This window comes from Nicotiana tomentosiformis, chromosome 3 (assembly GCF_000390325.3).
Source record: "Nicotiana tomentosiformis chromosome 3, ASM39032v3, whole genome shotgun sequence".
Taxonomy (NCBI): Eukaryota; Viridiplantae; Streptophyta; class Magnoliopsida; order Solanales; family Solanaceae; genus Nicotiana; species Nicotiana tomentosiformis.
In genome coordinates, this window is record NC_090814.1 from 29,626,547 (window position 1) to 29,698,635 (window position 72,089).

A 72,089-nucleotide genomic window follows, 5' to 3' on the forward strand; every position below is an offset into this window, starting at 1 on the left:
AAAGCAACTGAACTCAACCAAAACTCGCATTTTGAGAACTTAGCATATAACTGGCTGTCTTTCAGAGTCTGAAGAACGATCCGAAGGTGCTGCTCTTGCTTCTCTCGACTGTGGGAGTAGATCAAGATATCATCAACAAACACAACCACAACGGAATCCAGGTAGGGTTTGAACACTCGGTTAATCAAATCCATGAATGCTGCTGGGGCATTTGTTAGCCCAAATGACATCACTAGAAACTTATAATGCCCATACCGAGTCCGAAAAGCTGTCTTAGGAACATCGGATACCCTAATCCTCAACTGATGGTAGCCAGATCTCAAATCAATCTTTGAAAACACCTTGGCACCCTGAAGCTGATCAAATAAATCATCAATCCTCGGCAATGAATATTTGTTCTTGATGGTGACTTTGTTCAACTGCGGATAATCTATACACATCCTCATCGATCCATCTTTCTTCTTCACAAACAACACAGGTGCACCCCAGGGCGAGACACTAGGTCTAATGAAGCCATTATCCAGCAAATCTTGCAACTGCTCCTTCGATTCTTTCAACTCTGGCGGGGCCATGCGATATGGCGGAATGGAAATAGGCTGAGTGCCCGGAGCCAAATCAATGCAGAAATCAATATCCCCTGTCGGGTGGCATCCCCAGTAGGTCTGCAGGAACACCTCTGGAAACTCACGAACAACCGGCACCAAATCTATGGAAGGAACCTCCGCACTAGAATCGCGGACATAAACCAAATAAGCTAGACACCCCTTCTCGACCATATGCCGAGCCTTCACATAGGAGATAAACCTATTGGCAGAATGGCCAAGATTCCCTCTTCACTCTAATCGAGGCAACCCCTGCAAGGCTAAGGTCACCGTCTTGGCGTGACAATCTAATATAGCATGATAAGGTGACAGCCAATCCATACCCAGTATGACATCAAAATCAACCATGTTGAGAAATAGAAGATCTACACGAGTCTCAAGACTCCCAATGGTGACCACACACAAATGATAAACACGATCTACAACAATAGCATCTCCCACTGGTATGGACACATACACAGGAGCACTCAAAGAATCACGGGGCACAACCAAATAGGAAGAAAAATATAATGACACATATGAGTAAGTAGATCCCGGATCAAATAGAACTGAAGCATCTCTACTGCAAACTGAAACAGTACCTGTGATAACAGCGTCAGATGACTCAGCCTCAGGCCTGGCTGGGAAAGCATAACACCGGGGCTGGGCAACACCACCTTGAACTACGTCCCTGGGACGGCCTCTAGCTGGCTGGTCTCCATCTCTAACGGCCTGACCTCCACCTCTAAATGTCTGGCCCCTACCTCTAGCTGCCTGACCCCTGCTTCTGGCTGGCTGAACAAGTGGTGTAGCAACTGGTGCCGGAACCATGGCACGAGAACTCTGATGCTGTGAGCTACCCGTTGCCCGAGGGAAAAATCTAGCAATGTGCCTCGGATCACCACAAGTATAACATAACCTCGGTTGCTGTGACTGCTGACCCTGAAACTGACCCTGTCGACTTGAATAACCACCCTGATAACTCTAGAGTGGAGGTGCACTAATAGGAGCTGGTGGTGTACTATAGGCCAGCTGGTCAGAATAATGCATCTGAGGGCCACGACCACCTGAGGCACCGTGGGATGCCTAGAGCGCTGAATGAAACGGCCTGGGAGGATGGCCTCTACCAAAAAAACTTCTGCCTCTAGATGAGGCACCGCTGAACTCACCGGAATGACGAGGCCTCTTGTCAGACCCCTGACCTCCCTGAGTAAGAACCATCTCGACTCGTCTGGCGACATTAGCAGTCGCCTAAAAAGAAATCTCACTCCCAGTCTCCTTAGCCATCTGCAATCTGATAGGCTGAGCAAGTCCATCAATAAACCTCCTCACCCTCTCTCTCTCGGTGGGAAGCAGAAGAATAGCATGACGGGCCAAATCTACAAAATGGGTTTCATACTGAGTAACCGTCATACCGCCTTGCTGGAGACGCTCAAACTGACGGCGACGCTCCTCTCTCAATGTGATAGGCAGAAACTTCTCTATGAAGAGATGAGAGAACTGGTCCCAAGTAAGAGCAGGCGACCCAGCTGGTCTGGTCAACAAGTAATCTCTCCACCATTTCTTGGCGGAACCAGTCATCTGAAATGCAGCAAAATCGACCCCATTGGTCTCCACTATACCCATGTTCCGTAGAACCTCGTGACAACTGTCAAGATACTCCTGGGGGTCTTCTGAAGGAGCACCACTAAAGTGAATAGGAAAGAGCTTGGTAAACCTGTCCAATCTCCATAAAGCCTCAGAAGACATAGCTGGCCCATCTCCGACCTGTGCCGCAATAACCGGCTGAACTAACCCGATTGGCTGAGCTGCTGGAGCCTGATACTGGGGAGCTATCTGCTCCGAAGCGGGAGTGGTAGAGGCCGGGGGCGTCCACGTGGTGCAGCTAGAGCACCCGCACGAGCTGCTAAAGAGGAGCCCCCAGTAGCTCAAGCTGGAGGGCAGACACCTGAGATACCTGTTCCTGCACCAGCCCTCCAGGAGACTCTAGCCTAGTTTCTGAGCATGTTCAGTACCTTAGCTCAGGATGGATTGATTTCACTTGCTCTTGCCACATCTCAAGTTGGGGGAGGAGCACAGACTCCCGTCGTTGGTACTCCAGAGCAGCGGGTTCAGGTCGACCAGGTTCGAGAGATTGTATCAATGCAGCCGGTAGCTCCAGCTCAGCCCGAGGTTAGGGCAGCAGCTTCTGAGGCGGAGCAACTCAGACTTGAGAGGTACAAGAAGTACCACCCACCTACTTTCGGGGGATTGGATACAGATGATGCTCAGGGATTTTTGGAGGAATGTCAACGTATTCTCCGTACTATGGGCATAGCGGAGAGGAGCGGTTTTTTTTAACCACTTTCCAGCTTAGAGGAGCAGCCTATCAGTGGTGGCATGCTTATGAGTTGGGTAGTCCGGCTGAGGCAACTTCACTTATATGGACTCAGTTCTCGGACATGTTTTTGAGAGAGTATGTCCCTCAGAGCCTCAGGGACTCATGGCGCACGGAGTTTGAGCAGCTGCGCCAGGGTGTTATGACTGTGTCAGAGTATGCAGTTCGCTTCAGTGATTTGGCCCGACATATACCGGCCTTAGTTGCCACAGTTTGAGAGAGGGTTTGACAGTTTATTGAGGATCTCCATCCTAGCATCCGGAGTAGTATGGCCAGGGAATTGGAGATGGATATTTCTTATCAGCAGGTTGTGGGTGTTTTCAGGAGATTCGAGGGCATGTTTACCCGGGATAGAGATGAGACGGAGTCCAAGAGGTCTCGAGAGGCTGGTTATTATTCTGGAGCTCGTGCCGCAGTAGCTCACCATGGTAGGGGTTATCTGAGCCGCCCTGTTCATTCAGCTCTTCCATCCTCCAGCGGTGTTCCAGATCCTTCTAGACCCCATGAGCCTTATTATGCACCGCCAGTATCTAGTGTGCCTCCTGCACAGGGTGTTACTAATGGCCAGTCCAACAGACCTGGCCCGAGCCAGTCACAGCATCCATGACCTCCCAACACTTGTTTTGAGTGTGGCGACACTCGCCACATGGTGAGGGATTGCCCCAGGATTAGGAGTGGTGCACCTCCACAGACTTTTCAGCCACAGCGTGCTCCATCGGGTCCTGAGGCTATGATTACAGCACCAGCTGCCACCTCACCTGCTCAACCGGCTCGAGGTGGAGGTCGGGGAGGTAGAGGTCGCCATAGAGGGGGAGGCCAGGCTAGATATATGCACTTCCTGCTCGTACAGAGGCAGTCGCTTCTGATTCTGTCATTACAGATATTGTTTCGGTCTGTCATAGAGATGCGTCGGTATTATTTGACCCAGGCTCTACATATTCTTATGTGTCCTCTTATTTTGCTTCGTATTTGGGCGTATCTCGGGATTCTTTGCGTTCCCCTATTTATGTATCTACTTATGTAGGAGATTCTCTTGTTGTGGACCGCGTGTATCGGTCATGTTTGATTGCTTTTAGTGGTTTTGAGACCATAGCCGATTTATTATTGCTCAGCATGGTGGACTTTGATATTATTTTGGGCATGGACTGGTTGTCGACCCATTATGCTAATCTTGATTGTCATGCTAAAACCGTGACGCTGGCTATGCCAGGTTTACCGCGATTAGAGTGGAGAGGTACCTTAGAGTATACTCCCAGCAGAGTTATTTCATTTCTTAAAGCTCAACGAATGGTTGAGAAGGGGTGTGATGCGTATCTAGCTTAAGTGAAAGATGTCAGTATTATACCCCTACAGTTGAGTCAGTTCCAGTAGTGAGGGACTTTCCAGATGTGTTTCCAGCTGATCTTCCGGGCATGCCGCCCGACAGAAATATTGATCTTGGCATTGATTTGTTGCCGGGCACTCAGCCCATCTCTATTCCTCCATATCATATAGCTCCTCCTTAATTGAAGGAGTTGAAAGAGCAGTTACATGAATTACTTGATAAAGGCTTCATTCGGCCCAGTGTGTCACCTTGGGGTGCTCCTGTCTTATTTGTGAAAAAGAAGGATGGTTCTATGCGGATGTGTATTGATTACTGTCAGTTGAACAAAGTCACAGTGAAGAACAGGTATCCATTGCCTCGTATTGATGACGTATTTGATCAGTTACAGGGTGCCATAGTGTTTTCCAAGATTGACTTACGTTCAGGTTATCATTAGTTAAAGATTCGGGAGCCGGATATCCCGAAGACTGCTTTTAGGACCAGATATGGTCACTATGAGTTTCTTGTGATGTCTTTTGGGCTGACCAATGCCCCAACAGCTTTTATGCACTTGATGCACAGTGTGCTCCGGCCCTATCTTGACTCATTCGTCATTGTGTTTATTGACGACATTCTGGTATATTCCTGGAGTCGGGAGGATCATGAGCAGCACCTGAGGACTGCACTTCAGACCTTGAGAGAAAAGAAGTTATATGCAAAATTTTCAAAGTGTGAGTTTTGGCTAGACTCAATGGCATTCTTGGGTCATATAGTATCGAGTGAGGGGATCCAGGTGGATCCAAAGAAGATTGAAGCAGTGTAGAGTTGGCCCAGACCGTCCTCAGCTACAAAGATCCGGAGTTTTCTTGGTTTGGCGGGGTATTACCATCGCTTTGTAGAGGGATTCTCATCTATTGCAGCACCTATGACCAGGCTCACCCAGAAGGGTGCTCCGTTCAGGTGGATAGAGGAATGTGAGGAGAGCTTTCAGAAGCTCAAGACAGCTTTGACTACAACCCCAGTATTGGTATTACCTACAGGTTCGGGGTCTTATACTGTATATTGTGATGCATCGCATATTGGTCTCGGTGCGGTGTTGATGCAGGACGGTAGGGTGATTGCCTACGCGTCCAGACAGCTGAAGGTGCACGAAAAGAACTATCCTGTCCACGACCTTGAGTTAGCAGCTATTGTTCATGCCTTAAAGATATGACGGCATTATTTGTACGGTGTTCCTTGTGAGATTTACACCGATCATCAAAGTTTGCAGCATCTGTTTAAGCAAAAAGATCTCAACTTACGTCAGCAGAGGTGGTTGGAGCTACTTAAGGATTATGATATCACTATTTTGTACCACTCTGGGAAGGCCAATGTGGTGGCCGATGCTTTGAGTCACCAGGCAGAGAGTTTGGGGAGTTTAGCATATCTACCAGCAGCAGAGAGGCCATTGGCATTGGATGTTCAGGCCATAGCCAGCGAGTTTGTGAGATTGGATATTTCTGAGCCGAATCGAGTATTGGCTTGTGTGGTCTCTCGGTCTTCTCTTTATGATCGTATCAGGGAGCGTCAGTATGATGACCCCCATCTGCTTGTCCTTAAGGACACGGTCTAACACGGTGATGCTAAGGAGGTTACTATTGGAGAGGATGGTGCATTGAGGATGCAGGGCAGGCTATGTGTGCCCAATGTAGATGGTTTGCATGAGTTGATTCTTCAGGAGGCTCACAGTTCGCGGTACTCTATTCATCCGGGTGCCGCAAAGATGTATCAGGACTTGAAACAACATTACTGGTGGAGGAGAATGAAGAAGAACATAGTCGAGTATGTGGCTCGATGTCTGAATTGCCAGCAGGTAAAATATGAGCATCAGTGACCAGGTGGATTGCTTTAGAAGTTAGAAATTCCGGAGTGGAAATGAGAGCGGATCACTATGGACTTCGTTGTTGGTCTCCCACAGACTCAGCGGAAGTTTGATGCAGTTTGGGTGATTGTGGATAGGTTGACCAAGTCGGCTCATTTCATTCCTGTGATGACTATCTATTCTTCCGAGCAGCTAGCTCGAATCTACATCCGTGAGATCGTCAGGCTTCATGGCGTACCGATATCTATTATCTATGACCAGGGTACACAGTTTACATCACGGTTCTGGAGCGCTGTACAACATGAGTTGGGTACTAGGTTTGAGTTGAGCACAATATTTCACCCTCAGACGGACGGGCAGTCCGAGCGCACTATTCAGATATTAGAAGATATGCTCCGTGCGTGTGTGATAGATTTTGGGGGTGCTTGGGACCAGTTCTTGCCACTTGCGGAGTTTGCTTACAATAACAGTTAACAGTCCAGCATTCAGATGGCACCGTATGAAGCTCTGTACGGTAGGCGGTGTCGGTCCCCAGTGGGTTGGTTCGAACCCGGTGAGGCCAGATTATTAGGTACAGACTTGGTTCAGGATGCCTTATAAAAAGTGAAGGTGATTCAGGATAGACTTCGCACAGCCCAGTCCAGACAGAAGAGTTATGCAGACTGGAAGGTTCGCGATGTGGCATTCATGGTTGGAGAGCGAGTCTTGCTCCGGGTTTCGCCTATGAAGGGCGTTATGAGGTTTGGAAAGAAGGGCAAGCTGAGCCCAAGGTTCATTGGTTCATTTGAGGTGTTGCGTCGAGTTGGGGAGGTTGCTTATGAGCTTGCCTTGCCTCCCAGTCTAGCAGGAGTTCATCCGGTATTCCATGTTTTTATGCTCCGAAAGTATCACGGCGATCCATCCAATGTGTTGGATTTCAGTTCAGTTCAATGGGACAAGGATCTATCTTATGTTGAGGAGCTAGTGGCTATTTTAGACAGGCAGGTCAGAAAGCTAAGATCAAAGAACATTGCTTCCGTGAAGGTACATTGGAGGGGACAGCCGGTCAAGGAGGCGACTTGGGAGACTGAGCAGGATATGCGCAACCGTTATCCTCATATTTTCACCACTTCAGGTATGTCTCTATGCTCGTTCGAGGACGAATGATTGTTTTAAGAGGGGGAGGATGTAATGACCCGGCCAATCATTTTGAGAGTTAGGGCTCCGAACCCCTATTAACTGCTTTCCCCATATCTATTTCTGCTATTGTGACTTGCCGGGATGATTGGTTTTGAGTTTCGGAGTGTTTTGGGACACTTAGTCCCTAAATGAGAGCTTAAGTCTTAGAATTTGGACCGTAGTCGGAACTGTGTAAAGACGGATCCGGAATGGAATTTCATCAACTCCGTTAGCTCCGTTGAGTGATTTTCAGCTTAGGAGCGCGTCCGAAATATGTTTTAGAGGTCTGTAGTAGATTTAGGCTTGAATTGGCGAAAGTTAGATTTTCGACGATTTCGGCCGATAGTGGAAATTTTGAGGCAATTCAGACTAGCTTTGACGTGGTTCGGCGTCGTTTGTAGAATTTGGAAAAAATTCTAAGTTCTTAGGCTTGAATCCGTGCTTAATTCATGATTTTTGGTATTGTTCAATGTGGTTTGAAGGCTCGACTAAGTTCGTATGGTGTTATAGGATTGGTTGGTAGGTTTGGTTGAGGTCCCAGGGGCCTCGGGTGTGTTTCAGATGCTTAACAAAATGAAATTAGACTTAGGAAAAATATGGTGTTTTTGCTGGTTTCTGCTGTAATCGCACCTGCGCAAAGCTGCCCGCAGGTGCGAGCAAATTGGTGCAGAAGCGGGAAAATGGAGGAGTACCAGGGGTCGCAGGTGCGAGGTGATTTCCACATCTGCGATTCCCGCAGATGCATTAGGGGTCTTCGCAGGTGCGTAAGGTCCGCAGAAGTGAAAGGGAATTCAGCAGGCGTGCACGCGCAGATGCGGCCCTTTCATCGTAGGTGCCAAGGCAGGGGGGGCAAGTAAATTGCGCAGATGCACACAATTTCCGCACAAGCGCACCCGCAAGTGCGAGCCCAGGTTCCGCAGGTGCGGAAATACCTAGGCGGTGGTTAAAAACCGAAGGGCTTCGTGATTTTTGTCATTTTTGACTTTGCAAACTCGGTTTAGGGCAAATCTTGAGAGCATTTTCGAGGCATTTCTTGAGGTAAGTCCCTTGTGCTTGTTTTTAATCAATAATCTTGCTTTGCCATGTATTTTCCCACCTAGTTAGTGTGTATTTAAGGTGAAAATTGGAAGTTGGAGGCTAGGGATTTGGAAGTTTGATTTGTGGATTTGGAGGACCATTTGGTATCGGAATTTAGTAATTTTGGTATGGTTAGACTCGTGGTGGAATGGGCGTTCCTATTTTGTAACTTTTACCCGATTTCGAGACATGAGCCCCACGGGCAATTATTGAGTTAATTTCGGGATTTTTGTTAAAGTGTTGATTTCATTAATTAGATGAGCCTATTATTGTTGTATTTATGATATGTAGTTGCTTTTGGCTAGATTTGGGCCATTCGGAGCCGGATATTCGTGGGAAAGGCATTGTGACCGATTGATTGAGCTTGGTTCGAGGTAAGTGTTGCCTAACTTTGTGTGGGGGAAATCCCCTTAAGATTTGAAACTATTGTGCTATGTGAGCGCTGTGTACGCGAGCTGACGAGTATGTACACGGGCTAGTTGTGGAAAACCCGATTTTCTTACTGAGCAACAACATGTTTTCTTGTTATTTTGAGTTATACCATTTTAATGAGTACTAATCTATTTTTATTCTTAATTGAGTTATTCCAATATGTGTAGCTATCATGTTTAGTCTAATACAACATGTCTACGTGTCTTAATTGTTTATGTGAATTATGTGCAACATGCTTAGTGAATTTTCTGCTTCTTCCCTGATTGGTACTTAGTCTAAATTGTAAGAATTTCTTGATGTAGTTGTATTTCTATCATTCGCGCTGCATATTTACTTTGGGACTACGGAACGATATTCCGAGAGATCCCCTTGTACTGCATATTTACTTTGGGACTACGGAACGGTATTCCGGGAGATCCCCCTGTCTTGCTTATTTACTTTGGGACTACGGAACGATATTCCGTGAGATCCCCCTGCACATTTATTTTGGGACTACGGAACGGTATTTCGGGAGACCCCCCTGCATATTTATGTTTGGAACTTCAGGACGGTATATCAGGAGATCCCCTGTTGTGTTTATGTGCACTAAGCTGTTATCTTCTATGATTTTATTTTTGTTAAATTTCAGCCTTTATTTTATTGTGGTATTACACTCTATATTATTTTATTATATATTTACCAGTAGGGCCCTGACCTGACCTCGTCACTACTCGACCGAGGTTAGGCTTGGCACTTACTGGGTACCGATTGTGCTATACTCATACTACTCTTTTGCACATATTTTTCGTGTGCAGATCCAGGTGTACCTTATCAACCGCACTATTAGTGAGCCGGGACAGCTTTTGGAGACTTCAAGGTATATCTGCCGCGTCCGCAGACATCGGAGTCCCCTTCTACTCTTTTTCATGTCCATTATCTTCTGTATTTTTCCTTATTAGATTCTGATGTATAGAGACACTAGATTTTTCCTTCTGTAGTTTGTGATTCACGATGTTTCGGGTTTTGGGATTTGTTATGTATTATGAGTAATTGGTTAAATTTATATTTTTATTTCATTATTCCACAAAATGTTAGGTTTACGTAGTTATAGAGACTAGGTGCCGTCACGACGTCACTTGGAGGGGAAATTGGGTCGTGACAGTTTTTCAAGGGAAACATCGGGGTAAGAGTTCTTAACTCAATTTTGGTTAAATTACCCGAATCTATTATTATTTTTATCATTAAATTAGTGTTTTGGGTTGAATATGGTAGAAATTTTATAGACTTTAAATTGAAAATTTGGAGGTCGATTCGTTATCGAAATTTGATAAAATTGGTATGGTTGAACTCGTATCGGAATGAGTGTTCGCATTTAGTAAAAACTCCACTGGGTTTCGAGAGGCGGGCCCCGCGTTGACTTTTGTTAACTTTTGGAATAATTTTTTAAGTCGACGTATTATTATCCGAAATTATTTCCGATGAATTTTAATGAAATTATACAATTGAATTGGATAGATTTGAGCTGTACGGAGGTCAAATTCAAGCAAGAAGGTGATTTTGGAATATTGGCATAACTTCAATAAGGTAAGTGTCTTGCTTAACCTCGATTGGGGGAATTACCCCTTAGGCATCGACTATTTTATGCTATCTGTGAAATGTGAAAAAGCCGTGTACGCGAGGTGACGAGTACGTACTCGGGCTTATATGTGTAAAATTCATTGAGTTCAAGTCTTGGGCAAATTGTATAGTAATTTGGATAATTGTTGGCATATATTTAATCGTCTATTTGTCGTGCCTAAATCCTTGTTGTTGAATCTGTTGTTATATGACAATTTGATGTGATTGTTACTTGATTATTTATGTAATTCCGTGAATTTGTTGGTCTGATAATTATTGAAATTTAATCTCATTATGGATTTTGCCTATGCAAATAATTAATTAAGCGAGCTTAAGAAGATGTGCTAATATAATTATCTAAATTTGGATTAATGAAGGCTTTGCTTTATGCTGAATAATTTCTATCTTTGTTGATTCTTTTGGGGTGTTATATACATTGCGTGGAGCCTTCAGCTATTTGTTGTGAAATTAATTGATTTTGTTATATCTTTAAAATTTGTTGTGGCCATTGGACAAACTGTAGTGTGAATTGATTTTGTTATGTTGCCGTGATAATTTTTCATGTAAATTATTGTATTGTGTGAGTTATTATTTTGAGGAGATAAGGGTGACATTTCACTGTTGATATTATGTGGATATAAGGGTGGCATTTCACTGTTGTTGTGTTTGTTGTAATATTATCCCGGCGGAGCAATAAGGGTGGTTATATGAGCGATAAGGGTGGCTATTGATATTGTCAGGGCGGAGGGATAAGGGCGGCTATATGAGAGATAAGGGCGGCTATAGGAGAGATAAGGGTGGCTATTGTCAGGGACGATATGTGATGATGTGGAGTTGTGGTGTTGGTGATTTTCATGTGATGTTGTGATTTTCTTGTATTTATTTTTATACCGTGTGCAATTTATCTTGTTGTTGGTAAATTGATAATAATCTGATTTATGTTGAGATTGGGAGCATGGCTATTGCCAGGCGGATTATAAAATAAAATATGGGCACGAGGTGCCGCGAGTAAATAATGATATTTGGCACGTGAACTGTCCGTGCAGCTGTGATATAAATAGTGGGCACGAGGTGCCGGAGAAATATAAAAATGGGCTGAGACCCGTGTTTGCGAAAAATATGAAAATGGGCTGAGACCCGTATTTTTATGATTATGAAATGAGGTGTCACATGGTGACTTTTTAATTGAAAGAATTATATTCAAAATATTTATTTGGAAGGATTTTTATTCAAAAAGAATTATATGAAAGAATTGTATTTGAAAGATATTTATTTGAGAAAATTATATTTGAAGAAATTTATTGAAATAATTATATTTGAAAGAGAATTATTTGAAAAAACTATATTTGAAAGATAATTATTTGAGAAAACTATATTTGAAAGAGAGTTATTTGGAAGAATTGTATGTGAAAGATATTTATTTGAAAAACTTTAATTAATTTGGTGTACATGTATTTATTAATTGTTGAGCGATATTTATGGTATTCTTGTTGTCTTGCTGTGCATATCACTGGTTGTTTTATCTTGTCCTTATTGTTATTTGTTTTCTATTATTTTGTATATTATATTACATAGGCTATTATACTAGTGAGTGTCTTGACTGTACCTCGTCTCTACTCCACTGAGGTTAGTCTTGATACTTACTGGGTACCGACCATGGTGTACTCATACTACACTTCTGCATATTTTTATGCAGAGCCAGGTATGGAAGATATCGGACTTGAGCAGAGTTAAAGCGGGATCGTAAGGATTCAAGGTAGAGCTGCTTGGTCGTCGCAGTCCCTTGGAGTCTTTTTATTTCATTGTACTGTTAATTTATAATCAAACAGTATTGTATATTCGGTCCTCGTGATCATACCATGTATTCAGTTAGAGTTCGTGACTCAGTACTATCAGTCTTGGGAGATTGTATATTCATATTTGTTCCGCTGTTAGATTTGATTACCTATTTATTTTTTTAAAAAAGGCTTCAAAATATAATTGAAATCAGTTTACCTAGTCTTAGAGACTAGGTGCCATCACGACGCCTGTGGTGGGATTTTGAGTCGTGACAATCCCGTAGGATTCTTCTTTCTTCTTTTGTTTTTTGTTCTTTATTTTTTTGATTTGTTTTCCTAGACAATTATTACTTTGGTGTATTTCTATCTATCCGTTCTTTATCTTTTTATAGTATTTTTATTGTTTCGAATATTGTTACTTTAGATGCAATTCTATTTACCTTATATTTAAAAAAAGAATTCCCTGAAACTTTGTTACTTTGGACGTCATTCTATTAATTCATTGATTTGTTGTTTTTGCCTTCTAATAATTATTTTTGAATGTTGTTCTCTTACATTTCTCTAATTGTTACATGCAATTTAATTTATTTTGTTTTATTTTTTTGGAGATTTATTGATGTGTTATTTGTTTTTCTTACTGCTAATTGTCGTTTTCAATTTTTGTTATTCTCCTTTTTTATGTTGTTTTGAGATATGCAAGTGGAACTTCCTATTTTTATCATTAATGGATATGATTTTCTTTCAAGTGAAAGCAGGTTTATCAGGGTATTATGTTATCTTTATATTTCCTCTTTTATGTGTGTGTGTATAAAAAAGTAGATTATATTCTTCCTCTTTAATAGATAATTAGTCTTTTATTTTAAAATTTGTCTTATACATATGGAAATAAAAGAAGGAAGGAGTTTAGGAGAAGAAGAAGAAGAAACAAAACGAAAGAAGGAAAGTAAAAAAAAACATATTCGAACTCATATTAGATTCTTTATCTACCTTTCTCCAAAGGAGCCAAGTCTATATAATTATATAATGCAGGGACATAAAGAGAAGATGTGGCATCTCTCATATATCAGGATTCATATTTATATATTCTCTTAAAGTTTTGAGTTTATCCTCATTTTTTTTATCCGTTTATGTGCCAAAATTAGAATTCCAAAAGTCATGTCTATTAATCTTCTTAATTAACATCTATCTCATCCTTTTTCTCTCTCTCACCTGCAGTTACCACATATAACCTCCTTTTACATCCATAAATCCTCCTACTATTTATGGCACCAACACTTCAATATGTAGGAGATAATATCCCATAGGATTCTTCTTTCTTTTTTTATTTTTTGTTCTTTATTTTTTTAATTTGTTTCCCTAGACAATTATTACTTTGGCGTATTTCTATCTGTCAGTTCTTTATCTCTGTACAGTAATTTTATTGTTTCGAATATTGTTACTTTAGATGCAATTCTATTTACCCTATATTTAAAAAAAGAATTCCCTGAAACTTTGTTACTTTGGACGTCATTCTATTAATTCATTGATTTGTAATTTTTGCCTTCTAATAATTATTTTTGAATGTTGTTCTCTTACATTTCTCTAATTGTTACATGCAATTTAATTTATTTTGTTTTATTTTTTTGGAGATTTATTGATGTGTTATTTGTTTTTCTTACTGCTTATTGTCGTTTTCAATTTTTGTTATTCTCCTTTTTTTTTTATGTTGTTTTGAGATATGCGAGTGGAACTTCCTATTTTTATCATTAATGGATATGATTTTCTTTCAAGTGAAAGCAGGTTTATCAGGGTATTATGTTATCTTTATATTTCCTCTTTTATGTGTGTGTGTATAAACAAGTAGATTATATCCTTCCTCTTTAGTAGATAATTAGTCTTTTATTTGAAAATTTGTCTTATACATATGGAAATAAAAGAAGGAAGGAGTTTAGGAGAAGAAGAAGAAGAAGAAACAAAACGAAAGAAGGAAAGTAAAAAAAAACATATTCGAACTCATATAGATTCTTTATCTACCTTTCTCCATAGGATCCAAGTCTATATATGTCACGACCCAATTTCACCTATAGGTCGTGATAGCACCCAACACTACAGTTAGGCAAGCCAACTAATAAGTCATACGTACATTGGTCAAACTTTTATTCCAAGAAAATAATAAAATACCAACTTCTACCAATGCGTGTGTGCCAAGACCCGGTGTCACAAGTGCATGAGCATCTGGTAGATTATACAAAACTCCAAATACTGTCTGAAATGAAATAGACAGAATATAAATATAAGAAGAGATACTGGTAGCTGCAGAACGGCTCAGAAAGGCAGCTCACTACTATGCCTCGGGATGACGTAGGTATGTGATGATAGGTCCTCCACTAGTACCTGTCTCAGATCCTGCACAAAAAGTGCAGCAAGTGTAGTATGAGTACGTAAACAACGTGTACCCAGTAAGTATCAAGCCTAATCTCGAAGTGGTAGAGACGAGATGGCCGACTTTGACACTCACTATGGGTCAATAATAATAACTGAAATATAACTAGAATATTTAAATCAGCATGATTTACAGAATTTACAATAATTTGTTTAATCAGCAGAGATAATCAAATTCCTTTAAATGTAACAATTCTCAATATATTAATTAAATTCCTTCAATTCAGAAAAATTTTAATTTATCAATTTAAATCTCATTTACAGGAGTAATAATTAATTCCATAAATAAGCAAGAATAATAATTCATTAAATTCCAAGGATTTTCCAATTTATTAATTAGCTTCTCAAGCTGAAATAAATTATTAAAGTATCGTGTAATTATTATTATTAAGCACGATTTGAGCCGAGGACGTACGACCCGATCCAGAGTGTCGTGTACACTGCCGAGAGACGTGCGGCGCGATCCATAGATGCATCTATTCTACTGAGGCGCTCGGCCCGCTCCACAAGAAAGGAGGACATTTTTTATGTGCCTCCGGAAGGACAATATGTTTATTATAAGATAAATTTGGGAGGAGAACAATTTCTTTTAACAATTAATTGATTTAAATAGAAAATCAAGCCTATGAGATTTTCATCCTTTAATATCTTTATCAAACAATTCACAATATATTCATATATATATATATATATATATATATATATATATATATATATTAATTAATATTAATTAATCAAAGAATACAATTTACACAAATAATACATACTTTGAGTCCTAAACTACCCGGACTTTAGTATTAATAGTAGCTACGCATGGACTCTCGTCACCTCGTGCGTACATAGCCCCCACAATTAGCAATAATTATTTAATCTTAATCACCTATAAGGTAATTTCCCCCCCACAAGATTAGACAAGAGACTTACCTCGTCTTGCTCCAATTTAATCCACTATAAGGTATTTTTCACGATTATCCAACTCCGTCTGACTCGAATTTAGCCAAAATAATTCAATACAATCACTAAATATTATAGGAATCAATTCTATAAGAAAATACTACATTTTAAAGAAAAGATCCGAAATTAATTAAAAATTCGCCCGCGTTGCCCACATCTCGGAATCCGGCGAAAGTTATGAAATCCAACAACCCATTCAATTACGAGTCCAACCATACCAGTTTCACTCAAATCCGACTCCGAATCGATACCGAAATCTCAAAATTTCGTTTCTATGAGATTTCTAAACTTTTTTCAAATTTCAATCTCAAAACACTAATTAAATTGTGAAAACAATGATATATTCGTGTATATTGATCAAATCCGAGTTAGAATCACTTACCCCAAATGTCTTTCCTTGAAAATCTGTCAAAAGTCGCCTCTGTTCAAGCTCAAGTTTGTCAAAAATGGCAAATGGGTTGAATGCCTCTGTTTTTATAACTTACAGATCTGCCCAGCTCGATCTTGGGAGCTCGATCTGTCCAGTTCGATCTTGGGAGCTCGATCTGTCCAGTTCGATCTTGGGAGCTCGATCTCGGGAGCTCGTTCTTGGGAGTTCGTTCTCGGGAGCTCGATCTCGGGAGCTCAATCTCAGGAGCTCGATCTCGGGAGCTCATTCTTGGGAGCTCGATCTCGGGAGCTCGTTCTCGGGAGCTCGATCTCGGGAGCTCGATCTCGAGAGCTCGATCTGAGCTCGATTTTTGTCAGGGACCTCGATTTTGTCAGGGGGTTCGAGTTGTTAGAGTCCTCGATTTTGTCAGGGACCTCGATTTTTGTCAGGGTTCGATTTTTGTCAGGCAGCTCGATTTTGACAGGCTGCCCGATTTTGACAGCATTTCCAGCAGAAAAAATTGCAGCAGCTAAGTCCTACTTTTGATCTGTTAACCATCTGAAACTCATCCAAGGCCCTCGGGACCTCAACCCAAAATACCAACAAGTCCTAAAATATCATACAAACTTATTTGAAACCTCAAATCACATCAAATTATGCTAAAATCACGAATCATGCTCCAATTCAAGCTTAATGAAACTTAGAATTTTTAACTTCTACATTCGATGTCGGAACCTATCAAATCAACTCCGATTGACCTCAAATTTTACACACAAGTCATAAATTACATAATGGAGCTATGAAAATTTTCGGAACTGGATTCCGACTCCGGTATCAAAAAGTCAACTCCCCGGTCAAACTTTCAAACTTTAAATTCCTATTTTAGCCATTTTAAGCCTAATTTCACTACGGACTTCCAAATAAAATTCTGATCACGCTCCTAAGTCCAAAATTACCATACGGAGCTGTTGGAATCATCAAAATTCTATTCTAGGGTCGTTTTCTTAAAATGTTGACCGAAGTCAAACTTAGCACTTTAAGGCCAACTTAAGTAACCAAGTGTTCCGGTTTCACCTCAAACACTTCCAAATCCTGAACCAACCATCCCAGTAAGTCATAAATCATTACAAGCACCTACAGAAAGTTTTATTTTAGGGAACGGGGTTCTAAAAGTTAAAATGACCGATTGGGTCATTACATTCTCCACCTCTTAAACAAACGTTAGTTCTCGAACGGGTTTAGAATTATACCTGAAGTGCTGAATAAGTCTGGATATCTGCTCCGCATGTTTTCCTAGGTCTCCCAAGTCGCTTCCTCGACTGGTTGGCCCTTCCACTGGACTTTTACTGTAGAAATCCTCTTGGATCTCAACTGGCGAACCTGTTTATCAACAATGGCAATTGGCTCCTCTTCATAACCCAAGCTATTATCTAGCTGAACTGTGCTGAAGTCTAACACATGTGATAGGTCGGCATGATACTTTCAGAGCATAGATACGTGAAAAATTGGATGAACTCCCGATAGGCTGGGAGGGAAGGCAAGCTCATAAGCAACCTCCCCAACTTGTTTCAATATCTCAAATTGGCCTATAAACCTTGGGCTCAACTTGCCCTTCTTCCCGAATCTCATAATTCCCTTCATCGGCGAAACCTTCAAGAGAACTTTTTCACCTACCATAAATGATATATCACGTGCTTTCTGATCTGCGTAACTCTTTTGTCTGGACTGTGCTGTACGAAGTCGCTCCTGAATCAACTTTACCTTTTCCAAGGCATCCCTTACCAAATCAGTATCATATAACTTAGCCTCACCTGGCTCAAACCATCCGATAGGTGAACGACATCGCCGACCATGTAAAGCCTCAAATGGAGCCATCTCGATGCTGGATTGGTAACTGTTATTATAAGCAAACTCGGCCAAAGGCAGGAAACGATCCCACTGACCTCCAAAGTCAATCACACATGCCCTGAGAATATCCTCCAAAATCTGAATTGTCCTCTCTGACTGTCCATCGGTCTGCGGATGAAAGGCTGTGCTGAGCTCTACACGGGTCCCCAACTCACTCTGTACTGCTCTCCAGAAATGTGAAGTAAACTGAGGGCCTCTATCTGATATGATGGAAATTGGCACAACGTGCAACCGAACTATCTCCTGAATATAAATCTGGGCCAACCTCTCTGAAGTATACGTAGTCACAACAGGTATAAAATGTGCCGACTTGGTTAACCTGTCAATAATCACCCAAACTGCATCAAACTTCCTCAAGGTCCGCGGCAACCCAACTACAAAATCCATAGTAATTCGTTCCCATTTCCACTCTGATATGGTCGTCTGCTGGAGTAGGCCACCTGGCCTCTGGTGCTCATATTTAACTTGCTGGCAATTTAGACACCGAGCTACATACTCAACTATGTCCTTTTTCATTCGTCGCCACCAATAATGTTGCCTCAAGTCACGATACATCTTAGTAGCACCTGGATGAATAGAATATCGAGAACTGTGTGCCTCTTCCAGGATCCTTTTCCTCAGCCCATCCACATTAGGAACACATAGACGATCCTGGAGTCGCAGAACACCATCTGAAATGTCCAGCCTCACAAGTCTGTTAGCCAAGGACTGAATATCTGAGGCTAATGGCCTTTCCTCTACTGAAATGAAAGCCAAACTACCTATACTCTCCGCCTTTCTGCTCAAGGCATCTGCAACCACATTTGCTTTGCCCGGATGATACAAGATAGTAATATCACAATCTTTTAGTAACTCCAGCCATCTGCGCTGTCTCAAATTTAGGTCGCTCTGCTTGAACAAATGCTGCAAACTGCGATGATCAGTGTAAACTTCACAAGACACCCCATAAAGATAATGCCTCCAAATCTTAAGAGCGTGAACAATCGCAGCTAACTCCAAATCATGTACCGGATAATTCTTTTCGTGGGGCTTCAGCTGACGTGAAGCATATGCAATAACTTGCCCTTCCTGCATCAATACACAACCCAAGCCAACGCGCGAAGCATCGCAATACACTGTATACATCCCCGAATAGGAAGGCAACACTAACAGTGGTGCTGTAGTCAATGATGTCTTGAGCTTCTGAATGCTCACCTCACAATCATCCGACCATCGGAATAGGGCACCCTTCTGGGTTAATTTGGTCAAAGGTGCTGCAATAGATGAAAAACCTTCCATGAACTGACGATAATTACCTGCCAAACCCAGAAAACTCCTGATCTCAGTCGCCAAAGTGGGACGATGCCAATTCTGAACTGCCTCAATCTTTTTGGGATCAACTTTAATACCTTCGCCCGATACAATATGTCCCAAAAATGCTACAGACTCAAACCAGAACTCACATTTAGAGAACTTAGCATATAGCTTTTGTTCCCGCAATGTCTGAAGCACTAATCTCATATGCTGCTCATGTTCCTCCTTACTGCACGAATAGATTAATATGTCATCAATGAAGACAATGACAAACAAATCAATATATGGCATGAATACCCTGTTCATCAGATCTATAAACGCTGCCAGGTGATTAGTTAAACCAAAAGACATTACCAGAAACTCATAATGACCATATCTAGTACGGAAAGCAGTCTTCGGAACATCCGAATCCCGAATCTTCAACTGATGGTACCCCGACCTCAATTCGATCTTAGAGAATACCCTAGCACCCTGCAACTGGTCAAATAGATCATCAATACGCGGCAACGGGTACTTGTTCTTAATAGTGACTTTGTTCAATTGGCGATAATCAATACACATCCGCATTGTTCCATCCTTCTTTTTCACAAATAATACTGGTGCACCCCAAGGCGATACACTCGGTCTGACGAACCCTTTGGCTAGTAACTCTTCAAGCTGTTCTTTCAATTCTTTCGGAGCCATGCGATACGGTGGGATAGATATAGGATGGGTATCTCAAGCCAAGTCAATACAGAAATTAATATCACGATCAGGTGGCATAATTGGAAGATCTGACGGGAATACATCGGGGAACTCCTGAACTACAGGCACTGAATCAATAGCTAGAGTCTCTGTAGTAGTATCCCGAACATAGGCTAGATAAGCCAAACAACCCTTCTCAACCATGTGTTGAGCCTTTATAAAAGAAATAACTCGATTAAATGAACTAATAGGTGAACCTTTCCACTCCAGCTTAGGAAATACTGGAATAGCCAAGGTAACAGTCTTGGCATGACAATCTAGAATAACATGATATGAAGATAACCAGTCCATGCCCAGAATAATTTCAAAATCGGTCATCTCAAGCAATAGGAGATCTGCTCTAGTTTCATAACCACAGAATGTAATAATACAGGATCAGTAGATTCAGTTCACAACAACAAAATCGCCCACAGGAGTGGACACATATACAGGAGTACTCAAGGACTCACGAGAAAGACCCAGGAATGGAGCAAATAGAGATGACACATATGAAAACGTAGATCCTGGATCAAATAATACTGAGGCATCTTTTCCACAAACAGAAATAATACCTGTAATCACAGTATCTGAGGCCTCTGCATCTGGTCTAGCCGGAAAAGCATAGAACCGAGCTGGAGCACCAACTGTCTGGCCTCCGCCTGGCTGACCTCCACCTCTAGGACGGCCCCTACCCACTTGTCCTCCACCTCTGGGTGGTCGGACCACTGGTGGAGCAACTGGTCCGGTAAGCATAGGTTACTGACCCTGCTGTACTGGTCTACCTTGAAGCCTGGGGCAAAACCTCTGCATGTGACTGGGATCCCCGAACTCGTAACAACTCTTCGGTGCGATGGGCTGCTGACTAAGTGTCTGGCCCTGGGGACCTGAATACCCACTGGGAGGACCCTGAATAGCTGGTGGGCGGTAAGAACTCTCTGGGATAGCACTGATATAAGGTCACACTAGAGCACCTCGAGGAGGTGGTGGTGCTGGATATGGGGGTCTGCTGGACTGTCCCCTCACGAACTGACCTCTGCCCCCGAACGGAGCACCTATGAACTCTCCAGAGTACCTGAACCGCTTATCTCTCATAATCTTCTCTCGGCTCCGCTGACGTACACCCTCAATCCTCCGGGCTATCTCCACAACTCACTCATAAGAAGTACCCATCTCAACCTCTCGAGCCATAGTGGCCTGAATACCAGTATGTAAACCAGCTACAAACCTTCACACTCTCTCCGCCTCAGTAGGGAGTATCATTAGTGCATGGCGAGATAATTCAGAAAACCTCGCCTCACAATCAGTCACTGACATCTGACCCTACTGGAGCTGCTCAAACTGAAATCGCAACTCTTCCCTCTGGGAGGGTGGAATATACCTGTCCAAGAAGATACGGGTGAACTTGTCCCAAGTCATGGGAGGAGAATCTGCTGGTCTGCCAAGAGCATAAGACTGCCACCATCTACGGGCTCTACCCTCTAGCTGAAAAGTAGCAAAATCAACCCCATGGGATTCCAATATCCTCATGTTGTACAGTCTATCCTTGCAACGATCAATGAAATCCTGTGGATCCTCATATCGCTCACCCCCGAAGACAGGAGGATGTAGTCTAGTCCATCTGTCCAATAGTTTCTGAGGATCGACGGCTACAGCTGGCTTGGGCTCAGGTGTAGCTGCTGCCAGTGGCTGGACTCCACCCACGGGTAGTGCACCCTGGGTCTGATATACAACACCTGCTTGTCCATGAGCCTGTGCGGTAGGGGTCTGTGCTCCCCCGCCCTCCTGAGATGTGGCTGGGTCTGCCGGAAATAAACCGGTCTGAGTCATATTATCCATGAATCGCATCATACGACCCATGACATCCTAAAATCCCGGTGCAGATGTGAAGTCCACCGGAGCTGGCTCTGCCACAGGCACCTCACCCTGCTCCTCAATAATGGTATTCTCTGCTGGATCCACTGGCGACATAACTGGAATAGTCCTGGGACGTCCTCGCCCTCTACCACGGGCTGGAGCCCTCCCTCGGCCTCTAGCAACTGGGGGAGTAGCTCTTCCCTGGTCTGGAGTCTCATTAGAGCATGTTCTCACCATCTGTGAGAGAATAAGAGAAGGATATTTAGTACTACATCAATTGCACGATAGAATATGAAAAAAGGTAGTTTCCTAACACCATATAGCCTCTCAAAGATAAGTATAGATATCTCCGTACCGATCCGCAAGACTCTATTAGGTTTGCTCATAACTTGTGAGACCTACGTGAACCTAGTGCTCTGATACCATGTTGTCACGACCCAATTTCACCTATAGGTCGTGATGGCGCCCACCACTACAGCTAGGCAAGCCAACTAATAAGTCATACGTACATTGGTTAAACTTTTATTCCAAGAAAATAATAAAATACCAACTTCTACCAATGCGTGTGTGCCAAGACCCGGTGTCACAAGTGCATGAGTATCTGGTAGATTATACAAAACTCCAAATAATGTCTGAAATGAAATAGACAGAATATAAATATAAGAAGAGACACTGGTAGCTGCAGAACGGCTCAGAAAGGCAGCTCACCACTATGCCTCGGGATGACGTGGGTATGTGATGATAGGTCCTCCACTAGTACCTGTCTCAGATCCTGCACAAAAAGTGCAGCAAGTGTAGTATGAGTACGTAAACAACGTGTACCCAGTAAGTATCAAGCCTAATCTCGAAGTGGTAGAGACGAGATGGCTGACTTTGACACTCACTATGGGTTAATAATAATAACTGAAATATAACTAGAATATTTAAATCAGCATGATTTACAGAATTTACAATAATTTGTTTAATCAGTAGAGATAATCAAATTCCTTTAAATGTAACAATTCTCAATATATTAATTAAATTCCTTCAATTCAGAAAAATTCCAATTTATCAATTTAAATCTCATTTACAGGAGTAACAATTAATTCCATAAACAAGCAAGAATAATAATTCATTAAATTCCAAGGATTTTCCAATTTATTAATTAGCTTCTCAAGCTGAAATAAATTATTAAAGTATCATGTAATTATTATTATTAAGCACGATTTGAGCCGAGGACGTACGACCCGATCTAGAGTGTCGTGTACACTGCCGAGGGACGTGCGGCGCGATCCATAGATGCATCTATTCTACTGAGGCGTTCGGCCCGCTCCACAAGAAAGGCGGACATTTTCTTATGTGCCTCCGGAAGGACAGTATGTTTATTATAAGATAAATTTGGGAGGAGAACAATTTCTTTTAACAATTAATTTATTTAAATAGAAAATAAAGCCTATCAGATTTTCATCCTTTAATATCTTTATCAAACAATTCACAATACATTCATATATATATATATATATATATATATATATATATATATATATATATATATATATATATATATATATATATCAATTAGTATTAATTAATCAAAGAATACAATTTACACAAATAATACATGCTTTGAGTCCTAAACTACCTGGACTTTAGCATTAATAGTAGCTACGCACGGACTCTCGTCACCTCGTGCGTACATAGCTCCCACAATTAGCAACAATTATTTAATCTTAATCACCTATGAGGTAATTTCCCCCTCACAGGAGACTTACCTCGTCTTGCTCCAATTTAATCCACTATAAGGCCTTTTCCACGATTATCCAACTCCGCCTAGCTCGAATCTAGCCAAAATAATTCGATACAATCACTAAATATTATAGGAATCAATTCTATAAGAAAATACTACATTTTAAAGAAAAGATCCGAAATTAATTAAAAATTCGCCCGCGAGGCCCACATCTCGGAATCCGGCAAAAGTTATGAAATCCGACAACCCATTCAATTACAAGTCCAACCATACCAGTTTCACTCAAATCCGACTCCGAATCGATACCGAAATCTCAAAGTTTCATTTCTATGAGATTTCTAAACTTTTTCCAAATTTCAATCTCAAAACACTAATTAAATTGTGAAAACAATGATATATTCGTGTATATTGATCAAATCCGAGTTAGAATCACTTACCCCAAATGTCTTTCCTTGAAAATCTGTCAAAAGTCGCCTCTGTTCAAGCTCAAGTTTGTCAAAAATGGAAAATGGGTTGAATGCCTCTGTTTTTATAACTTACAGATCTGCCCAGTTCGATCTTGGGAGCTCGATCTGTCCAGTTCGATCTTGGGAGCTCGATCTGTCCAGTTCGATCTTGGGAGATCCAGTTCGATCTTGGGAGCTCGATCTCGGGAGCTCGTTCTTGGGAGCTCGTTCTCGGGAGCTCGATCTCGGGAGCTCGATCTCGAGAGCTCGATCTCGGGAGCTCGTTCTCGGGAGCTCGATCTCGGGAGCTCGATCTCGGGAGCTCGATCTCGGGAGCTCGTTCTTGGGACCTCGATCTCGAGAGCTCGATCTGAGCTCGATTTTTGTCAGGGACCTCAATTTTGTCAGGGGGTTCGAGTTGTCAGGGTCCTCGATTTAGTCAGGGACCTCGATTTTTGTCAGGGGTTCGATTTTTGTCAGGCAACTTGATTTTGACAGGCAGCCCGATTTTGACAGCATTTCCAGCAGAAAAAATTGCAGTAGCTAAGTCCTACTTTTGATCCGTTCACCATCCGAAATTCACCTGAGGCCCTCGGGACCTCAACCCAAAACACCAACAAGTCCTAAAACATCATACAAACTTATTTGAAACCTCAAATCATATCAAACAATGCTAAAATCACGAATCATACTCCAATTCAAGCTTAATGAAACTTAGAATTTTCAACTTCTACATTCGATGTCAGAACCTATCAAATCAACTCCGATTGACCTCAAATTTTACCCACAAGTCATAAATTACATAATGGAGCTATGAAAATTTTTGGAACTGGATTCCGACTCCGGTATCAAAAAATCAACTCCCCGATCAAACTTTCAAACTTTAAATTCCTATTTTAGCCATTTCAAGCCTAATTTCACTAAGGACTTCCAAATAAAATTCCGATCACGCTCCTAAGTCCAAAATCACCATACGGAGCTGTTGGAATCATCAAAGTTCTATTCCGGGATCGTTTTCTCAAAATGTTGACCGAAGTCAAACTTAGCACTTTAAGGCCAACTTAAGGAACCAAGTGTTCCGGTTTCACCTCAAACACTTCCAAATCCCGAACCAACCATCCCCGCAAGTCATAAATCATTACAAGCACCTACGGAAAGTTTTATTTTAGGGAACGGGGTTCTAAAAGTTAAAATGACCGGTTGGGTCATTACATTCTCCACCTCTTAAACAAGGACATAAAGAGAAGATGTGGCATCTCTCATATATTGCTATTATTGAAGGATGTGCCATTCGATTGATGTGAAGCTTATTCGTGCTCGGAAATGATCAGCGAGTTACTCTTCTATGCTATGAGGAGTTGGGATTCGTGGTTATATACACATATGGTGCGGTTCTATTGTGGCCTTATAGCAGAATTTGAGCAAGAATAGTATTGGATATCGCTTAGTTGATGACGTATTGGTCGTGTTCTTTCGGGTTTTATGTGGCATGGTGTTGTTTGCTTCTCTGTGGTTATGGTAATGCACTTTGGGTACTTGATGTCGAATTGCGCATGGTTATTGATTTTTTAGCAGGGTGACTTGCGGTGTTTTATATGGACCAGTATTTGGATAGGATCGCGTATTGCAGCAGAGTTATGTGGAAATATGATCCCTTGTGTAAGATTCATATATTAAGGTTCTGCGGTGTGTGATGGGTTCTTAACATTGCGTCGGGGTGGCACTCGCCGAGCTTGTGGAACGGTTCTCCTGTTTGGGTCATTATTACGATTGGGTACATTTGGAATGTTGCTATCTGGTGCACGGATTGCACGGGTTATGGCTTTAAATTGTATTGATGTGTCATGTCACTAGAGTGGTCGTGTTAGAGGAGACGAGGTCATTGGGCCTAGAATGGATGCTATCAGATTTGATTGTGGTATAATTAGGAGGATAATATCGAAAGTCGGCTTTGAAATTGGCTATAGTTCTTGTAGAAGGAACGAGAGCTCCATGGCCTGATGGTCTAATGAATGTTTATGAATTCGGTCTGTTTCTTTCATCATCGGCATTGTACGAAGGTTTTAGAATGAGGGTTTGTTTGATATGAGGTTTATTACTGGCACTGGATTGATTTGAGTCGATACTGTGATTTGAAATCATTGCTTCGAGCATTCGAGCTATGCGGTATTTGAATTTGAGTATTTGAGTTATGGTTACAGCTTTTGGTACAGATTGTTCAGACTTATACGGTATGTAGATGCAAACTTCTCATCTTATAGGAAATTTCGGATATTGAAAATTTGATTCGAAGGCTTGTGGGCTAGGTTGAATTGAGAAATTTCAGTTATGCTGTGCTATCGGACCTGTATGGGATAGGGTGACGTGGGATCACCCCTGGGTATGTGCATGTGAAAGCTACACAGCGATTTGATGGTTTTTGGAACAACTCTGGGCACGTTCGAGGACGAACGTATGTTTAATAGGGGGAGGATGTAATGACCCAGCCGGTCATTTCGAGAGTTATAACCCTGTTTTCCCCATTCCTACTTCTTTTTGTGTTATTCAGCTATATTATATTATATCGGGTAAGTTGGTTCGAGTCTGGAAGGAACTCGGAGTGAAATGAGACACTTAGTCTCAAAATTAAAAAATTGAGTTAGAAAAGTGGACCGGATATGGACCTATGTGTAAACGACCCCGGATTTGAATTTTGATAATTCCAATAGCTCTGTATGGTGATTTTGGGCTTAGGAGCGTGCCCGAAATATTATTTGGAGGTCCGTAGAGGAATTAGGCTTGAAATGCCGAAAGTTTAATTTTTGAGAAGTTTGACCGGAGGGTTGACTTTTTGATATCGGGGTCGGAATCCGATTCTGAAAATTGAAATACCTCTGTTATGTCATTTAGGACTTGTGTGCAAAATTTGAGGTCAAACCGACGTGATTTGATAGGTTCCGGAGTTGTTTGTAGAAATTGGAACTTTCAAAGTTCATTAGGCTTGAATTGGGGTGTAATTCATGGTTTTAGTGTTGTTTGAGGTGATTTGAGGATTCGACTAAGTTCGTATGATGTTTTAGTACTTGTTGGTATATTTGGTTGAAGTCACAAGGGCCTCGGGTAAGTTTCGGATGGTTAACGGATCAAAAATTGAACTAGAACAACTGCTACAATTTCCTTCTGTTGGAAAATTTTTCTGTCAGAATCGAGCCTAGGAATCGAGCCCAGAAATCGAGGGCCATCGAGCCCAGGGTTGAGGGCCACGATCGAAGCCATGATCGAGCCCAGAGTCGAGGGCCACGATCGAAGCCATGATCGAGCCCAGGGTCGAGGGTCACGGTCGAAGGCCGAGTCGAAGACATGATCGAAGGCCTAGGATCGAGAACCATGATCGAAGGCCTAGGATAAAGAACCCGGATCGAGGGCCAGGATCGAGGACCAGGATCGAGGACCAGGATCGAGGACCTTGATCGAAGGCAGAACCGAGGTTGTCTAGGCAGAATTATAAAAACAGGGACTTCGTCCCATTTGCCATTTTTGACAAATTGGAGCTTGAGGAGAGGCGATTTTTGATATATTTTCAAGGAAAACTTGAGGTAAGTCCCTTGTGATCATTTCTACTCCATAATATTGAATTATCATCGAATAATCCGACTAGATTACATGATTTTGAGGTGTAAAACGGAGATTGGAACTTAGAAATTTGGAAATAAGATTTGTAGATTTGAGGGTCGAGTTGAGGTCGGATTTTGGTAAAATTGGCATGGGTAGACTGGTGGTTGAATGGGCTTTCGGATTTTGTAAATTTTGTCGGGTTCCGAGACGTGGGCCCCACAGGCAATGTTTGAGCCAATTTCGGGTTTTGGTCTAATTTTGTAGTTTTTCTTGTGGAATTCATTCCATTAGTGCGTATTGATGGTATTGTACTGAATGTGAATAGATTCAGAGCATTTGGAGGCCGAGTCCAGAGGCAAGATCATTGCGGGATAGAGATTTAACCGGTTTGAGGTAAGTAACGATTGTAAATCTAGTCCTGAGGGTATTAAACCCCAGATTTCATATCATTCTACTATTTTGAAGTGACGCACATGCTAGGTGACAGGCGTGTGAGCGTGCACTGTTGGGGATTTGTGACTTGGTCCGTCCCGTAGCAACTGTAAAGTTGCATACTTTGTTGAAACCATTTGATACTTATATGTTTTAGAAAGAATTTCTGTAAATTGGGATGAATGCCATGTTTGCCTTGCGCCAATGCTGTTTGGACCCTTAGTGGCTGTTTCTTACCATCCTCTCATTGTTTTCGATTGAAAATCTATACTCAGTCATGTTTATACTTGTTTACCGCATAACTCAGTTTTATGACTCTATTTTGATGCATATAAATGTTTTGGGCCGAATGCCTTGTTTTACTGAAATGCTCGAGTGGCTTGAGATATTTATGACTGAGTGAGGCCGAGGGCCTGATTGGTGAGGATGAGTGTGGATCGGGGCTGCCCGCCTGCAGCATACTTATGACTGAGTGTGGCCGAGGGCCTGATTGGTGACGATGAGTATGGATCAGTGCTGCCCGCCTGCAACATACTTTATTATTATCGCACGTGAGTTGTCCGTGTAGATTATAGCGCTGGGGCTGAAGGAGCTCCTCCGGAGTCTGTACACACCCCTAGTGAGCGCAGGTACCTACTGAGTGCGAGTGCCGAGTGTTGAGTGACTGGGAGGCATGAGTGATTGTGAGGTATACCCGAGTGGCAAGAGTGATTGTGAGGTATGCCCGAGTAGCAAGAGTGATTGTGAGGTATGCCCGAGTGGCACGAGTGACTGTGAGGTTTGCCCGAGGGGCTGTATATGAGTGATGTTTTGCCCGAGGAGCTGTTTATGATTTCATAATTTTTGCTCACCTTTGCATTGAGCCTTTGTTTGAAAAACTGTTGGAAAAATATCTTTCAATGATTTTCACTGGAACTGGGTTTAAACTAGGTAATTTGATTCAAATCCTGATTTTTTTTAAAAAAGCATGTGGTATTTTACTGAGATTTCCTGATATGAACGTTATATGCTTTATTGCTCGTCACTACTGCTCAGTCTTTATTTATTGTTGTTACTTACTGAGTTGGCATACTCACGTTACTCCCTGCACCTTGTGTGCAGATTCAGGTGTAGCTGGACACAGTAGCGGTTATTGAGTGTTCTGGTTGCAGATTTTTTTGGAGATAGCAAGGTAGCTGTTTGGCGATCGCAGCCCCTGCTCTTCTCCCTCCTATCTTCCTCTAGTTGTATTTAGCTATTTTTCGGGCTGAGTTAGCCTTGATATTGTTAGACAGATTGTAGTATATGCTCATGACTAGTGACACCCCGATGCCGGGCTTTTCTTTTTTGCACTTCTATTTTTCTTTGATTTGAACTCTTTAAATGAAGGTTTATGCTAAATAACCTTGAAATTATCTTTAAAATAAAAATATCGGTTTGTTTTGTAAATGAGTTGGCTTTCCTAGTTTCACGATAGGCGCCATCACGACAGGGGTTAGTTTTGGGTCGTGACAAAAACGAAAGAAGGAAAGCAAAAGAAAACATATTCGAACTCATATAGATTCTTGATCTACCTTTCTCCAAAGGAGACAAGTCTATATAATTATATAATTCAGGGGCATAAAGAAGTGATGTGGCATCTCTCATATTTCAGGATTTATATTTATCTATTCTCTTAAAGTTTTGAGTTTTATCTCATTTTTTATCCGTTTATGTGCCAAAAATAGAATACCAAAAGTCATGTCTTTTAACCTTCCTCTTTTTCTCTCCCAAAAGTCATGTCTATTAATCTTCTTAATTAACCTCTATCTCATCTTTTTTCTATCTCTCACCTGCAGTTACCACATATAACCTCCTTTTACATCCATAAATCCTCCTACTATTTATAGCACCAGCCTTTCAATATGTAGGAGATAATATCCCATAGGATTCTTCTTTCTTCTTTTGTTTTTTGTTTTTTATTTTTTTGATTTTTTTCCTAGATAATTATTACTTTGGCGTATTTCTATCTATTCGTTCTTTATCTTTTTATAGTGTTTTTATTGTTTCGAATATTGTTACTTTAGAATTTAGGTGCAATTCTATTTACCCTATATTTAAAAAAAGAATTCTCTGAAACTTTGTTACTTTGGACGTCATTCTATTAATTCATTGATTTGTTATTTTTGCCTTCTAATAATTATTTTTGAATGTTGTTCTCTTACATTTCTCTAATTGTTACATGCAATTTCATTTATTTTTTTTTTGATTTTTTGGAGATTTATTGATGTGTTATTTGTTTTTCTTACTGCTAATTGTCGTTTTCAATTTTTGTTATTCTCATTTTTATGTTGTTTTGAGATCTGCGAATGGAATTTCCTATTTTTATCATTAATGGATATGATTTTTCTTCAAGTGAAAGCAGGATTGTCTAGGTATTATGTTGTCTTTATATTTCCTCTTTTATGTGGTCATTATTAGTTTCTGGTGATGTCCTTCGGTTTGACTAACGCTCCGGCGAAGTTTATGGATCTGATGAGTTGGGTATTCAGGCCATACATTGATTGATTTGTCATTGTTTTCATTGATGATATTTTGATCTACTCACGCAGTATGGAGGAGCACGAGCAGCATATGAGAGTAGTGCTTCAGACGCTGCGGGAACAAAAGCTATATGCTAAGTTCTCTAAATATGAGTTTTGGCTAGATTATGTAGCATTTTTGGGGCATATTGTATCGGGCGAGTGTATTAAAGTTGATCCCAAAAATATTAAGGCAGTTCAGAATTGGTATCGTCCCACTTCGGCGACTGAGATCAGGAGTTTTCTAGGTTTAGCAGGTTATTATCGTTGGTTCGTGGAGGGATTTTCATCTATTACAGCATCTTTGACCAAATTAACCCAGAAGGGTGCTCCATTCCGATGGTCCGATGATTGTGAGGTGAGCTTTCAGAAGCTCAAGACAACATTGACTACAACAACAGTGTTGGTGTTGCCTTCTAGTTCGGAGATGTATACAGTGTATTGTGACGCTTCACGCATTGGTTTGGGTTGTGTATTGTAACGACTCGACTTGTCGTTTTAAAAATTTAAGCCCCATCTGGCGGTATAAGGCCCTGAGCAGCTTCTTATTATGTGTATTGACTTGGGTGCATGGTTGAATTTAGTTACCGGATGATTCAAAGTGATTTGGGACACTTGGTCCCTAAAAAGGAAGCTTAAGTCATAGGATTTTGACTGTAGTCGGAACCGTATGAAGACGACTCCGGAAGGGAGTTCCGCCAGTTCCGTTAGCTCCGTATGATGATTTTGGACTTAGGAGCGTGTCTGAAAAATTATTTGGAGGTCCGTAGTGAAATTAAGCTGGAAATGGCGAAACTCAAAATTTTGAAAAGTTCGACCGGGGGGGTTGACTTTTTGATATCGGGGTCAAAATCCGATTCTGGAAGTGGGAGTAGGTCTGTAATATTGAATGTGACTTGTGTGCAAAATTTGAAGTCATTCCGAATTGATTTGATATGTTTCGGCACAAGATATAGAATTTAAAATTTCAAAGTTCATTAGACTTGAATTGGGGTATGACTCGTGGTTTTCGAGTTGTTTGAGGTGATTTGAAGGTTCGACTAAGTTCATATGATGTTTTGGGACTTGGTGGTATGTTTGGTTGAGGTCCCGGGGGCCTCGGGTGAGGGCTCGGGTGAGTTCCGGGATGGTCTCAGACCATTTCTTCTTGTTTTGCAACTACTGGAACTGATATCTGGTATTCGCGAACGCGAAGGGTCTCACGCGTTCGCAAAGAAGGATTTTGGACGGCTGGGATTTTCCCCTCGCGGACGCGATGAAGAAGACAAGAACGCAAAGAAGGAGATGAGGAAAGCCTACGCGAAAGCGAGTGGTCAGACGCGAACGCGAAGAGGAAAGGGAGTTGGGGGCCTGCATGGCGTTAAGCCTTCGCGAACGCGAGTCGTGTCTCGCGAACGCGAAGGGAAGAGGTCGGAAGGCATCGCGAACGTGATGAAGGAATCTGGACAGCAAATTTTTGTGCTTCGTGAACGCGAAGCTATGGTCGCGAACGCGAAGAAGGCCTATCTGGGCTGAATTAAAAGTCCCAAAAACAGGGGTTTGAGTTCATAAATCAAAATCAAATTTGGAGCTCGGTAGAAGGCGATTTTCGGAGAGATTCTTGCGTGGGTGTTTTGGGTAAGTGATTCTTATCCAGTTTTGATTAGTTTTCATGATTATGTCTTTGAATCCATCTTTAATTCAGATTTAATAGAGAAAAAATAAAACTTTTTGTAAAATCTTCCAAAAATGAAAGTTTAAGATTTGGAAATCGAGTTGTTATTGGAATTCGATAAAATTAGTATGGTTGAACTCGTATCGGAATGGGTATTCGGAATTTATGAAAAGTATGTCGGATTTCGAGAGGCGGGTCCCGCGTTGACTTTTATTGACTTTTTGAAATAAATTTTTAAGTCGACGTATAATTATCCGGAATTATTTTTGACAAATTTTTATGGAGTTATACAATTAATTTGGATAGATTTGAGCTGTTCGGAGGTCAATTCAAGCAAGAAGGCTATTTTGGTATATCGGCCTAACTTCAAAAAGGTAACTGTCTTGCTCAACCTCGAGTGAGGGAAATACCCCTTAGGCATTGAGTATTATATGCAAATTGTGTAATTGAAAACCATGTACGCGAGGTGACGAGTAAGTACTTGGTTTATATGTGCATATTTCATTGATTTAAAATCCTTATACGCCCTTATGTATTAAGTTGGAAATTATTGGCTCTTATTAAATCCTCTATTTGTCATGCCTAGATCCTTGTTTGTTGAAATTGGTTTTATATGATGATTTGATGTGATTGCCACCTTGAATTTATGTGAAATATTATTTTATTGAGTTGTTCACTCCCGGATATTTTGTTAAGATTTTGTGCACATTAGGGTCGAGCCATGGGCTCCTTATTGTGGAAAATAATGTATTGCCGATTTTTGTGGCATGTTGTAATATTTGAGCACTTGATGTGTAATTTGTGATATGTTGTAAGATTTGAGCACTTGATGTGTAATTTGTGATAAGTTGTAAGATTTGAGCACTTGATGTGCAATTTATTAAATGTTATAATATTTGGGCACTTGAGGTGCCAGTTGTATTATGCTGTGATATTTGGGCACTTGAGGTGCGATTTGTGAAATATTGTGATATTGATACGCATGCGGTGAGATAAGAGTGGCTTGAAACGTGTGGCTAGTAGGGGAACTACTAGAAGTCATGCGGTGATATAAGGTCAGGGTGTTGAAACACATGCGGTGAGATAAGGGTGGCTTAAAATGAGTAGCTAGTAAGGGAACTACTAGAAGTCATGCGGTGTGATAAGGGTGGCTTAAAAACGCGGGATGCTATTTCGGAAAAAATAATTTTTTTAAAATTTAAATATGAAGGCTCCCGCGGTGATATAAGAAAATGAGATATTTTAAATTTATTTATGAGTTGGCACTACGAGGCGGTACCTCGGGAGTGCCCTTCTGTTGATATTCTCTATGGCTGCACTTGCCTTTGGTTACTTTAATTTTTTTTCGAAATTTATAAATTCTTGTGTTTTCCGTGATGTATTATTTCACCTAATATTAAGTGTTTTGTATTTCTTAAGGTATTGTGTTGACCTCGATTTTTTCGTACGAGACTTTGAGGATTTGTATTTGTTTTGATGATTGAGTTGTTTTAAAAAAAAAGAAATATTCTAATATGTTTTAATTTAATAAATCTTTATATCCAAATCAGTAGTTGATCTGATGTTCCATTTTATTTAAAATGTTATTTTCTCCACCCAAATGATTCTAAAATAAATTCATTCATTTATTGATTTCTTACTTGATTTAAAGATTTTAACCTTACTTTATTGAAAAATAAATTAATCATGTGGATTTTATATACATTGAGGATATTGGCACGTGAGTTGTCCGTGCAGTTGAGATATGAATTGAGGGAACGAGGTGTTAGGGAAATAGGATAATTTAATTATGGGCACGAGGTGCCGTGGAAACATGAAAAATGGGCTGAGATTCGTGTTTACGAAAAATATGAAACTGGGCCGAGATCCGTATTTTTATGATTTTGAAATGAGGTGTCACATGGTGACTTTTAATTGAAAGAATTATATTCAAAATATTTATTTGGAAGGAGTTTGATTCAAAAGGATTATATGAACGATATTTATTTAAGGAAATTATATTTAAAGATATTTATTGAAAGAATTTTATATTCGAAAGATGTTTATTTGAGGAAATTATATTTGAAAGAGAATTATTTGGAAGAATTATATGTGAAAGACACTTACTTGAAGGACTTGATTTAATTTGGTGTAATTGTACTTATTAATTGTTGAGTGATATTAATGGTATTCTTGTTGTCTGCTGTACATATCACTGGTTGTTTCATGTTGCTATATTTTTATTTGTTTCCTATTATTTTGTATATTATATTGCACAGGTTATTAGACTAGTGAGTGTCTTGACTGTACCTCGTCTCTACTCCATTGAGGTTAGTCTTGATACTTACTGGGTACCGACCGTGGCGTACTCATACTACACTTCTGCACATTTTTGTGCAGAGCCAGGTATTGAAAATATCGGACTTGAACAGAGTTAAAGCGGGATCGTAAGGATTCAAGGTAGAGCTGCTTGGTCGTCGCAGTCCCTTGGAGTCTTTTCATTTCATTGTACTGTTAATTTGTAATCAAACAGTATTGTATATTCGGTCCTCGTGATCATTCTATGTATTCAGTTAGAGTTCGTGACTCAGTACTACCAGTCTTGGGAGGTTGTGTATTGTAATTATTTCCGCTTTTAGTTTTGATTACTTAAAAAAAATGGCTTCAAAAATGTTATGGAAATCGGCTTACCTAGTCTTTGAGACTAGGTGCCATCACGACGCCTGTGGTGGGATTTTGGGTCGTGACAAGTTGGTATCAGAGCTCTAGGTTCATAGGTTCTACGAGTCACGAATGAGTCTAGTAGAGTCTTGCGGATCGGTACGGAGACGTCTGTACTTATCTTCGAGAGGCTATAGAACTGTTAGAAAATTTTCATTTCACTCATTCCTGTCGTGCGGAATTTGTTGAATTTGGAATTTGAACCTTTGTATCTCCATTCTCTCACAGATGGTGAGGACACGTGCTACTAGATTAGCTGAGCAGACATCCGCACATACTGCTAGGGCTGCAAGAGGCCGGGGACAAGGTAGAGGCTGAGGTAGAGGTCGAGGAAGGGCACGTGTTGTGACTTGAGCACCTGTCAGAACAACATTTGATGAGCCGCCAGTAGCTCCAGTTGGGGGACAGGTACCAGAAGCACCTGTTGTTACCCCCGGACTTCAGGAGACTTTAGCACAGTTCTTGAGTATGTTTGGTACATTAACTCAGGCGGGATTGATCTCTGTTATACCAAATATTTCGTAGATTGGGAGAGTAGCTCAGACTCCTATCACAACTCCAGAGCAGCAGGTTCACGTTGGTCAGGTTTCGGGGATAGTACCGGTATAACCTGTTATTCCGGTTCGGCCTGAGGTCAAACCCAAGGTATCAGAAGAAGAACAAAAGAGACTTGAAAGGTTTAAGAAATATGATCCACTAAATTTCTGTGGCACAACTACAAAGGATGCCCAAGGATTTCTGGAAAATTGTCACCGTATTCTCCGCACCATGGGTATTGTGGGAGTGAGCGGAGTTAACTTTACTACAGTTCAACTGTCAGGCGCAGCGTATCGGTGGTGGCAAATCTATGAAGAAGGTAGATCAGCCGATGCCGCACCACCAACTTGGACTCAATTTTTGAAAATGTTCTTGAAAGAGTTTGTTCACTAGACTCTCAGAGATGAGTGGCGCACAGAGTTTGAACGGTTGCGTCAGGGCACTATGACAGTGTCAGAATATGCTATCAGGTTCAGTGAACTAGCCCGTCATGCACCTATCTTGGTTCCTACAATCAGAGATTGGGTCCGCAGATTCATTGAGGGGCTCGAATATGATATTAAAATATGCATGGCTTGAGAATTGCAAACTGATACTCCATTTCAACAAGTAGTGGAGATTGCAAGGAAGATTGAGGGTGTTTTAGGCGAGGAAAAGGAGTCTAAGGAGGCCAAAAGGTCTCGAAGATCTGGAGGGTTTAATGGGTTTTACTCTTCATCTAGAACCCATTATAGCGGAGACTCGAGCAGTTGGTCAGCTCAGTCTGCACATCAGATTACTTGGAGTGCTCCAGTTTACAGTGTACCACCGACACGAGATTCTTACAGTGGTTATTCCAGTTATCCGGCACAGACTCAGTACGAGCATTCGCGACCTCAGAGGGGTTATTATGAGTGTGGTGATACTAGGCATATCATGAGAGATTGTCCCAGACTTGGGAGGGGTGGATTTCATCAGAACACTCCAGCTACAAGCTTTATTCCAGTCGATACTCTACGTGCACAGTCAGCTAGAGGTGGAGGGCAGGCGGGTAGTGGGCACCTAAGAGGTAGAGGCCCGACCCGTTGATTTAATCACTATGATTTGGCTGAGGCCAATACACCAGATGGTGTCATTACAGGTACGATCCTGATTTTTATTATAAGAGGATATTTTCCTTAATTTGATTCGGTTTTGAATATTGAGGTAAGTCCTCCTATTATGCTCCACTTATGGGTGAGCTTCGTAAATTGGTGACCTACTTATATGTTTATTCCTGTTGGGAGATTTAAAGATGTGAACCCGTGTCTGTCATTTTAATTTTGTACACCATTGAGGGCTATAAGTCCAAAAGTAATTTTTATTATTCATTACAGTGGGTTTAATGTGTTTCAAAATAATTGATTCCAAATTTTATGAATTATATGCCCTACCGGTATGAGGGTTCATTATGTGTTATGAAAACTGTCTACGAAATTTATTGAAAAGAATAAAAAAAGGAAATTGAAATTTCAGTTGGCACAATGTGCAAAATACTTGTGATTCGGAGTTGAGGACGAGATCCTCGCATCTTTTTATATTATGCGAAATATTTAAACCGGGCTGCAAGCCGCGATGGAAGTTATAAAAGGACGAGGTCTTTGTGGTAAAATATTTATGAGTTTAAAATTCTCCCTTTGTGAAATTTAATTTGTACAATAATATTAATAGGGAGTCATGCCTGTTAGGCTTATTTGATAATTCTTGTATATTTTATGTGCATATTCAGCCATTTTCGTGCTGTAAACATTGAGTTTTAACCTATAAGAGGTCAAATCGGGCAAATAGTTATGAGGTCTTCATGCCTTACATTATGTTGTCAGTGTTGTGAAAAAATTTGAAACGAGGTACTGGTTAATATGAGATTAATTGATGATGCTGGAATTAATTATGAACAACTTTTAAGATCTGAGATGTGGTGATGAGCATACATATAATGTACTTCATGTTCTGATATCATAATAATAATGCAATGCTTGTAATACTGAGATCAGTGTTATTAATATATACCTTGTGGATGTGTTGTTAGGAGTCGTTTTGGTGTTACTCTGGCGGGTGGATAGGCCCATTTACAGGGGAGACTCTGCCGAAAGTTTCTGAAAAATTTGGGAGTTAGAAAAATTTGGGAGATTGATATGTGTGAAAGAAGAGATAAATTATGTTATGTGTTTGAGGACGAATGATCCTAAGCGGGAAAGAATGTAACACCCCAGAAATTTTTTGAAGTACTTCAACACTATCAAGAAAGTTGATGTGTGCGTAGGCACGAGTTGCTACAGCCAGTTGAGACTAATACCGTGCGTTGATAAAAAATCGGACTTTCTGAAATGTTGGGAGTGTAAGAAATGGGTCTTAAGGTTCACAAATATGGATAAAAGAAATAATTTCAAATAAGATGGTGTTGCCGGACTTATCTCCAATGCAGTAACGTGGGACCAACCGTGAGAATATGTGTAAAAGTAAAAATTATCAATTCGGTAACCTCAGAATAATTATTAGCACGTTCGAGGATGAACGTTTGTTTAAGAGGTGGAGAATAAAATGACCCGACTTGTCGTTTTAAGAATTTAAGCCTCGTCTAACAGCATAAGGCCCTGAGCAGCTTCTTATTATGTGTATTGACTTGCGTACATGGTTGAATTCAGTTACCGGATGATTCAAAGTGATTTGGGACACTTGGTCCCTAAAAAGGAAGCTCAAGTCTTAGGATTTTGATCGTAGTTGGAACCGTATGAAGACGACTCCGGAATGGAGTTCCGCAGGTTCCGTTAGCTTCGTATGATAATTTTGGACTTAGGAGCGTGTTCGGAAAATTATTTGGAGGTCCGTAGTGGAATTAAGCTGGAAATGGCGAAACTCAAAATTTTGGAAAGTTTGACCGGGGGGTTGACTTTTTGATATTGGGGTCGGAATCCGATTCCGGAAGTAGGAGTAAGTCCGTAATGTCGAATGTGACTTGTGTGCAAAATTTGAAGTCATTCCGAATTGATTTGATGTGTTTCGGCACAAGTTCATTAGGCTTGAATTGGGGTATGACTCATGGTTTTCGAGTTGTTTGAGGTGATTTGAAGGTTCAACTAAGTTATTATGACGTTTTGGGACTTGATGATATGTTTGGTTGAGGTCCCGGGGGGGCTCGGGTGAGTTCCGGGATGGTTTTGGACCATTTCTCCTTGTTTTGCAACTGCTGGAACTGATATCTGGTATTGTTCTTCGCAAACGCGAAGGGTCTCATGCGTTCGCAAAGAAGGATTTTGGACGGCTGGGATTTGCCCATCGCGAACGCGATGAAGAAGACGCGAACGTGAAGAAGGAGATGAGGAAAGCCTACGCGAACGCGAGTGGTCAGACGCGAACGCAAAGAGGAAAGGGAGTTGGGGGCCCTGCATGGCGTTAAGCCTTCGCGAACGCGACTCGTGTCTCGCAAACGCGAAGGGCAGAGGTCGGAAGGCATCGCAAACGCGATGAGGATATCGCGAAAGCGAAGAAGGAATCTGTGCAACACATTTTTGTGCTTCGCGAATGCGATGCTATGGTCGCGAACGCGAAGCTATGGTCGCGAACGCAAAGAAGGCCTATCTGGGCAGAATTAAAAGTCCCAAAAATGGGGGTTTGAGTTCACAACTCAAAATCAAATTTGGAGCTCGGTAGAAGGAAATTTTCGGAGAGATTCTTGTGTGGGTGTTTGGGGTAAGTGATTCTTATCCAGTTTTGATTAATTTTCATGATTATGTCTTTGAATCCATCATTTAATTCGGATTTAATGGAGGAAAAATCAAGATTTTTGTAAAATCTTCCAAAAACGAAAATTTAAGTTTTGGAAGTCGAGTTATTATTGGAACTCGATAAAATTGGTATGGTTGAACTCGTATCGGAATGGGTGTTCGGATTTCATGAAAATTATGTAAGGTTCCGAGAGGCGAGTCCTGTGTTGACTTTTGTTGACTTTTTGGAATAAATTTTTAAGTCGACGTATAATTATCCGGAATTATTTTTGACAAATTTTTATGGAGTTATACAATTAATTTGGATAGATTTGAGCTGTTCGGAGGTCAATTCAAGCAAGAAGGCTATTTTGGTATATCGGCCTAACTTCAAAAAGGTAACTGTCTTGCTCAACCTCGAGTGAGGGAAATACCCCTTAGGCATTGAGTATTATATGCAAATTGTGTAATTGAAAACCATGTACGCGAGGTGACGAGTAAGTACTTGGTTTATATGTGCATATTTCATTGATTTAAAATCCTTATACGCCCTTATGTATTAAGTTGGAAATTATTGGCTCTTATTAAATCCTCTATTTGTCATGCCTAGATCCTTGTTTGTTGAAATTGGTTTTATATGATGATTTGATGTGATTGCCACCTTGAATTTATGTGAAATATTATTTTGTTGAGTTGTTCACTCCCGGATATTTTGTTAAGATTTTGTGCACATTAGGGTCGAGCCATGGGCTCCTTATTGTGGAAAATAATGTATTGTCGATTTCTGTGGCAAGTTGTAATATTTGAGCACTTGATGTGTAATTTGTGATATGTTGTAAGATTTGAGCATTTGATGTGCAATTTGTGATATGTTGTAAGATTTGAGCATTTGATGTGCAATTTGTGATATGTTGTAAGATTTGATCACTCGATGTGTACTTTGTGATAAGTTGTAAGATTTGAGCACTTGATGTGCATTTTATGAAATGTTATAATATTTGGGCACTTGAGGTGCCAGTTGTATTATGCTGTGATATTTGGGCACTTGAGGTGCGATTTGTGAAATATTGTGATATTGATAAGCATGCAGTGAGATAAGGGTGGCTTGAAACTGTGGCTAGTAGAGGAACTACTAGAAGTCATGCGGTGATATAAGGTCAGGGTGTTGAAACGCATGCGGTGAGATAAGGGTGGCTTGAAACGCGTGGCTAGTAGGGGAACTACTAGAAGTCATGCGGTGTGATAAGGGTGGCTTAAAAATGCAGGATGCTATTTCGGGAAAAATAATTTCTTTAAAATTTAAATGTGAAGGCTCCCGCGGTGATATAAGAAAATGAGATATTTTGAATTTATTTAGGAGTTGGGACTACGAGGAGGTACCTCGGGAGTGCCCTTTTGTTGATATTCTCTATGGCTGCACTTGCCTTTGGTTACTTTAATTTTTTTTCGAAATTTGTAAATTCTTGTATTTTCTGTGATGTATTATTTCACCTAATATTAAGTGTTTTGTATTTCTTGAGGTATTTTGTTGAACTCGATTTTTTCGTACGAGACTTTGAGTATTTGTATTTGTTTTGATGATTGAGTTGTTTTAAAAAAAAGAAATATTCTAATATGTTTTAATTTAATAAATCTTTATATCCAAATCAGTAGTTGATCTGATGTTCCATTTTATTTGAAATGTTATTTTCTCCACCCAAATGATTCTAAAATAAATTCATTCATTTATTGATTTCTTACTTGATTTAAAGATTTTAACCTTACTTTATTGAAAAATTAATTGATCATGTGGATCTTATATACATTGAGGATATTGGCACGTGAGTTGTCCGTGCAGTTGAGATATGAATTGAGGGCACGAGGTGCCATGGAAACATGAAAAATGGGTTGAGACTCGTGTTTACGAAAAATATGAAACTGGGCTAAGACCAGTATTTTTATGGTTTTGAAATGAGGTGTCACATGGTGACTTTTAATTGAAAGAATTATATTCAAAATATTTATTTGGAAGGATTTTTATTCAAAAGAATTATATGAAAGATATTTATTTAAGGAAATTATATTTGAAGATATTTATTGAAAGAATTTTATATTCGAAAGATGTTTATTTGAGAAAATTATATTTGAAAGAGAATTATTTGGAAGAATTATATGTGAAAGACATTTATTAAAGGACTTGATTTAATTGTGTGTAATTGTACTTATTAATTATTGAGTGATATTAATGGTATTCTTGTTTTCTGCTGTGCATATCACTGGTTCTTTCATGTCTCTATTGTTATTTGTTTCCTATTATTTTGTATATTATATTGCACATGTTATTAGACTAGTGAGTATCTTGACTGTACCTCGTCTCTACTCTATTGATGTTAGTCTTGATACTTACTGGGTACCGACCGTGGCGTACTCATACTACACTTCTGCACATTTTTGTGCAGAGCTAGGTATTGGAAATATCGGACTTGAGCAGAGTTAAAGCGGGATCGTAAGGATTCAAGGTAGAGCTGCTTGGTCGTCGCAGTCCCTTGGAGTCTTTTCATTTCATTGTACTGTTAATTTGTAATCAAACGGTATTGTATATTCGGTCCTCGTGATCATTCAATGTATTCAGTTAGAGTTCGTGACTCAATACTACCAGTCTTGGGAGGTTGTGTATTGTAATTATTTCCGTTGTTAGTTTTGATTACTTAAAAAAACAAATGGCTTCAAAAATATAATGAAAATCGGCTTACCTAGTCTTTGAGACTAGGTGCCATCACGACGCCTGTGGTGTGATTTTGGGTCATGACATGTATTAATGTAGGAGGGGCGAGTTATTGCATATGCCTTGCGATAGCTAAAACCCCACGAGAAGAATTACCCGGTACATGATTTGGAGTTAGCTGCAATTGTTCACGCTCTTAAGATTTGGAGGCATTATCTTTATGGGGTGTCTTGTGAAGTTTACACTAATCATCGCTGTTTGCAGCATTTGTTCAAGCAGAGGGACCTAAATTTGAGGCAGCGCAGATGGCTTGAGTTACTAAATGATTATGATATCACTATCCTGTATCATCCGGGCAAAGCAAATATAGTTGCAGACGCCTTAAGTAGAAAGACGGAGAGTGTGGGTAGTATGGATTTCATTGCAGCAGAGGAGAGGCCATTAGCTTTCGATATTCTATCCTTGGCTAATAGACTTGTAAGATTGGATATTTCAGAGCCCAGTCGAGTTCTTGCGTGTGTTGTAGCCTAGTCTTCACTATTGGAGTAGATCAAGGCTCGCCAGTATGATGATCCACACTTATTGGTTCTTCGAGAAACGGTACTGCGAGATGGTGCCAAGGAGGTTACTATATGTGGAGATGGTGTTCTGCGACTCCAGGATCGTCTATGTGTTCCTAATGTGGATGGACTGAGGGAAAAGATCCTAAAGATGACACACAGTTCTCGGTATTCTATTCATCCATGTGCTACGAAGATGTATCGTGACCTGAGGCAGCATTATTTGTGGCGACGAATGAAAAAAGGATATAGTGGAGTATGTAGCTAGGTGTCTAAATTGCCAGCAAGTTAAATATGAGCACCAGAGGCCAGGTGGTCTACTTCAGCAAATTACTATACCGGAGTGGAAATGGAAATGCATTACTATAGACTTTGTAGTTGTGTTGCCGCGGACCTTGCAGAAGTTTAATGCAGTTTGGGTCATTGTCGACAGGTTGACCAAGTCGGCACACTTTATTCTGGTTGTGACTACGTATACTTTGGAGAGGTTGGCCCAGATTTATATTCAGGAGATAGTTTGGCTGCACGGTGTGCCAATTTTCATCATATCAGATAGAGGCCCTCAGTTTACTTCACATTTCTAGAGAGCAGTACAGAGTGAATTAGGGACCCGTGTAGAGCTCAGCACAACCTTTCATCCGCAGACCGACGAGCAGTCAGAGCGGATAATTCAGATTTTGGAGAATATGCTTAGGGCATGTGTGATTGACTTTGGAGGTCACTGGGATCGTTTCTTTCCTTTGGCCGAGTTTGCTTATAATAACAGTTACCAATCCATCATCGAGATGGCTTCATTTGAGGCTTTATATGGTCGGCGATGTCATTCTCCCATCGGATGGTTTGAGCCCGGTGAGGCTAAGTTATATGGTACTGATTTGGTGAAGGATACCTTGGAAAAGGTAAAGTTGATTCGGGAGCGACTTCGTACAACACAGTCCAGACAGAAGAGTTACGCGGATCAGAAAGCTCTTGATTTATCTTTTATGGTGGGTGAAAAAATTCTCTTGAAGGTTTCGCCGATGAAGGGAATCATGAGATCTGGGAAAAAGGGCAAGTTGAGTCCAAGGTTTATAGGCCCATTTGAGGTGTTGAGACGATTTGGGGAGGTTGCTTACGAGCTTGCTTTGCCTCCCAATCTATCAGGAGTTCATCCGGTTTTCCATGTATCTATGCTCCGGAAGTATCATCACATGTGTTAGACTTCAACACAGTTCAGCTAGATAAGAGTGTGGGTTATGAAGAGGAACCAGTTGCCATTGTTGATAAATAGGTTCGCCAGTTGAGGCCCAAGAAGATTACTACGGTAAATGTCCAATGGAGGGGCCAACCAGTCAAGAAAGCAGCATGGGAGGCCGGGGAGGACATGCGGAGCAGATATCCACACTTATTCAGCACTCCAGGTATAATTCTAAACTCGTTTAGGGACGAACGTTTGTTTAAGAGGTGGAGAATGTAATGACCCAATCGATCATTTTGACTTTTAGATCCCCGTTCCTCTAAGTAAAACTCCATGTATATGCTTTTATTAATTTATGACTTGCGGGGATGGTTGGTTCGGGATCTAGATTCAGGAAGAAAGTAACAACCCTAGATGTCACGTAGCCTCCTGATTATAAATGTGGCGCGCTACACATCCATAATCAAAACTCTACTAGACACGGCTCATAGACAACCCCTAGGACAGACTTGCTCTGATACCAAGTTTGTCACGACCCAACTGGAGGGTCATGACTAGCACCCGGGCCATACTTGCCGAGCACCAACGTACATTTTATCTAACCTTCCTTATTATCTTTAAGGGCCGACAAGATCAATATAAATGGTAGACATGGATCATGAACATCCAACAATGAAAGATAATGTCATGAACATACATAACATGGGACGACAAGACTGTCAAGAAACTATATATAAGGTACGAGCTACCATGAGTCGACACCTGTCTATGAGCCTCTAAAGGAACATAAGTTCTACAACATTGCCGGAACAGGGCCCCGACATACCCATAATGTCTATAACAAAAATGCATACCAAGACCACGGCAAGTCCGGAGAAGGGATCTCGCCAATAACCGCTGAACTGGACAGCCTACTTTGGTGGGGGAGCTGCGTCTACCCATCTATCAGGACCTGCAGCACGACATGCAGCGTCCACAAATAAAAGGGACGTCAGTACGAATAAAGTACTGAGTATGTAAGGCAGGAAAGCATAAGTAAGAACAGTAATATAAACAGGGATAGGGAATATACAACCTGTGACATCTGGGTACCTCTGAGGGCTACTGACATGAAACACATGATACATACATATATATACATAAACGTTTAAAACATATGCCTTTGTGGGCATCACCATCATCATATCGTACCCGGCCGTAATAGGCTCGGTAAAACGTACCCGGCCATCATAGGGCTCGGTAGAATCATACCCGGCCACGTGGAGCTCGGTAAAACCCAACTGATCAGTGGTTGCACAATAGGTGCCATACCCGGCCGACTATAGCGCGGCTCGGTAGAGTAAAATAGATACATATATATGATGCATGCTGGACTCATTGGAATCACATTTTGAACCTTTCGGAGTGACGTAAGGTCGGTATCCTTCGTGCACGTTATTAGGATTAACTCTTCATCAAGAATCTTATAAGAATCAGGAACTACCAACAACATTGATAATATAAGAATAAGAGAAGTAACATCAATATCAATCGTTTCATAAGAAGGGAAGCAATGTAAGTACTGCTAGCTTCTAAGAGTAGAGTATCTTTGGGAGCTCGTTCATTACATTATGTACAATCAGAGTCGTGCAAAAGAATGAAGGGGATAGCCTCACATACCTTGTATATACTGCCCAACCTCAAGCTATGCAAATGTCACGACTCCTTAGTCTACAATAAGAGAAATGACACTATCATTATCGTTTAAGCGTCGTAACTATTATGTATCGACCGCAACCTATTTTACGATGAAACGGACAGCACCTCCCCTATTTATATGACTTCACACAAGTCAATACAATCACCAAACAGCCCAAACAACATCATTAATAATCATATTGAGCCTCCCAAAACAGTCCACCAACCAACAACATTACTACCAAGCCTTTCGATATATATTTCACAAGTTCTAGCTTTAACGACTTAGCCACAACTTGGATAATCTTAAATATATATATAGAGTAAGAGGTTCCTTACCTTTAAACAGAAATAACAACTCCAATTTGACCTTAATTTTTCACGAAATATCTCTCCAATTCTGCCACAAGAACAAGGAAGCGTAACTAGCAATCAATTCGGATTTTTCGACACTAGAATTACTTTAGAAGACTTGAAATCACCTAGGGTTGATATTAAAAACTTGAAGGAGTATTTACAGAACATAAAACACTTAAAACAACCTCCCACACGAGCTGGAACAACACAAAAATCAGCAACAACAAGAAGAACAAGAAACTTACTAGCGCCACGGGATTCCCGACACTTGATTTGTGTTGTTTGCCCTTTGTTTGGGTCTTGGATCATGAGAGAACCTTGAGAGAGTGTTTTTAGGGTTCTAAGGTCTGAATATACTGAAAAATAATGACTTAAAACGGGGTTGAGGTATCTTATATATATATATCCATATGTCTTAAACTGCCTATGTGGGCCCCATAGAGAGCTGCTTGGTGCACTCTCACGAAAACGCGAATATCTCTCTATTCCGATGTCGTATCGACGAACGGTTTAATAAGTTGGAAACAGACTCATAGATCTTCAATTTGATAGGTATATCACCCCATAATTCCAAGTATATTGGGAGAAAAATGTAGTAACATTTGACCTAAAGTTTAAGTAAAATTATAAACGTAAGTTGCGACAACTTTTATCGACTTTGTTTCATAACTCGCTTGACTTCAAGACTTATGATACGGATATTATATAATTCAAATACATTAAAACATGACCTCTTGGGACAATTAATCACCTCTAGTGTTACCCGAAAATACGGGTTACAACATCCTTGATTCTTTTAATTTCTAATACTTGTTAACCACTCTTATACACCCTTGTATCGTTTAAGACCAATAGGATTAACTTCTTATCATCTCAAAGATAATCTCTTCTTGGATTTACGTTGACTAACTTACGGCGTGATCTAAGGTATGCGAATTTGGGTTGTAACACCCTCTCCCCCTTAGGAACATTCGTCCTCGAATGTAAGGCTTTATGGGGTGTCTAACTCATCATGGATTCCGACGGAAATTTCCGGCTAAGCTTCCCCTATAAAATGGACACTAGCCAAACTTGCAAGCAGTTAAACCCAACCTATGGCCTTACAAGACTATACAAAGCATTATAGATATGTACATTATCTGCATATCACTATTTTGTATTAAAAAAAAGTATTCATAAGCTATTGCTTACCTCATAGAGCCGTTCCACCTTATAATGCGTCCTTCTTTCCCCCGGCATCCTCGTTATCTTCACTCTGGAATAGGTAAGGGTATTTAGACTTCATCTCCTCTTCTGCTTCCCATGTCATTTCTTCTATATTCTTGTTCCTCCATAATACTTTGACGGAAGCTACATCCTTTATTCTCAGCTTGCGGACTTGTCGATCTAATATAGCCACTGGCACTTCATCATATGATAGATCCTCTGTAACTTGTACATCTTTGATAGGGATGACCCGAGAAGGGTCTCCAATACATTTCCTTAACATAGATACATGGAATACCGGGTGTACAAATTCCAATTCGGATGGAAATTCTAACTCATAAGCAACCTGTCCAATTCATCGAAGAATTTTGTACAGCCCAATATACCGCGGACTCAACTTACCCTTCTTCCCAAAATGCATAACACCCTTCATCGGTGAGATCTTCAGGAAAACCTAATCACCAACCTCAAATTCTAGATCATGACGTCGGACATCGGAATAAGACTTTTGCCTGCTTTGTGTCGTCCTCAGTCGCTCTTGTATCACTTTCACCTTCTCAATGGCTTGGTGAATCAAATCTTGCCCATATAATTCTGTCTCACCGACTTCGAACCATCCAACTGGTGATCTACATCTCCTCACGTACAGTGCCTCATACGGGGCCATTTTAATACTGGAATGGTAGCTATTATTATAGGCGAATTCTATAAGTGCCAGATGGTCATCCCAATTCCCCTTGAAATCTAGAACATATGCTCGTAGCATATCTTCAAGCGTCTGAATGGTACGTTCAGCCTGTCCGTCAGTCTGCGGATGGAATACAGTGCTGAGATTTACTTGTGTGCCTAAACCCTTCTGAAAAGACCTCCAAAAGTTAGCCGTAAATTGAGCTCCTCGGTCTGATATAATAGATACCGGCATACCATGAAGCCTAACAATCTCCTTGATATACAACTTCTCATAATCTTCAGCCGTGTAAGTTGTCTTAACTGACAGAAAATGGGCAGATTTTGTAAGTCGATGAACTATCACCCAGATGGAGTCAAACTTATGATAAGAGTGAGGTAATCCAATAATGAAGTCCATATTAATCACCTCCCATTTCCAGGTCGGAATCTCTATATTCTGAATCAATCCACTAGGTTTCTGATGCTCGATCTTTACTTGTTGACAATTAGGACACTGAGCTACAAATTCTGCAATAGACTCCTTCATGTTATCCCACAAATGCTGCGCCTTAACGTCATGATACATCTTTGTCGAGCCGGGATGGATAGAATATCGGGACTGATGAATCTCAATCATAATCTTCTCTCGCAACCCTGCCACACTAGGCACACATAACCGGCCCTGGTATCTCAGTGTCCCATCTCCTCCGATCTTGAAAGCTGTAATCTTACACTGCTGAATTCCCTCTCTCAATCTTACTAAGGTAGGATCTTCATATTACCGTGCTTTTACCTTGGCTACCAAAGATGATTCTGCTGTATTCTGTACAGTAACACCTCCGTCATCAGAGTCCAACAATCTGATTCTCATATTGGCCAGCTGGTGAAGCTCTTTGGCCAACCCTTGTCTACCTGCCTCAATATGTATTAAGCTTCCCATTGACTTACGACTGAGAGCGTCTGCCACATCATTGGCTTTACTGGGATGGTACAATATCTCGACGTCGTAGTTTTTCAGTAATTCAAGCCACCTACGCTGCCTCAAATTCAACTCCTTCTGCTTGAAGATGTATTGTAAACTCTTGTGATCTGTGTAGATGTCAACATGGACGCCGTATAAGTAGTGTCGCCATATCTTCAAAGCATATATTACTGCAACCAATTCCAAATCATGAGTCGGGTAATTCTTTTCATGCTTCTTTAATTGTCTTGATGCATAAGCAATCACCTTCCCACGTTGCATCAATACGCACCCCAAACCTATACCTGAGGCATCACAATATACCACATAACCTTCTGTTCCTTTTGGGAGAGTGAGCACTGGCGCTGATGTCAATCGATTCTTTAGCTCCTGAAAACTATGTTCACAAGCATCAGACCACTGGAACTTGGTAGCTTTCTGTGTTAACTTAGTCAATGGTGCTGATATAGAGGAAAACCCTTCTACAAACCGCCTATAATATCCTGCTAGCCCCAGGAAGCTGCGGACTTCTGACGGTGTTGTAGGTCTCGGCCAATTCTTCACTGCATCGATCTTCTGAGTGTCGACACTAATACCCTCATCAGATATCACATGGCCAAGGAATGCTACTGAGTTCAGCAAGAATTCACATTTAGAGAGCTTAGCATATAACTTATGATCCTGAAGGGTCTGGGCATAAGCCTGAATACGGGAAATATCCATGCCCTCTACCAAGGAGGCTGTTGTGCACTCATTTATCAGATGTGGTCCTAACCCGTTCACAAACAGGTGCACCCTATCACTCATCTCGGCCACCATATGGGGAGTATACCGTGCTAAAGAATCAAACTGTATACTACACTCTCGTACACTCATATTACCCTGTCGAAGGTTCAAGAACTTATCAGCTCTAGCTCATCGTATCTCAGCTGGCAAGTAGTGACGAAGAAAGGCCTCAGAAAATTTCTTCCACACGGCTGGAGGAGCGTTCAAACCCCTAGATCTCTCCCAACTATCATACCATAAAATCGCTAAATCCCGTAACCGATAAGAAGCCAACTCTACTGCCTCAGTATCACTAGCATGCATAACCCGCAATGTACAATGAACCTGATCAATAAATGTTTGCGGGTCCTCCTTGGGGTCTGATCCGGTAAACACTGGAGGGTCTAGATTAATAAAATCACGAACTCTCGCACTAACCGATTTATTAGCAGCACCGGTATTCTGCCTCTGAGCCTGAGCAGCTACCAAGCTAGTCAACAACTGCACCGCACTGCGCATATCGTGGTCTGTAGTGCCAGACGGAGGAACTGGATGTACTGGGTGCCTCCTAATATCCTCTGGAGGAGACAGAGAGGTATGAGACGGCATCTCACTCTGAGGCTCACTTTGGCCTGCTATGGCTGGAGGCACCTGAATGTTACCCTCTCCCACAGCTGTATCAAGCCGTTTACTAATCGCTTGCTTCCTAGTCGAAGGCATCGCTAAAAGAAAACAAGGTGAATATTAGATATGAACACTTACGACTCAACTCTACGCACGATCTAGATTCAGGAAGAAGGTAACAACCCTAGATGTCACGTAGCCTCCTGATTATAAATGTGGCGCGCTACACATCCATAATCAAAACTCTACTAGACACGGCTCATAGACAACCCCTAGGACAGACTTGCTCTGATACCAAGTTTGTCACGACCCAACTGGAGGGTCATGACTAGCACCCGGGCCATACTTGCCGAGCACCAACGTACATTTTATCTAACCTTCCTTATTATCTTTAAGGGCCGACAAGATCAATATAAATGGTAGACATGGATCATGAACATCCAACAATGAAAGATAATGTCATGAACATACATAACATGGGACGACAAGACTGTCAAGAAACTATATATAAGGTACGAGCTACCATGAGTCGACACCTGTCTATGAGCCTCTAAAGGAACATAAGTTCTACAACATTGCCGGAACAGGGCCCCGACATACCCATAATGTCTATAACAAAAATGCATACCAAGACCACGGCAAGTCCGGAGAAGGGATCTCGCCAATAACCGCTGAACTGGACAGCCTACTGTGGTGGGGGAGCTGCGTCTACCCGTCTATCAGGACCTGCAGCACGACATGCAGTGTCCACAAATAAAAAGGACGTCAGTACGAATAAAGTACTGAGTATGTAAGGCAGGAAAGCATAAGTAAGAACAGTAATGTAAACAGGGATAGGGAATATACAACCTGTGACATCTGGGTACCTCTGAGGGCTACTGACATGAAACACATGATACATACATATATATACATAAACTTTTAAAATATACGCCTTTGTGGCATCACCATCATCATATCGTACCCGGCCGTAATAGGCTCGGTAAAACGTACCCGGCCATCATAGGGCTCGGTAGAATCATACCCGGCCACGTGGAGCTCGGTAAAACCCAACTGATCAGTGGTTGCACAATAGGTGCCATACCCGGCCGACTATAGCGCGGCTCGGTAGAGTAAAATAGATACATATATATGATGCATGCTGGACTCATTGGAATCACATTTTGAACCTTTCGGAGTGACGTAAGGTCGGTATCCTTCGTACACGTTATTAGGATTAACTCTTCATCAAGAATCTTATAAGAATCAGGAACTACCAACAACATTGATAATATAAGAATAAGAGAAGTAACATCAATATCAATCGTTTCATAAGAAGGGCAGCAATGTAAGTACTGCTAGCTTCTAAGAGTAGAGTATCTTTGGGAGCTCGTTCATTACATTATGTACAATCGGAGTCGTGCAAAAGAATGAAGGGGATAGCCTCACATACCTTGTATATACTGCCCAACCTCAAGCTATGCAAATGTCACGACTCATTAGTCTACAATAAGAGAAATGACACTATCATTATCGTTTAAGCGTCGTAACTATTATGTATCGACCGCAACCTATTTTACGATGAAACGGACAGCACCTCCCCTATTTATATGACTTCACACAAGTCAATACAATCACCAAACATCCCAAACAACATCATTAATAATCATATTGAGCCTCCCAAAACAGTCCACCAACCAACAACATTACTACCAAGCCTTTCGATATATATTTCACAAGTTCTAGCTTCAACGACTTAGCCGCAACTTGGATAATCTTAAATATATATATAGAGTAAGAGGTTCCTTACCTTTAAACAGAAATAACAACTCCAATTTGACCTTAATTTTTCACGAAATATCTCTCCAATTCTGCCACAAGAACAAGGAAGCGAAACTAGCAATCAATTCGGATTTTTCGGCACTAGAATTACTTTAGAAGACTTGAAATCACCTAGGGTTGATATTAAAAACTTGAAGGAGTATTTACAGAACATATAACACTTAAACCAACCTCCCACACGAGCTGTAACAACACAAAAATCAGCAACAACAAGAAGAACAAGAAACTTACTAGCGCCACGGGATTCCCGACACTTGATTTGTGTTGTTTGCCCTTTGTTTGGTCTTGGATCATGAGAGAACCTTGAGAGAGTGTTTTTAGGGTTCTAAGGTCTGAATATACTGAAAAATAAATACTTAAAACGGGGTTGAGGTATCTTATATATATCCATATGTCTTAAACCGCCTATGTGGGCCCCATAGAGAGCTGCTTGACGCACTCTCACGAAAACGTGAATATCTCTCTATTCCGAGATCGTATCGATGAATGGTTTAATGAGTTGGAAACTAGACTCATAGATATTCAATTTGATAGGTAGATCACCCTATAATTCCAAGTATATTGGGAGAAAAATGTAGTAACATTTGACCTAAAGTTTAAGTAAAATTATAAACGTAAGTTGCGACAACTTTTATCGACTTTATTTCATAACTCGCTTGACTTCAAGACTTATGATACGGATATTATATGATTCAAATACATTAAAACATGACCTCTTGGGAACATTAATCACCTCTAGTGTTAGCCGAAAATACGGGTTACAACATCCTTGATTCGTTTAACTTCTAATACTTGTTAACCACTCTTATACACCCTTGTATCGTTTAAGACCAATAGGATTAACTTCTTATCATCTCAAAGATAATCTCTTCTTGGATTTACGTCGACTAACTTACGGCGTGATCTAAGGTACACGAATTTGGGTTGTAACACGTATATTCGAATCAGGTTTTGGACAACCCATGAGCGTTTCAGAGCTTAATAGTGAAAATCAACTATTTGAAGGTTTATTGTTCTTTAAATTTGGTTTGGAGTAGGTTTTGGAGTAATTGAAGTCCGTTTGGAATTCCGAGCCTGAGAATAGTTCTGTATAGTGATTTAAGACTTTCACGCAAAATTTAGTGTCAATCCGAGTAGTTTAAGTACGTTTTAGCGCATTTTGAGTGAATAGAAGAACTTGAAGTTCATAAGTTTGATTCAATTGGTTTTGGAGTGCGATCCTTAGTTTTAATGTTGTTTCGGGCATTCCTAGAGTTCAAGCGAGTGCGTTTTATGATTCTAAACTTGTTGGTATGTTCGAGCGGGGCCCCGAGTGTCAATCGGACGAGGCTCGGACCAAGTTGGGAGCTTGGAGCAACAACTGAAGCTCCCGGATCTGTCATAATCGCACCTGCACTTAGCCAGCCGCAGGTGCGGGCTCGCAGGTGCAAGACACGAGCCGCAAAAGCGAGAAATGGAGGGGAGCCTAGAATCCACAGATGCGGAAGATAGGGCGCACCTGCGTGAGCGCAGGTGCGAGAGCCATGGTCGCAGGTGCGGCTAGACTCGCAGAAGCGGCCCTCCTTGTCCGCAGATGCAGAGCTTGGCTAGGTGAGGGAAAGGCGCACCTGCGAGGCATTTGACGTAGGTGCGGGACTACAAATGCGACCCAAAGCACCGCAAGTGCGAAAGTCACTGGGCAGTGAGGGTTCATTTAATACGGGACTTAGGCCATTTTTATCACATTTTCTTCCACTCTTGGGCGATTTGAGAGCTTTTAAGGAGGAGATTTCGACCTAGCTTTGTGAGGTAAGTAATTTTTACTTAATGTTAGTTTAATACATAGATTATGGGTAGATTTTAACATTAAAATTGGTAGAAATCATGGGTTAGATGAAAAACCAAGGGTTTAATAAAAATAGGATTTTAACCACGAAAATGGTTATGGAATTGGATGGAAATTATATATTTGAGTTCTTGAGATTATGGGTAACGATTTCCTCTGAAAATTTTCGGAATCCGGGCACATGGGCCCGGGGTGAATTTTAGGAATTTTACCATTTTGGATAGGGTAATTTATTTAATAGTCTAATTTTAAATTATTGAACATGTATTAATTATTTCATATAAATTTTGGATAGTTTTGGATTTTTCGGCATCGAATTGAGGTTTTTAAGCGACATTTTGATCGGGAAGTGGACTTTGAGACAAGGTAAGTCTCTTGCCTAACCTTGTAAGAGGGAATTTACCCCATAGGTAATTTAAAAGTAATAATTATTGCTAATTGTGGGGGCGACGTACGCACGAGGTGACGAGAGTTCGTGCGTAGCTACTAATTATGCTATGTCTGGGTAGTTTAGGACTCAAATCATGAATTACTTGTGATAATTGCTCCTTTTATTTAATTAAATTACAGGAATTATATTGTAAATTGTTAGAAGAAATAGTAAAAGATCGAAACTTCATATACTTGAATTTTGTCTAAGTTATTGAATTGTTAATAGAGATTGAATATCCTACGTGTTAATATTATAATAATTTCTCATTCTGGAGGTTCATAAGAAAATTTTCTCCTTTCTTGTGGAGCGGGCCGAACGCCTCGGCAATGTAGATGCATCTATGGATCGCGCCGCACGTCCCTCGATGGTGTACATGACACTCTGGATCGGGCTGTACGACCTCGGCAGAAATTGTGCCTGATAATAATAATTACACGATACCTTGATATTTTAATTGCGGCTTGTAAAGCTAATTTATAAATTGGAAATTTATTGAAATTTAAGGAATTAATTATTTATGCTTGTTAAGAAAAATTATTGTTGTTAGCCTAAAAATTATGTTTAATTAAATATTTCTATTGTAATGTTATTGACCCATAGTGAGTGTCAAAGTCGACCTCTCGTCACTACTTCTTCGAGATTAGGCTTGATACTTACTGGGTACACGTTGTTTAAGTACTCATGCTACACTTACTGCACTTTTTGTCCAGGACCTGAGACAGGTGCTATAGTTGGACCTACCGACGCGTACCCACGCCATCCCGAGGTGTGATGACTCAAAATATCATCTTTAAATTAATAATTAATTCTGTGTTCTAAGACCTCGAAAAGAACTAATCATCATTCCTTGTCACGACCCAAAATCCCACCACATGTGTCGTGATGGCACCTAGTCTCTAAGACTAGGTAAGCCGATTTCCATTATATTTCGAAGCCATTTTTTTTAATATGAATTATATAGGTAATCAAAACCAAAAGCGGAACAAATATGAATATAACAACCTCCCAAGACTGGTAGTACTGAGTCACGAACTCTAGCTAAATATATTAAATGATCTCAAGGATCGAATACTCAATACTGTTTGAATAATAAATAACAGTACAATAAAATGGAAAGACTCCAAGGAACTGCTGTAACAACCCGACCGGTTGTTTTGAGTATTATAATCATGTTCCCCATTTACTGCTCAATTTATGCTTTATAGTTATTTTATGACTTACCGGGTTAGTTGGTTCGGGTTCGGAAGGAATTCGGAACGAAATGGGACACTTAGTCTCATAATTGAAATTTAAGTTAGAAAAGTTGACCGGATCTGGACCTATGTTTAAAAGACCTCGGATTTGAATTTTGATGAGTCCAATAGCTCCTTATGGTGATTTTGGACTTAGGAGCGTGTCCGGAAAATTATTTGGAGGTCCGTAGTGGAATTAGGATTGAAATGCCGAAAGTTTAATTTTTGGGAAGTTTGACCGGGGGGGGGGGGGGAGGGAAGGGGACTTTTTTATATCGAGGTCGGAATCTAATTCTGAAAATTGGAATACCTCCATTATGTCATTTATTGCTACTGCCTTCTTCTGGTTTCCTTCTACGCGATCGCGTAGGGTTAAGTGGGCAGCTGAAATTTTGTGCTATGCGATCGTGTGGGAGAGTCCGCGATCGCATAGGTTTGGCAAACCGTGCTATGTAAACGCGTGGCCAAGACCGCGTTCGCGAAGAGGAATTGAGGCAGCTGGGGTTCGCGAGCATTGTTCTATGCGAACGCGTGGGCTGTCCGCGAACGCGTAGGCATGGGAAGCTCGTGCTTCGTGTTCGCGTGTGTTATGTTGTGACTGCATATGGTTATTTTGGCAGTGGTAATGTTGTGCTTCGCGATCGCGGGACTTGGTCCGCGATCACATAGAAGAGAGGTCTGGACAGAAAGTTTAAGTTCTAAAAATGGGACTTCGTCCCATTTTCCATTTTTAACGATTTGGAGCTCGGATTGAGGTGCAGTTTGGGAGATTTTCAGAGGAAACAATGAGGTAAGTGTTCTTAACTCAATATTGGTTAAATTACCCGAATCCATAGTTATTTTTATCATTTAATTGGTAAATTAAGTTGGAAAAGTTTGAAAACCCTTTTGGTTTAAATTGTGGATTTGAGGGTCGAGTTGAGGTCGAATTTTGGTAAAATTAGTATGGGTAGACTCGTGGTTGAATGAGCTTTCGGATTTTGTAACTTTTGTTGGGTTCCGAGACGTGCGATGTTTGAGCTAAAATTCGAATTTTTATGGAAAATTAGCATTTTCTTATGGAATTAATTCCAATGAATTTTATTGACTGAAACAAATTATTTATGGCTAGATTCGAGGCATTTGGAGGAGAATTCACGAGGAAAGGACATTACAGAATAAGAATTTCATGGCTTAAGGTAAGTAACGGTTTTAAATCTGGTCGTGCACCAAGGGGATTGTGACTTGGTCCATCCCGTGAAACTGTAAAGTTGAATAATTTATTGTTAGCTATATGCTCTCTATGTGTTGAAGAAATTTGACTGTAAATCATGTTAGAAATCATGCTTAGGCTATGTGATAGTACTTTTGGGACCTACCGAGGTCGCGTACTTGTTGAATTATTTGCTAATCGCTGTATTGTACTCAGTCATGATTTTACTTGCGTATCATACCTCAATCTTTCTTGATATTTGTTGATACACTATGTTATCTTTGTTTGGGCTGATCTTTGTGATTTTCGAGAGCCCGAGAGACTAGAGAGGTTGAGGATTGAGTAAGGCTGAGGGCCTGTTGGTGAGGTAAGGATATTATGGCACGTGAGTTGTCCGTGCATGATATTATAGCATGTGAGTTGTCCGTGCAGATTATGGCGCTTGGGCTGTAGGAGCCCCTCCGGAGTCTGTACACACCCCAGTGAGCGCGGGTACCCATTAGGTGTGAGTGTTGAGGGCTGAGAGCCGAGTGGTTGAGTTGTTGTGACGAGTGGAGTGACTGTTGCTCTGAGAGGCTGTACTTGCTTTTCATTTGTTGTTGCACTTAATTGCTATTTGTCATTGCTGTGAAATTCTCTGAAAGATTTTACATCCGGATTACATGAACTTGAACTGTATAAATTGATTTGACTTAAACTACTGGATTTGAAAGCATATCTATTCTCTGTTGGAATTACTGAAAATGAAATATAACTGTGTAGCTCGTCACTATCTTCAATTCCTTATTTATTATTGTTACTTGCTGAGTTGGTTGTACTCATACTACACCCTACACTTCGTGTGCAGATCCAGGTGCTTTTGGACATAGCGGGTGTTGATTTTCTCGAACGGTTTATTTTTCGGAGATTCAGAGGTAGCTGTTGTGTTTCGCAGACCTTGTCTCTCTTTCCCTATCTCCTTGTTTACTGTATTTGGTCTTAGACTAGTATAGACCGTATTTTTCAGACTTGTATTCAGATTAGATGCTCATGTACTCAGTGACACCAGAATTTGGGGAGTGTTCGTGTATTTGTGGGATTTTGTATTGTATTTAAATATTATATTTTCAAACTTAAGTGAAATTGTGTTTTGTTGAGATTATCGGCTTGCCTAGTATCGAGATAGGCGCCATCACGACAGGTTGGGATTTTGGGTCGTGACAACTGCGACGACCAAGCAGCTCTACCTTGAATCCTTGCGATCCCACTCTAACTCTGTCCGAATCCGATATCTCCAATACCTAGCTCTGCACAAAAATGTGCTAAAGTATAGTATGAGTACACCACGGTCGGTACCCAGTAAGTATCAAGACTAACCTCAGTGGAGTAGAGACGATGTATAGTCAAGACACTCACTAGTCTAATAACCTGTGCAATAAGATATAAAAAAATAATAGGAAACAAATAAAAATAAGTGCAACACAAATCGACCATTAATATTTCTCAACAAATGATAAATACAAGTACACCCAACTAAATCAAGTCCTTCAAATATAAATCTTTCGCCTATATGCTTCTCAAATAATACTCTTCAGGATATAATACTTTTCAATAAATATATTTTGAATATACTCCCTTCAAATAAATATCTTTCAAATATAGTTCTTTCAAATAAATCTTTTTCAAATATAATTCCTTCAATAAATATCTTTCAATTATAATTCTTTCAAATAACCCTTTTTCAAATATAATTCCTTCAAATAAGTATCATTCGAATAAAAGCCACCATGTGACTCCTCATTTCAAAATTATAAAGTACGGGTCTCAGCCCACTTTCATATTTCCACGGCACCTCGTGCCAATTTCTTTATCACAACCGCACGGACAACTCACGTGCCAATATCATCATCATTTAACCATGGCACCCCGTGCCCACATTTCATATCATAACTGCACGGACAATTCACGTGCCAATACATTTTTATTTTATTCCCGACACCTCGTATCCACATTTTATTTCATAATCCGCCTGGCAATAGCCACAGATTCCCAATTTCAACATAAATCAGATTGTCATCAATTTACCAACAACAAGACAAATTGCACAATGTATAAAAATAAACACAAGGAATACCCTAACATCACATGAAAATTACCAACACAATAACTCCACATCATCACATATAATCACTGACAATAGCCACCCTTATCTCTCCTATAGCCACCCTTATCACTCCTATAATAGCCTCCTTTATCCCTCCGCCCTGACAATATCAATAGCCGCCCTTATCGCTCCTATAGCCACCCTTATCTCTCCTATAGCCACCCTTATCGCTCCGCCCAGACAATATCCCAACACACAAAACAATAATGAAATCCCTCCCTTATGCCCACATAATATCAACAGTGAAATGCCACCCTTATATCCTCAAAATAACAACTCACACAACACAACAATTTATACGGAAAATTATCACGACAACATAACAAAATCAATTCATATCACAATTTGCCCAATGGCCACAACCAATTCCAAAGATACAACCAAATCATTTAATTTCACAACAAATAGCCAAAGGCCCCACACAATGTGTATAAAACCTCAAAAACAATCAACAGAGATAGAAATTACTCAGCATAGAGCAACGCTTTCATTAATCCAAATTCTCAATGATTATATAAATACCTCTTCTTAAGCTCATTTAATTAATTGTTTGCAGAGGGAAAATCCATAATGAAATTAAATTTCAAGAAATATCAAACCAACAAACTCACGGAATTACATAAATATTCAAGTAACAATCACATCAAATTGTCATATAAAACAAATTCAATAACAAGTATTTAGGCATGGCAAATAGATGATTTAATAAATACCAATAATTATCCAATTTACTACACAATAATGCCTTAAGACTTTAACCCAATAAAATTTGCACATATAAGCCCAAGTATGTACTTGTCATCTCGCGCACACGGCTTTTCATATTTCATAAATGGCACATAAGACTCGATGCCTAAGAGGTAATTCTCCCACTCGAGGTTAGGTAAGACACTTACCTTTTTGAAGTTATGCCGATATTCCAAAAATCGCCTTCTTGCTTGAATTGACCATCGGAAAGCTCAAATCTATCCAAATTAATTGTACAACTTTATTAAAATTCATTGAAAATAATTTCGGATAATGAAACGTCAACTTAAAAATTTATTCCAAATAGTCAACAAAAGTCAACCGTCCGCCCCTCGGAACCCGACATAATTTTCATGAAATCTGAACACCCATTCCGATACGAATTTAACCATACCAATTTTATCGAATTCCAATAATAACTCGACCTCCAAATCTTAAATTTTTGTTTTTAGAAGATTTTACAAAAATCTTGATTTCCTCCATTTAAATTCGAATTATACGAAGAATATAATCATAGATTCATGAAATATAATCACTTAGGATATAGAAGACTTACCCAAGTCAAAGTCTTGAAGAACTCCTCCAAAATCGCCCAAAACCCGAGCTCAAAAATCAATTTTTGTGTTATGAACTCAAACCTTCGATTTGGAATTTAACACTGTCTGCCCAGATTTTATTCTTCGCGAACGCGACCATCCTCTCGCGTTCGCGTAGACCAACTTGACTGCCTCTCCTCTTTACTCTTCGTGAATGCGACACATGACTCGCGAACATGATGCTTTACTAGCTCAGACCTTTGCGAACGCGATCACAACCTCGCGAATGCCTAGAACAAGGACCTGGGGTCCCCAAGTTCCTCACTCCTCTTCGCGAACGCGACACTGCTCCCGCGTTCGCGATGCACACGCAGACCACACCTTCGCATTCGCGTCCTACCCTTCACGAACCTGAAGAACAAAATCTCACCACTCAGAAAACACTCTTCGTGAACGCGAGGGCCCACTCGCGAACATGAAAGAGGAAACCAGAAGAATGCAGTAGCAAATATCAGCAATCTCACCAAGGCAAAAAATGATCCGTTAACCACTCGAAACTCATCCGAGGCCATCGGGACCTCAACCAAACATACCAACGCATCCCATAACATCATACGAACTTAATCGAACCTTCAAATCACCTTCAACAACACCATAAACACGAATTGTACACGGATTCAAGCCTAATGAACTTAGAAATTTCCGAATTCCACAAACGATGCCGAAATCAACCAAACCACGTCCGAATGACCTCAATGTTTGCACACAAGTCAGAAATGACACAACGAAGATATTCCAATTTCCAGAATCAGATTCCGACCCCGATATCAAAAAGTCAACCCCCCGGTCAAACTTTCCAAAAATTCAATTTTCCCCATTTCAAGCCTAATTCCACTACAAACCTCCAAATAATTTTTCGGACGCGCTCCTAAGTCCATAATAACCATACGGAGCTATTGACATCATCAAAATTCCATTCCGGAGTCGTTTGCTTAAAAGTCAACTCTTCGATCAACTCTTTCCATTTAAGCTTCTAAATAAGGATTGTTCTTTTAATTTAATTCTGAATCTTCAGTAATTCAAACTCGACCACACCCACAGGTCATAATACATATTGCGAAGCTGCTCGAGACCTTAAGTCACAGAACGGGGCGTTAATTCTTAAAATGACAAGCCGGGTCATTACATTCTCCACATCTTAAACAAACGTTCGTCCTCGAATGTGCTAAGAATTATTCTGAGGTTATCAAATTGATGATTTTACTTTTACACATATACTCACGGTTAATACTATGTTACCGCATTTAAGATAAGCCCGACAACACCGTCTCATTTGAGATTATTTCTTTTATCCATATTTGTAAACTTTAAGAACAATTTCTTACACTCCAAACATTTTCAAAAGGCCTGATTTTCACAACAACGCACGGTATTAGTCTCAACTGGCGATAGCAACTCGTGCCTACACACACATCAACTTTTTTGATAGTGTTGAAGTACTTCAAATTTTTTTGGGGTGTTACATTCTCCCCCGCTTAGGATCATTCGCCCTCAAACACATAACATAATGTATCTCTTCTTTTTCACGTCTCAATCCCCCTAATTTTACTAACTCCCAAATTTTTCAGAAATTTCGGCAGAGTCTCCCCTATAATTGGGCCTATCCACCTGCCAGAGTAACACCAAAACACTCCTAACAACACATCCACAACCCAACAGAATACCATAAGGTATATATCAATAACACTAATCTCAGCATTACAAGCACTGCATTATCATGACGATATCAGGACATGAAACACATTATATGTATGCCCATCACCACATCTCTGGTCTTAAAAGTTGTTCATAATTAATTCCAGCATCATCAATTAATCTCATATTAACCAACACCTCGTTTCAAATTTTTACAACACTGACAACAGAATGTGAGGCTTGAAGACCTCATAACTATTTACTTGACTTAACGAGTCACATTTAACGCCACCCGGGTACTCACCTCGTAGGCTAAAACTCAATAATTACAGCACAATTATAGCACAAAAACACATAAAAGAATTATCACATAAGCCTATCAGGCATAACTCCCTATTAGTACTATAGTACAAATTAAACTTCACAAAGGGAGAATTTAAAACTCATAAATATTTCACCACAAGGACTTCGTCCTTATATAACTTCCACTGTGGCTTATAGCTCGGTTTAAATATTTCACATCATATAAAAAATGCGAGAATCTCGTCCTCAACTTCGAATCACAAGTATTTTGCACAGTGCCACCTGAAATTTCAATTTCCTTTCTTTCTTCTTTTCAATAAATTTCGTAAATAGTTTTCATAACACACAATGAACCCTCGTACCGGTAGGGCATATAATTCATAAAATTGGAATCAATTATTTCGAAACACATCAAACCCAATGTAATGAATAATAAAAGTTACTTTTGGACTTATAGCCCTCAATGGTGCCCAAAAATAAAAATGACAGACACGGGCTCACATCTTCAAATCTCCCAACAGAGATAAACATATAAGTGGGTCACAAAATTATGAAGCTCACCCATAAGCGGAGCATAATAGGAGGACTCACCTCAATATTCAGATCCGAATCAAATTAAGCGAAAATATTATTTTTTAACAATTCGGGATCCTACCTGTAACGACACCATCTGGTGTATCGGCCTCAGCCAAATCATAGAGATTATATCAACGGGTCGGTCCTCCACCTCTTAGGTGCCCTCTACCCGCCTGTCCTCCACCCCTAACTGGCTGTGCACGTGGAGTATTAACTGGAATAAAGCTTGTAGCTTGAGTGCTCTGATGAAATCCACCCCTCCCAAGTTTGGGACAATCTCTCATGATGTGCCTAGTATCACCACACTCATAATAACCCCTCTGAGGTCGCGGTTGCTCGTACTGAGTCTGTGCCGGATAACTAGAATAATCATTATAGGATTCTCGTGCCGGTGGTGCATTGTAAGAACTTACTGGAGCACTCCGAGTAATCTGATGTGCGGACTAAGCTGGCCGACTACTCGAGCCTCCGCTATAATGGGTCCTAGCTGAAGAATAAAATCCACTGAACTCTCCAGATCTTTGAGACTTTTTGGCATCCTTAGACTCCCTTTCCTCGCCTAAAACACCCTCAATCTTCCTTGCAATCTCCACTACTTGTTGAAATGGTGTATCAGTTTGCAACTCTCGAGCCATGTATATTTTAATATTATAATCGAGCCCCTCAATGAATCTGCGGACTCGTTCTCTGAGTGTAGGAACCAAGATAGGTGCATGACGGGCTAACTCATTGAACCTGCTAGCATATTCTGACACTGTCATAGTGCCCTGACGCAACCGTTCAAACTCTATGCGCCACGCATCTCGGAGAGTCTGGGGAACAAACTCTTTCAAGAATACTTCTGAAAATTGAGCCCAAGTTGGTGGTGTTGCATTGGCTGGTCTACCTTCTTCATAGATTTGCTACCACTGATATGCTATGCCTGACATTTGAAATGTAGTAAAGGTAACTCCGCTCACTTCCACAATACCCATGGTGCGGAGAATACGGTGACAATTTTCTAGAAATCCTTGGGCATCCTCTGTAGTTGTGCCACTGAAAGTAGGTGGACTATAACTCTTAAACCTCTCAAGTCTCTTTTGTTCTACTTCTGATTCCCCTGGCATGACCTCAGGCTGAACCGGAATAACAGGTTGTACCGGTACTACACCCGGAACGTAACCAACGTGAACCTGCTGCTCTGGAGTTGTGGTAGGAGTCTGAGCTACTCCCCCAATCTGTGAAATATTTGGTGCAACAAAGATCAATCCCGCCTGAGTTAATGTACCAAACATACTCAGGAACTGTGCTAAAGTCTCCTGAAGTCCGGGGGTAACAAAAGGTGCGTCTGGTACCTATCCCCCGGAGCTACTGGCGGCTCCTCAACTGCTGCTCTGACAGGTGCTCCAGTCACGGCACGTGCCCTTCCTCGACCTCTACCTCAGCCTCTACCTTGGCCCCGGCCTCTTGCGGCCCTAGCAGTATGTGCGGATGTCTGCTCAGCTAACCCGGTAGCACATGTCCTCACCATCTGTGAGAGAATAGAGATACAAAGGCTCAAATTCCTCAATCAACAAATCCGCACGACAGGAATGAAAGAAGTGGAAATTTCCTAATAGTTCTGTAGCCTCTCGAAGATAAGTACAGACGTCTCCGTACCGATCTGCAAGATTCTACTAGACTCGTTCGTGACTCGTAGAACCTATGAACCTAGAGCTTTGATACCAACTTGTCACGACTCAAAATCCCACCACAGGCGTCGTGATGGCACCTAGTCTCTAAGACTAGGTAAGCCGATTTCCATTACATTTTGAAGCCATTTTTTTAATGAATTAAATAGGTAATCAAAACCGACAGCGAAATAAATATGAATATAACAACCTCCCAAGACTGGTAGTACTGAGTCAGAACTCTAACTGAATACATGAAATGATCTCAAGGATCGAATACTCAATACTGTTTGAATAATAAATAATAGTGCAATAAAATGGAAAGACTCCAAGGAACTGCGACAACCAAGCAGCTCTACCTTGAATCCTTGCGATCCCACTCTAACTCTGTCCGAGTCCGATATCTCCAATACCTGGCTCTGCACAAAAATGTGCAGAAGTGTAGTATGAGTAAACCATGGTCGGAACCCAGTAAGTATCAAGACTAACCTCAGTGGAGTAGAGACGAGGTACAATAAAGACACTCACTAGTGTAATAACCTGTGCAATAAGATATATAAAAATAATAGGAAACAAATAACTATAAAGGCAACACAAATCGACCATTAATATTGCTCAACAAATGATAAATACAAGTACACCCAATTAAATCAAGTCCTTCAAATATAAATCTTTCGCCTATATGCTTCTCAAATAATACTCTTCAGGATATAATACTTTTCAATAAATATATTTTGAATATACTCCCTTCAAATAAATATCTTTCAAATATAGTTCTTTCAAATAAATCTTTTCCGAATATAATTCCTTCAATAAATATCTTTCAATTATAATTCTTCAAGTAAACCTTTTTCAAATATAATTCCTTCAAATAAGTATCTTTCGAATAAAAGTCACCATGTGACTCCTCATTTCAAAATCATAAAGTACGGGTCTCAACCCAATTTCATATTTTTACGGCACCTCGTGCCAATTTCTTTATCACAACCGCACGGACAACTCACGTGCCAATATCATCATCATTTAACCACGGCACCTCGTGCCCATATTTCATATCACAACTGCACGGACAATTTACATACCAATATCATCATTATTATTTTATTCCCGGCACCTCGTACCAATATTTTATTTCATAATCCGCATGGCAATAGCCACAGACTCTCAATTTCAACATAAATCAGATTCTTATCAATTTATCAAAATTGCACAAGATATAAAAATAAACACAAGGAATTCCCCAACATCACATGAAAATTACCAACACAATAACTCCACATCATCACATTTCATTCCTGACAATAGCCACCCTTATCTCTCCTATAGCCACCCTTATCACTCCTATAATAGCCTCTCTTATTCCTCCGCCCTGACAATATCAATAGCCGCTTTTATCGCTCCTATAGCCACCCTTATCTCTCCTATATCTACCCTTATCGCTCCGCCCAGACAATATCCCAACACACATAACAACAGTAAAATGCGTTCCTTGTGCCCACATAATATCCTCAAAATAACAACTCACACAACACAACAATTTACACGGAAAATTATCACGATAACATAACAAAATCAATTCATATGACAATTTGTCCAATGGCTACAACCAATTCCAAAGATACAACCAAATCAATTAATTTCACAATAAATAAGCAAATGCCCCACTCAATGTGTATCAAAAACAATCAACAGAGATAGAAATTACTCAACATAGAGCAACGCTTTCATTATTCCAAATTCTCAATAATTATATAAACACCTCTTCTTAAGCTCATTTAATTAATTATTTGCAGAGGAAAAATTCATAATGAAATTAAATTCCCAGAAATATCAAACCAACAAACTCACGGAATTACATAAATATTCAAGAAACAATCACATCAAATTGTTATATAAAACAAATTCAACAACAAGTATTTAGGCATGGCAAATAGATGATTTAATAAATACCAACAATTATCCAATTTACTACACAATAATTCCTTAAGACTTTAACCCAATAAAATTTGCACATATAAGCCCAAGTACGTTCTCGTCATCTCGCTTACACGGCTTTTCACATTTCATAAATGGCACATAAGACTCGATGCCTAAGGGGTAATTCCCCCACTCGAGGTTAGGCAACACACTTACCTTTTTGAAGTTATGCCGATATTCCAAATATCGCCTTCTTGCTTGAATTGACCTCCGGACAGCTCAAATCTATCCAAACTAATTGTACAACTTCATTAAAATTCATTAAAAATAATTCCGGATAATAAAATATCGACTTAAAAATTTATTTCAAAAAGTCAACAAAAGTCAACGCGGGGCTCGGCCCTAGGAAGCCGACGTAATTTTCATGAAATCCGAACACCCATTCCGATACGAGTTCAACCATACCAATTTTATCGAATTCCAATAAAAACTCGACCTCCAAATCTTAAATTTTCGTTTTTGGAAGATTTTACAAAAATCTTGATTTTCTCCATTTAAATCCGAATTAAACGATGAATATAATCATAGATTCATGAAATATAATCACTTTAGGATATAGAACATTTACCAAGTCAAAGTCTTGAGGAACTCCTCCAAAATCGCCCAAAAACCGAGCTCAAAAATCAATTTTTGTGTTATGAACTCAAACCCTCGATTTGGAATTTAACACACTCTGCGTAGATTTTCTTCTTCGCGAATGCGACCGTCCTCTCGTGTTCGCGTAGACCAACTTTGACTACCTCTCCACTTTACTCTTCGCGAACACGACACATGACTCACGAACGTGATGCTTTACTAGCTCAGACCTTCGCGAATGCGACCACAACCTCGCGAATGTGTAGAACAAGGACCTGGGGTCCCCAACTGCCTCACTCCTCTTCGCGAATGTGACACTGCTCCCACGTTCGCGATGCACACGTATACCACACCTTCACGTTCGCGTCCTCCTCTTCGCGAATGTGAAGAACAAAATCTTACCACTCAGAAAACACTCTTAGTAAACGCGAGGGCCCACTCGCGAACGCGAAAGAGGAAACCCGAAGAATGCAGCAGCAGATATCAGTAATCTCACCAAGGCCAAAAATGATTCGTTAACCACCCGAAACTCACCCGAGGCCCTCGGGACCTCAACCAAACATACCAACGCATCCCATAACATCATACGAACTTAGTTGAACCTTCAAATCACCTTCACCAACACCAAAAACATGAATTACACACGGATTCAAGCCAAATGAACTTAGAAATTTCCAAATTCCACAAATGATACCGAAACCTACCAAACCACGTCCGAATGACCTCATATTTTGCACACAAGCCAGAAATGACATAACAAAGCTATTCCAATTTCCAAAATCAGATTCTAACCCCGATATAAAAAAGTCAACCTCCCGGTCAAACTTCCCAAAAATTCATCTTTCGCCATTTCAAGCCTAATTCCATTACAGACCTCCAAATAATTTTCCGAACATGCTCCTAAGTCCATAATCACCATGCGGAGCTATTGACATCATCAAAATTCAATTCCGGAGTCATTTGCTCAAAAGTTAACTTTCCGGTCAACTCTTTCCATTTAAGCTTCTAAATAAGGATTGTTCTTTTAATTTAATTCTGAATTTTTAGTAATTCAAACTCGACCACACCCGCGAGTCATAATACATATTGCGAAGCTACTCGAGACCTTAAGTCACTGAACGGGGCATTAATTCTTAAAATGACAAGTCGGGTCGTTATATTTCTTGACTTGCGGGCGCAGTCCGTATAATTTTTCGGAAAGTTTTTTACGTGAAAAATGGATTAAAATGTCAAATAGAGTTTTAAAACTCAATTGAGTTGACTTTGGCCAACATTTTTAGCAAACAAACCCGGATCAGTGCTTTGACAGTTTTGATAGGTCCGTATCGTAATTTGAGACTTGGGCGTATGTCCGGAATCGAATTCTGAGGTCCCTAGCCCGAGATAGGAAATTTTGATGAAACATTAAAAGTTTGAAAGTTTAATAATTTTTAAGAATTTACTGATGTTGGATTTATTGACACCGGGGCCGTATTTTAGTTTCGGAGCCCGATACAGGCCAAGTATAATATTTATGACTTGTCTGTCGAATTTGGTGAGAAAAGGAGTTGATTTGACGTGATTCGGACGTTCGCTTGTGAAAATAGAAGTTTTAAAGTATTCTTGAAAATTGTATTTGATTTGGTGTCCGATTCATAGTTCTAGGTATTATTTTGGCGATTTGATCACGCGAGCAAGTTCGTATGATATTCTAGGACTTGTGTGCATGTTTGGTTTGGAGCTTCGAGGGCTCGGGTGAGTTTCGGATAGGCTACGAGATGATTTGAACTTAGAAATCTGGTTTTTCTGCAGTTTCAGGTGCCTTCTGGTTTCCTTCTTCGCATTCGCGAAGGCACTCTCGCGAAAGTGAAGTGTGAGCTAGGCTGGGGGGATGATTTGTTCTACGCGAACGCGAGGCCATGGTCACGAACGCAGAGCATTGGGGGTCTGCTCTTCGCGAACGCAACATGCAACACGCGAATGCATAGAGTTATTGGAGGTGGGTTGGGGATCAGTGGGTTGTTCTACGCGAACGCGAGACAAGTCTCGCGAACACGATGGCCAAGGGGGATAGACCATCGCGAACGCGTGCAATCCTTCACGAACGCGAAATCCATTCACGCTGTTGCACTTTGCGAACGCGGCAGGCCCTTCACGAACGCGAAGAAGGCCTGACGCCTGTGACTTAAAAAAGAACCAAAATGAGATTTTTTCCATTTTTCACAAACCCTCAATTAGAACTCGGTTTAGGGGCAATTTCAAAGGAGTTTCTCACGATTTCGAACTGGGTAAGTGTTCTTTATCATATAGCGATTGTATTTCATAAATCTAAGTCTATATTCATCATTTATTTCGGATTGAGATGGGAGAAATTGGAAGTTTTGTAAAACTTTCCAAAAACGAAAATTTAAGATTTGAAGGTCCATTTGACATCGGAATTTGATAATTTTTGAATGGTTGGACTCGTCTCGGAATGAGTGTTCAGATTTCGTAAATTTTTCCTAGATTTGAGATGTGGGCCCCACTGTCGATTTTTAAAATAAAACTTTGATTTTAATCCGAAAAATTTGTAAATTCATATGGAATTAATTCCTACAATTTGTATTGAATATATTGAATTGTTTATGACTAGATTTGAGGATTTCAAACACAAATTTGCGAGGCAAGGGTGTAATGGAAACTTGAAATTTGGTTGCGAAGCGAGGTAAGTGTCGTGGTTAACCTTGTCTTGAGGGAATAGAACCCTTGAATTATTTGCTATGTGAATTTCATGTGTAACAATGTATAGGCAAGGTGACGGGTTCCTATAATTTGTCAAATTAATTATTTAATCATCTTAAATTGTTTTAAGACACGAATTAATCGTTATTATAATTGTTTCACTCATATTCCTTGCATATTAAATATTAAACTGCCTATTTTCTTCCTGATTTTAACAATTAATTGCTACTTGTCATTGTTGTTTCATAAATGAATTATAATTATTGTATGCCTCGATGCTTAATAATTTCTCATTGAACGTGGCATTTATTGGAGTAATGTTTATTACATTTATGAGTTGTTAAAATATATTTGGGGATCGGGTTGCACGCCGCAACAGAAATGAAAGTAAGTATATTGGGGGATTGGGTTGCACGCCGCAACAGACTTATTTAAAAGTCTATATTGGGGGATCGGGTTGCACACCACAACAGAATTGATTGAAATGAATATATTGGAGGAGCGGGTTGCACGCCGCAACAGAATTAAATATGAATATATTGTGGGATCGAGTTGCACGTCGCAACGGGAATTGATGGAAATAATAATTGGTTATGGCTGCTGAGTTGGCTTCAACTATTAAAATGAGTTACTTGATTTATTTCTATTATTGTTGTCATTACTATTATTGCATACATGTTAATGTAAGTGACATGCTTTAGTCTCGTCACTACTTCGTCGAGGTTAGGCTCAGCACTTACCAGTACATGAGGTCGGTTGTACTGATACTACACTCTGCACTTCTTGTGCAGATTTCGGAGTTGATCTCAGCGACGTACCATAGACTTGCTCGGATTTCAGCTACTCAGAGGAGACTTGAGGTATAACTGCATAGTGTCCGCAGTTCTGAAGTCCCCGTCTACTTTATTTTAGTTGTGTGTTTGCTTTCAGACAGCTTTATTTTATTCAGACCTTTATTTGTATTATTCTAGAAGCCCGAGCACTTGTGACTCTAGTTCTGGGATGGTATTTAGATATCGCGATTATTATGGATTAATCACTTTATTTCAGACATTATTTCTGCATTTGTTTTCTTGTTATTATTAAATTAAGAATTTTGTTATAAAGGCTAATTATATTCTAATTAAAGGCTCGGACTTTTTGGGTTGAACAATGCACTGGAAAGTAAAGGAAAATTTTTGCCGGAAAAGTGCGTTTATGCGGTCCATTATGCGACCGCATAATCACTCTGCAGGCCACATAATGGCCGCAGAAGTGAGCGGGAGAGGGCTATTTTGGAAGCAGCTATGCGGTCGACTATGCGACCGCATAACTGTTATGCGATGCATTATGCGACCGCATAACAGTTATGCGGACCGCATAGTGACCGCATACATAGGCAGTTCTTTTGGCTATTTTGTAACCAATTATGCGACCGATATGCAGTCCGCATAACCATTATGCGGTCGCATATGCGACCGTAGAACCTGTTTCGGAGCTTCATTTTTGGGTTTTTAAAATCCGACCCTATTTCGTTAAATACACGCTTTGGGTCATTTTTGAGCTATTATCTGACATTTTAGAGTGAGAGAGGGTGCCCTAGAGTGAGAAGGTGTTCTCCAATAATTGTTCTTCAATTCTTGCCCAAGTTTTGGAAGATTGAGAAGGGAAACTTACTAGGTCATCATCCTAGAGGTAAGATTCTACACCCTAACCCTCAATTTTGAACTTTGTGTAGAAATGGATAATAAGCAAGATAATTTCTGGGCAAGAGGGTTGGTTATTTTACATGCATGTGTTATCAAGGGGTGTAGAATGATTGTTGAGCTAAAAATGGTAAATGTTGGGTTGTGGGATGATGGAATCCTCCATAAAAGGATCTTGAAACCTTAATGCACATCTAGTGTTTGATAAAATGTTCAAATGAGCTAGAACCATGATCATCTTCCTAATTTTGGTTTAATTTGTATATTTCTATAATAGATTGAAGTTGCTAAAAATTTCGGAATATTTAGAGTGTAAGGAAGTTCAAGTGAGGTATGTTGGCTAAACACTTCTTTGAGAATTGGAATTCCCATTATCCTTGTAAGTTCCGAGATGTTGATTATAAATCGAGTATCCCGATAAGTTCTGTGATGAAGATATATGTTCAATCTATGTTTAAAATGCTCTAATCATATTGCATTATAAATTGAGGATGTGTCCCAAACTATGGATTATGTATCCACATGTTATAATTTCTAGTCGTGATTTATGTGAAAGTTATTATGCCAAGTTGTGTAGAGATTGTGATTGTGATACACCTCTACCCATATATATTGGGGTGAGGCGGCATGACCGCTTTGTGTGGGGATTGTGGTATAGAGATTGTGATTGTGATACACCTCCACCTGCATATATATTGGGGTGAGGCGGCATGACCGCTTTATGTAGGAATTATGGTATTGTGGGACTGCACCTCCACCCGCATACATTGGGGTGAGGCGGTACGACCGCTTTGTGTATGGTTTTGGTATTGTTGTGGCACCACCACCCGCATACATTGGGGTGATGCGGCATAGCCGCTTTGTGTAGGTTCTTGGTACTGTGGTTATACATCCACCCGCATACATTGAGGTGAGGCGGCAGGGCCGCTTGATTTGAGTTATGGTACTGAACGTACACCCCTACCTGCATACATTGAGGTGAGGCAGCGGAGCCGCTTTGTGTGAAGATGGTTATAGAGGATCTCATCTTAAATCCTATAAATATTGTTGATAGCTTTTAATAAGCTTGCTATGGTTGAGACGGTTATCTATATTATACTATTGCCGCACTGGTCCATCATATTCATCTTGTATTTATGAATTCTTAAATTGGTGTTTAGTTTTCATACTAGTACTATTCGATGGTACTAACGTCCCTTTTGTCGGGGGCGCTGCATCTTTAAATGGATGCAGGTGGTTCCACAGCAGGAGATATTGATCAT